Source organism: Hyla sarda, chromosome 2 (genome assembly GCF_029499605.1).
Source record: "Hyla sarda isolate aHylSar1 chromosome 2, aHylSar1.hap1, whole genome shotgun sequence".
Classification (NCBI taxonomy): Eukaryota; Metazoa; Chordata; class Amphibia; order Anura; family Hylidae; genus Hyla; species Hyla sarda.
The window spans coordinates 428,911,735-428,983,823 of NC_079190.1; the positions used below are offsets into that span (position 1 = coordinate 428,911,735).

Here is a 72,089-nt window from a genome sequence, read left to right on the forward strand (position 1 = left end):
TTTGGAACAGTGGGCTGTACAAAATTTTTTATTTGCACGGCCCACTGTTCCAAAGATCTGTCAGACACCAGTGGGGTGTAAATTCTCACTGCACCCCTCATTACATTCCGTGAGGGGTGTCATTTCCGAAATGGGGTCACATGTGGGGTTTTGTTTTTTTTGCGTTTGTCAAAACCGACGTAACAATAAGCCACCCCTGTGCAAATCACCTTAAATGTACAAGGCGCACTCTCCCTTCTGGGCCTTGTTGTGCGCCCCCAGAGCACTTTGCGCCCACATATGGGGTATCTCCGTAGTCGGGAGAAATTGCATTACAAATTTTGGGGGTCTTTTTTCCCCTTTTACCTCTTGTCAAAATGAAAAGTATAGGGCAACACCAGCATGTTAGTGTAAAACATTTATTTTTTTACACTAACATGCTGGTGTAGACCTCAACTTCACCTTTTCATAAGGAGTGAAAGGAGAAAAAGCCCCCCAAAATTTGTTAGGCAATTTCTCCCGAGTACGGCGATACCCCATATGTGACCCTAAACTGTTGCCTTGAAATACGACAGGGCTCCGAAGTGAGAGCGCCATGTGCATTTGAGGCCTGAATTAGGGATTTGCATAGGGGTATTCTACGCCAGTGATTCCCAAACAGGGTGCCTCCAGCTGTTTCAAAACTCCCAGCATGCCTGGATAGTCAACGGCTGTCCGGCAATACTGGGAGTTGTTGTTTTGCAACAGCTGGAGGCTCCATTTTGAAAACAGTGGCGTACCAGACGTTTTTCATTTTTATTGGGGAGGGGAGCGGGGCTGTGTAGGGGTATGTGTATATGTAGTGTTTTCTACTTTTTATTTTATTTTGTGTTAGTGTAGTGTAGTGTTTTTAGGGTACAGTCACACGGGCGGGGGATTACAGCGAGTTTCCCGCTGCGAGTTTGACCTGCCGTGCAAAATTTGCTGCATTGCAAACTTGCAGCCTGATACTCACTGTAAGCCCCCTGCCCATGTGAATGTATCCTGTACATTCACGGGGGGGGGGGGGGGGGGGGGAACCTCCAGCTGTTGCAAAACTACAACTCCCAGCATGCACAGTCTATCAGTGCAAGCTGGTAGTTATAGTTTTGCCACAGCTGGAGGCACACGGGTTGGGAAACACTGAGTTAGGAAACAGACAATGTTTCCCAACCAGTGTGCCTCCTGTTGTTGCAAAACTACAACTCCCAGCATTCTCAGGCATGCTTGAAGTAGTAGTTCGGCAACATCTTTAGAGCCAGATGTTGCTGAACTACAACTCCCAGCATGCTTGGAGTTGTAGTTTTGCAACATCTGGAGGACTACAGTTTGCAGACCACTAATACAGTGGTTCCCAATCTGTGCCCTTCCAGATGTTGCAAAACTACAACTCCCAGCATGCCAGGACAGTAAGGGCATGCTGAGGATGTGTAGTTTTGCAACATCTGGAAGGCACAGTGGTCTCCAAACTGTGGACCTCCAGATGTTGCAAAACTACAACTCACAGCATGCCCAGACACCAAGCTTTACGGCGACGTGCATTGCTGTAAAGGGCCCGACCGCGGCTGAAGAGGAACTCACCTGTCGCCGCCGCCGCCGTCTTCATTGCCGGGATCCGGGTCTTCAGGGACGAGGTAAGTACCGGGGCCGGGTCCCAGCACTCCCCCGTACCCCGCTGCGTCCTCCAGTCTTCCTCCCGTCCTCTCCGGACTTCCAGAGGAAGTAACCGCCCCCCCCTCCCTGTGATTGGTCGGTTAACTAACCGAAGAATCGCAGGGGATAGGAGGAGGTGGCAGCCGGGATCATGCAAAATTACCAGGCGGTCGGGTCCCAGAGACCCGATCAGCCCGGTATCGCCGCAGATTGCAAGGGCGATTTCCCTTGTGATTTGCGGTGATCGCCGACATGGGGGGCCTACATGGCCCCCCTCGGCGTTTGCCCTGGATGCCTGCTTCCGATCTCCGCCCGGCGAGCGGCAGGGACCGGAAAACGCCATGACGTCCTGGGACGTCATTGGTCCTTAAGGCCCAGGGTGCCATGACGTCCCAGGACGTCATTGGTCCTTAAGAGGTTAAAGGGGTACTCCAGTGGAAAAATATATTTTTTTTCTTTTTTAAATCAACTGGTGCCAGAAAGTTAAACATATTTGTAAATTAGGAAAAAAGGGGGGTACCAATAAAAAAGGGGGTACTATATATTATTTATATTGGTATTTTTTTTGGTGTAAATACCTTCCATTTAGCCTCGACTAATTTATATTGTGAGCTGCACATACCCCAATTTCTTTTGATATTTGCAAATCACTTCTATTAAAAAATCTTAATCCTTCCAGTACTTCACGACCACAGTGCTCTCTGCTGACATCTCTGTCCATTTTAGCAACCGTGCATGGCAGATGTATGCTAAGTGCAGCATGGTGGCTTAGTGGTTAGCACTGCTGCCGTGCAGTGCTGGGGCCTTGTGTTCAAATCCCACTAAGGGCAACAATAAATAATGACTTATTATTATTATTATAATAACATCAGCAGAGAGCAGTGTGTTCGTGATGTCATCAGAGAGCATTCCAAAAAGAAAAGAATTTCCTCTGTAGTATTCAGCAGCTAATAAATACAGGAAGGATTAAGATTTTTTAATAGAAGTAATTTACAAATATGTTTAACTTTCTGGCACCAGTTGATTTAAAAAAAGAAAAAAAATAGTTTTCCCACCGGAGTACCCCTTTAAGACTTTAACAGGAACAAAATAGTGAACCACTGAGATGTACGTATGTGGTATACACTTATGAGGGGAGTACAATGCACTCCAGTACGCTTAAAAAAGTATTTGTGTACAACACCAGCAGTACACACCAGTGCTGCAGCACACAGTCACTGTGTACTACACCCAAAATTGTACTTTCTCTCTCAATCTTACTCCCTTCCCTATCAGTGCTTCTAGGCAGGATTTGTGCTTGAGCTGAATCGCTGCTGTTCTGTGCAACACACTGCTCTCTGTCCCTCTCTGTAACAGAACGCTGTAGTGACTGGGAGGTGAATCGCTGCAGTAAGAATGCTTTTCTGTGCAAAACACACTTCTCTCTGTCCCTCTCTCTGTGCAACAGAACACTGATGTGACTAGGAGGTGAATCGCTGCTGGAAAAAAGCTTTTCTGTGCAACACACAGCGCTGTCTGTCCCTATCTATCTCTCTGCAGTGAAAGGCTAAAGTGACTGGCCGCAAGATGGCTGCCATTTATATAGGGCTGTGACATCACAGGGGTGACTGGCTGCATGCTGCATGTGATTCAGGGTCATCCCGCTTGCCCTTGTTCCCGTCTTCCCAGCATTCCTTGCTTCATGTCCTCACATGTGGATCTGCCATTTTAGATGCCCTGGAGCCTAGACCGCACTAAATGGAGTTTAATGAAGCGATTTGCGCAATGGAATCGTGGTGATATTCCCATTTGTTGCAAATCAAATTTTTCCTGAAATTCCTAACGAATTTGGATTCGTCAGATTCGATTCGCTCATCCCTATTGATAAGCAGCAGGGTCCATATTCGAATTTGCGATATTTTGTGAATATATGGACGAATATTTGCCCTATGTTCGCGAAATTTGCATATTCGCTATGTTTGTTCCCTTTTTTCTATGCGAAAATTCGTAATGAAATTCGCATAGTGCACATGAGCAATTATATCTTTCACCTAAAAGAAGGGAGCGATTAGTGTCCCCTGGAAGTTCCGATATTCGCGAATATTTGCATGTTCGCATATACGAAATATTCGTGCTCCACACCGACTCACATAGTAAATATTATTGGAGCCTTCTTTGGACCACAAGCTGGAAGCAGGGAGGGATGATCACTTTTTTTTTTTTTACACAGTACACATCATTGTCGTGATGTGTACGGTGAAGAAAAAGAAAATAATATTCCTCATTACGAATATATATATCGCTATATATTTTAAATATTCGCGAAATCGTGATATGCCGATATTGGCGGAAAAAATTGCATTTCAAATATTCTCTCTCAACACTAGTGGTTAAAAGCAACCAAAAAATATAAAAGCATGGCGATCACATATTTCTTATTAAAGGTGAAAAACAAATGTTTTCAAATAAACTGGTGCCAGAAAGTTAAACAGGTTTGTAAATTACTTACATTTAAAACCTTTATCCTTCCAGTACTTATCAGCTGCTTTATACTGTTCAGTCTGACCGTAGTGCTCTCTGCTGTCACCTCTGTCTTTGTCAGGAACTGTCCAGAGTAGGAGCAAATTCCCATAGCAACACTCTCCTGTTCCGGACAGTTTCCGACATGGACAGAGGTGGCAGCAGAGAGCACTGTTGACAGACTGCAAAGATCTAAACAACTATGGGGGAGATTTATCAAAACCTGTGCGAAGGAAAAGTTGCTAAGTTGCCCATAGCAACCAATCAGATCGCTTCTTTCATTTTGCAGAGGCCTTGTTAAAAATGAAAGAAGCGAGCTGATTGGTTGCTATGGGCAACTGGGCAACTTTTCCTCTGGACAGGTTTTGATAAATCTCCCCCTATGTCTCTAGTATACAGTAGATACTTGAAGGCTTAAGATTTTTATATAGAAGTAATTTATAAATCTGTTTGTAATACAGATGATATACTTGTCTTCACATTATGGTTGGCACCAACATCTCCTGCATTTTTCTATACAGGATAACAATGCTTCATTTTTGTTAATACCACCCACTGTTCTATCCCATTATGCTCCATGTCAGTAAATCATAAATTCTTATTGAGAGTTAATCCTAATAAGCTCTGACTTATAAACCAGCAAACTGTAATGTTCTTCTTCCAACACAATTTGGCATTTACGTTATGAATCATACAATAATTTCAATTAAATTCAAATGTAAATGCACCCAAGACAACAAATAAGCCATAAAAATGTATTGCCTACTTCTGGTAGTAAATGGCAATGTGAAATATTACAGGTAGACAACGTACCTGTTGCCTAACTGAAGTGTTCATGTGTAGTTTTATTTAATCACAAATGGAAAACACATTGGATTTCCACTTTGCTTGCAGTCATAATAAATCATATTATAAAAGGCAGGACAGTTGAATCCCCATTTATAAAATTGGATGCCTTGAAGATTCTTCTGTTTATGTTCTTATTTTTATTTCGGGAGGGGGGAGGGGTTATGTCAGATTTGTTCTGTAATTTACATTTCTGTATCTAATATCTAATATAAGGAGATCAGCAAATCAGAGAAAGAGAATAGCAGAGCAGTCGGTAAACAGATAAGGATAGTATATGAAGTTCTGATGGCTTGAAAGCCTTCATATTCTGTGACAATTTCATTAAAATAAGATTAGGTAGATACTACTATGAATGCTTGACATACAGTGCATTTGAAAAGTCTTCAGACCCTTTCACTTTTTTTGTCATTTTGTTATGTTGCAGACATATGCTTAAATAAAACAAAAAAAAAATTCCCCTATAATTCAGCACTCAAAGAGAAAATAGAATGTTAGAAATCTGTAATTAATTGAAAAGGGAAAAACTTAAAGTATTCAGACCCTTTCAGACTTATTTGAAGCACCTTTGGCAGTGATTACATCCTCTAGTCCTCAATTTGGGGAGTTTCTGATATTCCTTTCTGCAGATCCTCATAAGATCCATCAAGTTTCATCGGGATTGTCTGCGGAAGCCATTTTCAGGTCTCTCCAGAGAGGTTGGAGTGGCTGGGCCACTCAAGGACACTTGCAGAGTTGTCCTTAAAGGGGTTCTATAGTGAAACATAACTTATCCTGTATTCAAAGGATAGGGGATAAGTTATAGATCATGAGGGGATGCAAAGAGAAAGGGGGGCTCAACCTATCAATTTATATCACAGGGGTGCTACTAACAGCAAAAACATGCAATATATCACAAAAAAAGAGAAGGGAATCATTGCATAAAGTGCAGACCCAAAAGAAGTTACTAAGCAAATTACATCTTTATTATGGGAAAACACACATAGATACATAAGATGACACAAGAACATTTAAAAACAATTAAAAAGCTCAAAAAGCGAGCAAAGCACAACATGAGGAGGGGCCATAAACCCCCTTGCCCCAAACCCTGTCCTGCAAAATATTTGATGTAATAATTTTGCTACTCCAAAGTGCACAGTGCATACAGTATGGTAAATAATAAAATAATAGTAGTAGTACCCAAAGTGAAGGGAAGTAATAAGCAACCAAACATAACAAATAAGAAGTAGCAAACGACAAACGGAGGAGCATTTAAAGGAATGATGCAGGAGAGGATAGATGGAACCCAAGCTGGTTCCAGCTATCCTGCCCTGCATCATCCCTTTACCTGCTCCTCTGTTTGTGGTTTGCTACTTCTTATTTGTTTTGTTTGGTTGCTTATTATTTCCCTGCACTTTGGGTACTATTATATTATTATTTACCATACTGTATGCACTGTGCACTTTGGAGTAGCAGCATTATTACATCAAATATTTTGCAGGACAGGGTTTGGGGCAAGGGGGTTTATGGCCCCTCCCCATGTTGTGCTTTGCTCACTTTTTGAGCTTTTTAATTGTTTTTAAATGTTCTTGTGTCATCTTATGTATCTATGTGTATTTTCCCATAATAAAGATGTAATTTGCTTAGTAATTTTTTTGGGTGTGCACTTCATGCAGTGATTCTTTTCTCTTTTTTCGTGATATAGATCATGGGGGGTCTGACCGCTGGGATCCCCCAGGATCTCCTGAATGAGATGGTCTGCTAGAGATACATGGAGGGGGCATGTCGGCCTTGGCTTCCTGCGGGGGTCGGTACGGCTGCTTCTGGCAGACATCCGGGGCCCCGTTCAGGAGATCGCAGGGAGTCCAGGCAATCTCATTCTTTAGATAGGGCATAAGTTATGTTTCACTGTACTACTCCTTTAAGCCACCAAAGCCACTACCATGCTTCACTGTAGGGATAGAATTGGGAAGGTGAGGAGCAGTTCCTGGTTTCCTCCAGACATGATGCTAAAAATTTGGGCCAAAAATGTATTCTTAGTTTTAATCAGACCAGAGAATTTTGTTTCTCACAATCTGAGAGTCCTTTTTACCCTTTTTTGGATCACCTTGATGGGTTTTAATGTGGGTTTTACTTATGAGATGCTTCTTTCTGGCAACTCTGCCATAAAGCCCACATTAGCGAAACGTTGCAGTAATGGATAACCTTTTTAAAATTTCTCCCATCCGCATACCGGATCCTTGAAGCTTAGCCCGAATAACCATTAGGTTCTTGGTCAACTGTCTTACCAAGGCCCTTCTACCCCGATTACTTTGTTTAGTAGAATAACCAGCTTTAGGTTGTTTCAAACTTCTTCCAGTTAAGAATTTTGGAGGCCACTGTGCTTTTGAAATTTTCAGTGCAGCAGAACTTTTTTTCCACAGTTTCCCAGATCTGTGCCCTCACACAGTCTCTAAGCTCTACAGGCAATTCTTTTTACCTCATGGCTTGGTTTTTGCTCTGATATGTGTCGTCGATTTTGAGAACTTATAACGCTATTTCTTTTAAAAGCATGTTCAAGCAACTGAATTTACCACAATAGACTTTATTCTAGGCGAAAGACATCTCAAAGATGATCAAGAGAAATAGAAAACTCCCAGTGATAAATTTCAAGCATCAAAAAATGTATTTTTCCATCCACATGTAGGGCTTGTTAGGGCTTGTTTTTGGTGACCAATTGTACTTTGTAATGACACCTTTCATTTTATTATTAAATGTATGGCGCAATGAAAAATAGGAAAATTTTAACCTGTTCAGGACATAGGGCGTATGCATGCACCCGTGGGAATTCCGGTCCCCACCACTAGCTGGTTGGGGACCGGACTGGGATGCCTGCTGAAATCATTCAGCAGGCATCCCGGCACATCGCCGAGGGGGGTCCTGAGACCCCCCCCCCCCCCATGTCGGGCGATCGTAGAAAATTGCATGTCAATTCAGCCCCGATCATCCTGAGGGATAAGAGCTAGGTTGGAGTGCTGCGATCTCCTTCTATCCCCTGCCATTAGTCAGAAATGAGTTCTGTCCAATGGCAGTGCACAACAGGGGGTTGCCATGGAAACCCCCGCTCTGCCCACCCCTGGATGTCGGGCAGAACGGGGGGAGAAGATGGTGGCCGGTACCTAGAAAGAAGATGCCGTGGGGACCGCCGATCATCGGTGGAGACAGCGGAGATCAGCAGCGCAGGTAGCGAAGCGACGGTGGGGGGTGGTGTGGGGGGGAAGGAAGGTGGCAGTAAACGGATCTTTACTGCTGCCCTTCTAGTGGTTGCCAAACTGCAACTCCCAGCATGCCCAGACAGCCAAAGGCTGTCTGGGCATGCTGGGAGTTGTAGTTTTGCAACATCTGGAGGGTCACAGTTTGGAGACCACTATTACAGTGGTGCCCAAACGGTAGCCCTCCAGATGTTGCCAAACTACAACTCTCAGCATGCCTAGACTGCCCAGGCATGCTGGGAGTTGTAGTTCTGTAACATCTGTCCCCTTTAAATCTGAAAATTTTGAAAATTGCTGCTCTACTTTGAAACTTTTTTTCAAAAAGTACAAATATGTCCATTTTATGATGCCAACATAAAGTAGACATATTGTATTTGTGAATCAATATAAAATTTATTTGGAATATCAATTTTCCTAACAAGCAGAGAGCTTCAAAGTTAGAAAAATGTTAAATTTTCTAAATTTTCATGAAATTTTGGGATTTTTCACCAAGAAAGGATGCAAGTAACGCCAAAAATTTACCGCTATGTTAAAGTAGAATATGTCACGAAAAAACTATCTCAGAATCAGAATAATCGGTAAAAGCATCTCAGAGTTATTAATGCAGAAAGTGACAGTGGTCAGAATTGTGAAAAGGGGCTACGTCCTTAAGGTGAAAATGAGCTGCGTCCTTAAGGGGTTAAAATCTGACATGTTAATTTTGTTGTGTGGGTTATTACAATTAAAACAATACCCATGTTTACATGCCTTTCTATTATTGTACAGCTTTTCTAAAAAAAAAAAAAAAAAGTAAAACTTTAACAAAATAAAAATTCTTAAAACTACTATATTCTGACCTATTTAACTAACAACCCTGTTCATAGAACTGTATGAGGGCAATTTTTTTGAGCCATGATCTACTGTTTTTATCACTACCACTTTTTGATGACTGTTTATTTTAATCTTTTCTACAATGTGATGTACCAAAAAATCTGCAATTCTGTACTTCTGTATTTCTTTTATGTTTACGCCGTTCACCATATGGGATAATTAACATTATATTTTAATAGTTTGGTCATTTCCACACATGGCAATACCAAAAATGTTGTATTTATTTATGTTTTTTTTTTAATTTTTATGTTTGTAAAATGGTAATAGGGGGATGATTTAAATTTTTATACTTTTATTAGAAGAGTACAACACAAAGAGAGAAACACAGCCGCACATCCACCATTTGTAATTTGATCTACTTGCTTCTCAGCATAATTTCAAAAACTAACAGGTTGTTAGTATACATTTTGATCAAAAAGTACATGCCCACTCGCCAAGTCAAGGCCACCTCGTTAGAGTGGGTCCCTAACCTGACACTGGTGTAGCCTCCGGCGGCGACCACTGCCTCTGAGACCCCATGCCCAACGGGGGGAGCGACCCAGTGGCCAGGCAGCCCCAGTACTGCCCGACCAAGCCCCTGGCTCTGGGCCACTCCACCCCACAGACAAAGCATCACAGAAACAATGGCCGCCACAGAGAACCACACCAGTATGAAACCTACCATGTGCTCACACCTCATTTTTCAAATACGGTTACCGTATACAGTTTTCCGCTAAAAAACATATGGCAAAAACCGTCTGTGTTGCGCCAAGCGCACCGGGTCCCCGCTCCTCCCCGGAGCGTTCGCGGCGTTCACCTTCTTGCAGGGCCCCGGTCAGACCCGCTGACCGGGAGCGTTGCATTTATGTCACCGGCGGGGACGCGACCTGAGTAGCGGGACACGCCCGCTCGCGGCTCGCGTCCCAGTCACCTCACCTGTCCTGTTCCCCGTCGGCTCAGTCCCGGCACGCACGGCCCCGCTCACTAGGGCGCGCGCGCCGGCTCTCTGCGATTTAAAGGGCCAGTGCGCAACTGATTGGCGCCTGGCTCAATCAGTGCTCACACCTGTGCCCTCATTATAAAACCTCACTTCCCCTTCCCAGCATTGCCGGATCTTGTTGCCCTTTTGCCAGTGAAAGCGTTTCCTGTGTATGTCCCAAGCCAGTGTTCCAGGCCCTCTGCCGTTGCCCCTGACTACGATCCTTGCTGCCTGCCCTGACCTTCTGCTACGTCCGATCTTGCTCTTGCCTAATCCCTTGTACCGCGCCTATCTCAGCCGTCAGTTGGGGTTGAGTCACTATCGAGTGGAATGACCTGGGGGTTACCTGCCACTGCAAGTCCATCCCGCTTTGCGACGGGCTCTGGTGAAAACCAGTAACCCCTTAGACTCCGTTCCTCTGGTACGGCCCACGTCATCACCCCACTGACACAGAGGATCCACCACCAGTATCCTCACAGTATCCGGATCCTGGCAGTATGCAACCGTATACAACCGCATGACTCCAAATTAAAATGTATACGGTTTTTCCCCATATACGGTTCCATAATGTATGTACGGTTCTATCCGTTTGCATCCGTTTTTGCCAACTGTTTTGCTATTTTGTTGGAATTCGTTTTCCAGCAATTTAATAAAGTTACTATTGTTCTATGGAAATTCCAAAGGATGTGGGAGTGGGATGTCTGAGATGAATTCTAGAAAGATCTGCGCATGTGTCAACTCCAAAAACGGATTAGAAAAAACGTGTGCTACCGTATTCTGAAATTCTGTGTACGGATCTCATTGACAACAATGTTAAAAGAACCGCATACGGTTTGCATACGGCTTTCCAACCGGAGGCAAAAACCTGGCCGAAACCGTATCCGAGGCAAAACGGATGCAACCGTACACATCATTTGGAATACAGTTACAATGCATTCTCTATGCATACGGTTTCGGATACTGTCGTATACGTTTTCTTTTTGGGGAAAACCGTATACGTTATCCGCATTTGAAAAACGTGGTGTGAACCCAGCCTAAGAGACCTCCGGTCACCATCTTCACTAATCATACCCCTGCAATTGCACTGCAGGTGGCCCAGTGAGAGTCCCTAAAGGATTAATGGTGGAGACATCAATGTGATCACTCACTGTAAACGCTCCAGATTGTAAATGTACACCCTGTACAAAACCATTGTAGAGGCACTGATTTCAGTGATGTAAAAGCATTGCAGAATATGTTGGTTCTATAAATAAAGTATTATTATTATTCTAAATAAAATTATTATTATCATTTATTTTAGGTTTAACCTTGCTAAGTGTCACTTGGTGTCACGTTCGGCAGGAGAGGGCAAACTATCAGTCTCACCCACACCACTGTCCCTGACTTCTTGACAATCCCCCTTAAATGATTAACTCTCAACTGGGCAATGGTCTCTGTACTAAATAAGTGCAGGGCGTAACAGTCAAAAATAGAAAACAAAGTCAAAAGGTTAGGGAACACAGTCAAACAAACAATAGGGTTAAAGCAACAGCAGATCAAACAGGTCAATGTGGATGAAGAAGAGACAAATAAGCAAACTCCGGTCAGGCAAGCAAGAGCCAATAACAAGAGCGGTAAAGAGGGGATCAGCAGGCAAAAGACAGAAGCAGGGATCTAATAAACAAGCTTACCATGTTGAGTAACGCTGATGAGAGGGTTTGGGCCGCAATCATAGGCACAGTAGAATCACAGCAGCAAGTTTAAATAACCCACCCAGCAGGGCATGTGTCACAGCTCCAGACCTAATTGGCCCAGTACTCCTGCAGGGAATAGAAGTCTGAAGCTGTCACCCTCCAGCATCCAGAGAAAGATGCAAAAAGACTGTTACTTACCAGCATCCATTTCTCTGGCATGCAGGAAGGATAATGTGGACCAGATCATTACACTCAGAAAACTTTTACAACTACAATAGAATTCATAAACAACCTGAGAAAAAAAATTAATCAGTGGGCTGACCTCAGTGTGACCTCCTGCCACCTGCAGTTCTGTGTCTAGTTGGTGCACTACAAAATCCAGCCAGCAGTAAACAAGCCCATAAAAGCTATGTGGGTCTCCTTCCCGGTAGTCAAGAGACCTGTCTTGCTCAAGGCCTCAGACTTAACTCTACTAATGCTGCAATCAGTACAGTCCATACCTTTTTTGTTCAAAAAAAGGTAAGAATAACAGTATTGCATTAGCATAACAAAACATTATAAACATGTTTCAATAAAATTCAACATGTTTTTCACACATGTATTTGGTGACAAGTCGCTTGAATTCTTAGATGTGTCCATTAATATAATCAAGGGTTCGATTCAGACTAAGGGGCTTAGAAAAAGGACAGCTCGTAATACCATGTTAGAATATCTGCACACAAAGAAAAAACTGGAGTCACTTGTTATTTAATAAGAAATAATACATAATTTTTATTAACATTGACATCAATGAGAATCAGGGGGGAATGAGAATCAAACAAGGGTGTCACTCAGGTATCCTACAGAAAATGCCTTAGAGCATGATATATAAGGCTAGCATACAGCATATACATAGCAGCAAACAATTGTAAACAGAAGTATAGTGCAAATAGTGCAAAGAACAGAGTAACAATCATATACTTAGCTGTACATAATGAATAGACAGGTACAGGATATCGGGGAATCGAGTTAGTCGATCTTGGAATCAGGAGTGGTAACATTGGAAAAACCCTTGCCCAGAAAGAAAGTCGATGGATCTGGACTCTGGACACCCTACATCCAAAAGGCCTTAATGATATACTACTCTTCCAGTAGGTAAATCTGATTTTAAAGTGTTTTTAACATTTTTTATTTGTATGATGTCTCATGTCTTTATTTTTTCTTTGTCCCCACAGAAGTATATATGCCATCTGATCTATCATGCAGTGCCTTATTACTTCCACAGTCGTCCAAGTGTCATCAGGTCTCCGTTATCCACAGCTGCAGAAGTGCTATTCATCCATTGTCCTCTTCTTTTTATATATAATTATGTTTGTCCAGCATTTCGTGATGTATAGGTAATTACCTTACTGTGTCCATAATAACACACATCCTTGTTTTACAACTTAGGATGTACTTTTTATATTTATACCTCATATTGTGGTATATCTATATGCGTAATATTATGTACCAGTTTTTCTTTTCTAAATAAATAATTCTAATATATACATTAATAACCAAGAATTTTTGTTCCCCTATATGTTCATACTGCACACTCACCATGTTCTTATGTATCAGTTTGTTTGTTTTTTTACATATAAAAGAAATATATGTGTATATATATACACTTTGTATATATTGTGATTCTTTTTATTATAATTTTTCACATTTTTCATTCTTATCACTTTTAAACTGTACATCTGTGATTGAATGCACCCGTATTCGGGGGGCATACATGCACACATTTATACTCTTTCACATTATCTATGCATGTTATTTTCTTTTTTACATCCACTTTTCCTCACTTATTTTTACACACAGCACTAGCAGTGGGTTTTGTCACCCACCATTCATTTTATAATCACCAGCATAGCACTATATGTCCCCTATACATAATCTATATATGGGAATATATCCCTTGTACAGTATATATTAGTCATGTTCTGTTTATTGACCTTATCTTAATTAGGTAACTACATTATTATGTATATTCAGTTTTTATTTTTTTCATTCAGCATATGTACTTAACATTATATGCTATTATATTATATTTTCTACTTAAAGTATATGTACTCAATAATATTCTATTCTGAACTGCTTACCACAGCCTTCCTGCATGTATCACTATCACTCACATTCACTTCACATCCCACAATCCTTTAAACTCTTTTGCACCCTTCAACACCATCACCACACATAAGTAAAGCTGGCCGTTGCACTTTGTTTACTTGTATCTTTATTGTGCATGCGCTGTAGGAGCCGGCTTCGGGGTAATACAACTTCGCTTCGGCGAAGTATTAAGCTCAGCGCAGTGCGTGTGTGCCGACACCCGGCCCACATGACTGCGAGTATGCAGCGTCATGTGATCCGGTCAGCTGACCTAGTCTCTGGCGCGATACCCGGAAGTCAGTGGTGTTGGGATGTGCGGCGGCGGCGTGCGCACCATAACAGCGCTGCGCTCAGATAAAACAAATCTTATCTATGATTAAGCACAATGACATGGCACTGAATGATTGGCCTGTGGGGACAGGGGTACTACCGTGCTGACAACTTATCCCCCATCTGAAGGATAGGGGATAAGTTGCCTGATCAAGCGGGGTCCCGCCGCTGGGGACCCCCCACAATCTTGCACGCAGCACCCCACTCTCATGAGGCCCCGGAGCGAAGTCTGATGACTCACGATCATGGGGCCGGAGTATCGTGATGGGATGTCACGCTTTGCCCCCTCAATGTAAGTCAATGGCAGGGGGCGAGACAGCTGTCTCGCCCCTGCCATAGACTTGCATTGAGGGGGCGAATCGTGACGCCACATGGGGGGGCGGAGCTGTGAAGTCACGATCACGATCACGATGTTCGCTCCAGGGCCTGATGAGAGTGGGGTGCTGCGTGCGAGATCGCGGGGGTCCCCAGCGGTGGGACCCCGCACGATCAGGCAACTTATCCCCTATACTTTAGATAGGGAATAAGTTGTCAGCACGGTAGTACCCCTTTAAATAGTATATCCTGCTGGGAGCTCCGGTATCCTGTGTCCTGTCTATTTATTATGTATGGCTAAGTATATGATTGTTACTCTGTTCTTTTGCACTATTTGCACTATACTTCTGTTTACAATTGTTTGCTGCTATGTGTGTGCTTGTGTGCATATTATATATAGGAGATCACTAAGCACAAGTTACATTGGGGGCCATTATAGTACTTGATATATTATTCTAATAGTACTTACGCTTGATAAATCCTTATTTGTTCCCCCCTTTTGGTATCTGAAAACCAAGCATGTTAGAATATAACAGTTCCCATCCATATCACGTCAAAAAAAGTGTGTTCCTCAGGTTAAAAAGAATCAATATTTACAATGATACATCCCTCATACAGGCAGAGGAATTAAAATCCAGGTTACGGGAACAAAATTATCCAGAGCATATTTTTGAATCTTCGTTTCAAAAAGTCAGCACGATCCCAGGTCATACTCTGTTTCAGTCTAAAGAGGAAATGATAAGCCGTTCAGCAAGTAATATCCAGAATCAATCTAGAAAGAAACTATTTAATTTCTCTTTTTCCAATTCCAATATGAATTCTATTATATCATCTGCCATTAGGAAAAATTGGCATATGATTGAAGCAGACCCTTATCTGCATGAGATTGCCATCAGATAACTACATTTGCTCCCACAAAATAAAAAGTCGTACTGTAAAATTAGGTGGATATACCCAAGTAGTCAACCAAATGATTACCTGTTGATCATCATTTGTAGTGTATGCCCGCATATGCCCTTGTGGGTTTTAAGATGTAGGCAAAACTATTAGAAAGCTATTTATCAGGGTACGTGAACACGCTTGGTCGCTCACATACAAGAGAAACACAATAGCGATTGCAGTACACTCAGTGAGTGTTGGCTATATGAAGTGTGCTTGCCACACAAAACGGACATCGTCCCATGGAGGCGCCCCCGCATCTATTGCCGAGCATGCTTCAATAAAGAATCACTGGCTTATGTCGTGAGTGCGATCTTCTGTACTTTATTTTCAAATAGACTTATTTTCAAATAGCTCCTTATTTCCCCATATATATTAACATTTGAAAGAGCTGAACATTTGGAGAAGGGTAAGCCAAACCAGACAGTTCTGACAGGGGCTCAACATAAACCAAAAGGGTTGGGCAGTGAAAATCACACATGCCCAACCCTTTTCTACCCCATATATCATCTGTTGGAGGAGAGTTGGGAGGAACTTTATTCATGACCTGTGGAGAGGAGATACTGCATAGTGTTTCACTATGTATGTTTTTGGGAGAGCCATGAGCTGGTACTCATCATCTGAATATGTGTTATATTCTTTGTTCAATATTTTTAGAGATAACCTCAACCATCAAGCTTCTGTGCACTACATGGGAATGGTTACCATCAAGTATTCTATGCCAATGTCATATGGCTGTTACGCCGAGCGCTCCGTGTCCCCGCTCCTCCCCGGAGCGCTCACAGCATTCTCCTGTTCGCAGCGCCCTGGTCAGACCCGCTGACCGGGTGCACTGCGATAATGTCCCTAGCCGGGATGCGATTCACGATGCGGGACGCGCCCGCTCGCTGTGCGCATCCCGACCCACTTACCAGACTCGCTCCCCGTCTGTGCTGCCCTGGCGTGCGCGGCCCCGCTCCCTAGGGCGCGCGCGCTGGGTCTTTGCGATTTAAAGGGCCAGTGCGCCACTGATTGGCGCATGGGTTTTAATTAGTGTCTTCACCTGTGCACTTCCCTATATTACCTCACTTCCCCTGCACTTCCTTGCCGGATCTTGTTGCCATTGTGCCAGTGAAAGCGTTCCTTGTGTGTTCCTAGCCTGTGTTCCAGACCTCTTGCCGTTGCCCCTGACTACGATCCTTGCTGCCTGCCCTGACCTTCTGCTACGTCCGACCCTGCTCTTGTCTAATCCCTTGTACTGCGCCTATCTCAGCAGTCAGAGAGGTTGAGCCGTTGCCAGTGGATACGACCTGGTTGCTACTGCCGCTGCAAGTCCATCCCGCTTTGCGGCGGGCTCTGGTGAAAACCAGTAGCAACTTAGAACCGGTCCACCGACACGGTCCACGCCAATCCCTCTCTGACACAGAGGATCCACCTCCAGCCTGCCGAATCCTGACAGTAGATCTGGCCATGGATCCCGCTGAGGTCCCGCTGCCAGTTGTCGCTGAGCTTACCACGGTGGTCGCCCAGCAGTCGCAACAGATAGCGGAACAAGGCCACCAGCTGTCTCAACTGACTGTGATGCTACAGCAGCTTCTACCACAGCTTCAGCAACCATCTCCTTCGCCAGCTCCTGCACCTCCTCCGCAGCGAGTGGCCGCATCCAGCCTCCGTTTATCATTGCCGGACAAGTTTGATGGGGACTCTAAACTTTGCCGTGGTTTTCTCTCGCAATGTTCCCTGCATTTGGAGATGATGTCGGACCAATTTCCAACTGAAAGGTCTAAGGTGGCTTTCGTGGTCAGCCTTCTGTCTGGGAAAGCCCTGTCATGGGCCACACCGCTCTGGGACCGCAATGATCCTGTCACTGCCTCTGTACACTCTTTCTTTGCGGAGATTCGAAGTGTCTTCGAGGAACCAGCCCGAGCCTCTTCTGCCGAGACTGCCCTGCTGAACCTGGTCCAGGGTAATTCTTCTGTTGGCGAGTACCCCATCCAATTCCGTACTCTCGCCTCCGAATTGTCCTGGAATAACGAGGCCCTCTGCGCGACCTTCAAAAAAGGCCTATCCAGTAACATCAAAGATGTGCTGGCCGCACGAGAAATCCCTGCTAACCTGCATGAACTTATTCATCTGGCCACCCGCATTGACATGCGTTTTTCCGAAAGGCGTCAGGAGCTCCGCCAGGATATGGACTTTTTTCGCACGAGGCGGTTTCTCTACCCGGCTCCTCTCTTCTCTGGTCCGCTGCAATCTGTTCCTGTGCCTTCCGCCGTGGAGGCTATGCAAGTAGACCGGTCTCGCCTGACACCTCAAGAGAGGACACGCCGCCGCATTGATAACCTATGCCTGTACTGTGCCAGTACCGAACACTTCTTGAAGGATTGTCCTATCCGACCTCCACGTCAGGAAAGACGCACTCCGACTCCGCACAAAGGTGAGACAGCTCTAGGTGTGAACTCTGCTTCTCCACGTCTTACTGTGCCTGTGCGGATTTCTTCTTATACCTTCTCCTTCTCAGCTGTGGCCTTCTTGGATTCCGGATCTGCAGGAAATTTTATTTTGGCCTCTTTCGTTAACAGGTTCAACATCCCAGTGACCAGTCTCGCCAGACCCCTCTACATCGCCTCTGTTAATGATGAAAGATTGGACTGTACTGTGCGTTACCGCACGGAACCCCTCTTAATGTGCATTGGACCCCATCATGAAAAGATTGAATTTCTGGTCCTCTCTAATTGCACTTCTGAAATTCTTCTTGGACTACCTTGGCTTCAACGCCATTCCCCTACCCTCGATTGGACCACCGGGGAAATCAAGAACTGGGGTACTACTTGCCACAAAAAGTGTTTTATGTCTGCTCCCAGTCCTGTCAGTCAAAACCCTATGGCTCCTCCGATACCAGGTCTCCCCAAGGCCTATCTGGACTATGCTGATGTTTTTTTGCAAAAAACAAGCAGAGACTTTGCCTCCTCACAGGCCTTATGACTGTCCTATTGATCTCCTCCCTGGTACTACTCCACCCCGGGGCAGAATCTATCCTCTGTCTGCTCCGGAAACACAAGCCGTGATGAAGTACATCCAAGAAAATTTAAAAACGATTTATCCGCAAGTCTTCCTCCCCTGCCGGAGCTGGATTCTTCTTCGTCTCCAAAAAAGACGGCTCCTTACGACCATGCATTGATTACCGCGGTCTTAATAAAATCACTATAAAAAAACACTATCCCCTACCTCTTATCTCGGAACTCTTTGACCGCCTACGAGGCGCCAACATCTTTACCAAATTGGATTTAAGAGGTGCATATAATCTCATCCGCATCAGGGAAGGGGACGAGTGGAAGACCGCGTTTAACACCAGAGATGGACACTTTGAATATCTGATTATGCCTTTTGGGCTTTGCAACGCCCCTGGCGTCTTCCAGGACTTTGTAAATGAAATTTTTCGTGATCTATTATATACCTGTGTTGTGGTCTACCTGGACGATATTTTGATTTTTTCTTCTAACCTAGAAGAACACCGCCGGCATGTCCGCATGGTTCTTCAGAGACTTCGGGACAATCAGTTATATGCCAAGATGGAAAAATGTCTCTTTGAATGTCAATCTCTTCCCTTCCTAGGATATTTAGTCTCTGGCCAGGGACTCTAAATGTACCCGGACAAACTATCAGCCATGTTGGATTGGCCACGCCCCTCCGGACTCCGAGCTATCCAATGTTTCTTGGGGTTTGCCAATTACTACAGAAAATTTATTCCACATTTTTCCACTATTGTGGCCCCAATTGTGGCCCTAACCAAGAAAAACGCCAACCCTAAGTCCTGGCCTCCTCAAGCGGAAGAGGCGTTCAACCGTTTCAAAACTGCCTTTTCTTCTGCTCCCGTACTCTCCAGACCTGATCCATCTAAACCCTTCTCTCTGGAGGTAGACGCCTCCTCGGTGGGAGCTGGAGCTGTACTCCTACAGAAAAATTCTTCCGGACATGCTGTTACTTGTGGTTTCTTTTCTAGGACCTTCACTCCGGCGGAGAAAAACTACTCCATTGGTGATCGAGAACTACTGGCCATAAAACTGGCTCTCGAGGAATGGAGGCACCTGCTGGAGGGGTCCAAATACCCAGTTATTATATACACCGATCACAAGAATCTCTCTTATCTTCAGTCTGCCCAACGGCTGAACCCTCGCCAGGCCAGGTGGTCGTTGTTCTTTGCCCGTTTTAACTTTGAGATTCATTTTCGCCCCGCTGACAAGAACATTAGGGCTGACGCTCTCTCTCGTTCCTCGGATGCCTCTGAAATGGAAGCCTCCCTGCAACACATTATTCCTCCTGACTGTCTGATCTCCGCTTCTCCAGCTTCCATTAGACAAACTCCTCCAGGAAAGACCTTCGTCCCTCCACGCCAGCGCCTCAGGATTCTCAGGTGGGGACACTCCTCACACCTCGCCGGCCATGCTGGCGTCAAAAAATCCGTCCAGCTCATCTCTCGTTTTTATTGGTGGCCTACCCTGGAAGCAGATGTTGCTGATTTTGTTCTGGCTTGTACAGTCTGTGCCCGGGACAAGACTCCTCGCCAGAAGCCTGCCGGTCTCCTCCATCCTCTCCCTGTTCCTGAGCTACCATGGTCTCAGATTGCTATGGACTTTATTACAGACTTACCTTTATCCCATGGCAACACAGTTATTTTGGTGGTCGTTTCTCCAAGATGGCACACTTTATTCCTCTTCCAGGTCTTCCTTCTGCGCCTCAGTTGGCGAAACAATTTTTTGTGCACATTTTTCGCCTTCACGGGCTTCCTACGCATATCGTCTCGGATAGAGGCGTTCAATTTGTGTCGAAATTCTGGAGGGCCCTCTGTAATCAGCTTAAAATCAAATTAAACTTCTCGTCTTCTTATCATCCCCAATCCAATGGGCAAGTGGAAAGAGTTAATCAGGTTCTTGGTGACTATTTGCGACATTTTGTTTCCTCCCGCCAGGATGACTGGGCCGATCTCCTACCATGGGCCAAATTCTCGTACAATTTCAAAGTCTCTGAGTCTTCAGCTAAATCCCCATTCTTTGTGGTGCACGGCCGTCACCCTCTTCCCCCCCTCCCCACTCCCATGCCTTCTGGTTTGCCCGCTGTTGATGAGGTGACTCGGGACTTCTCCACCATCTGGAAAGAGACTCAAAAATCTCTCATACAGGCCTCATCCCGGATGAAGAAACATGCCGACAAAAAAAGAAGAACTCCTCGTGTCTTTTCTCCGGGAGACAAAGTGTGGCTCTCCGCCAAGTATGTCCGCTTTCGTGTCCCCAGTTATAAACTGGGACCACGTTATCTTGGTCCTTTTAAAATCAAATGCCAAATCAACCCTGTCTCCTACAAACTCCTTCTTCCTCCTTCTCTCCGTATTCCTAATGCTTTTCATGTCTCTCTCCTTAAACCACTCATTCTTAACCGCTTCTCTCCTAAGGTTGTTGCTCCTACTCCTGTCTCCGGGTCCTCTGACATCTTCTTGGTTAAAGAAATTCTGGCATCCAAGACGGTCAGAGGTAAAAAAAAAAATTCTTGTAGATTGGGAGAATTGCGGCCCGGAGGAGAGGTCATGGGAACCCGAGGACAACATCCTTGACCAGGACCTTATCCACAAATTCTCAGGTTCTAAAAAGAGGGGGAGACCCAAGGGAGGGGGTACTGTTACGCCGAGCGCTCCGGGTCCCTGCTCCTCCCCGGAGCGCTCACAGCATTCTCCTGTTCGCAGCACCCCGGTCAGACCCGCTGACCGGGTGCGCTGCGATAATGTCCCTAGCCGGGATGCGATTCGCGATGCGGGACGCGCCCGCTCGAGGTGCGCATCCCGACCCGCTTACCAAACTCGCTCCCCATCTGTGCTGCCCCGGCGTGTGCGGCCCCGCTCCCATAAGGCGCGCGCGCGCCGGGTCTTTGCGATTTAAAGGATCGGTGCGCCACTGATTGGCGCATGGGTTTTAATTAGTATCTTCACCTGTGCACTTCCCTATATTACCTCACTTCCCCTGCACTTCCTTGCCGGATCTTGTTGCCATTGTGCCAGTGAAAGCGTTCCTTGTGTGTTCCTAGCCTGTGTTCAAGACCTCTTGCCGTTGCAAGGACAAGATTTCCTATAGGCAGAGACCGCAAACCACCCAGGGGAGAGTGTGAGCTCACGGAGTACTGAACAAGGGCTCACGGCGGAGGTGGATGGCATATAGGTAAAGAGAAGCAGAGGAGCGAGGGAGGAATCAGGCCCACTCTACAACATTAAACTATATCGGCCAGAGGAGCAGAATTCGCCCCATGAAAGCCAGGTGGCACCCATTCTTGAAACGTCTGTTGGGAGGACAGCCAACAACTCCTCCATACGACGCGTCTGTGCCACCTCCGCCATCCTTTCATCTATGGCAGGAGGGTCAGGGGATTTCCACTTTCGAGGGATGACTGATTTGGCAGCCTGCAGGAGATGTCTCGCTAAGGAACGTTTGAACTTCGCTTGCGCCATGGGAAACATGAAGAGAAGCACGGCTTCCGGGGTACAAGGTACCTTTATGCCCGTAACCTCCCCAATGACTCGGAGTACAGTGTCCCAAAACCTTTGCAGCCGTGGACACGCCCACCAAATGTGAGTCATCGTACCCTCAGCAGTACCACATCTCCAACATGCACTGGGCACTGACGGGTACCAGCGATGTAACATCGACGACACTCGATACCATCTAGATAAGACTTTGTAGCAGGTTTCTTGGGATTTAGAGGCAATGACCGCCTTGTGAGTTAGATAAAAGCATTTCGCACATTCTTCCTCAGAAAACGATTTGCCTAATTCAGATTCCCAAGCACGACAATAGGCCGGAAGGGAACGAGATCTGGGTGATATCAGTAGATCATACATTAAAGAGATGGCATGCCGAGGGTAAGAGGAGGCAAGACAGAGTCGCTCAAAGGGCGACAGTGGGCGGTGTACCCTAGCCTGACGTGGGAGCGAAGAAAAGAAATGTCGAAATTGAAGATAAGCGAACGGGGCACGCCTAGATGGGGGCCTATCAGCGAGCAATTCCTCCAGGGTTTTAAGTCTCCCATCTTTCACTATGTGCAAGAACCTAAGAGGATGTGTCAATGTGGCCCCAAAGAAGTCACCTCCCGAGGGGTCACCGGGTGGGAAGGATGGGTTACTCGATATCGGGAGGAGAGGGCCCAATCTGTCTATTAAACTCTCCTCGCCACCCATCGCATACAGGGAAGCTAGAGTGTGGCGAGTGGTAAATGAGGAGGGGAACGTGTCTTGTCGGGAGGGGGACCATGTCCATGGCAATGTAGCCAAGGTTCTCGGAGAGAGATCCTGGGCCAGGCGAACCCACAATTTAGTTTCCAGGTTGTGCGACCAGTCCAGGACGCGAGCATGCACACACGCCAAGTAGTACAGGCGGCAGTCAGGCAGTCCAGTCCCTCCTGACAACTTAGGTCTGGAGAGAAGGTTACGATTCAGACGTGGGCGTGTCGAGGACCAGACGAACAAGCCAAAACATTTACGTACCGAACGCCAAAAAGAAGAAGGGATATGGATGGGTAGGGTCTGTAGGAGATACAACAGACGAGGCATAAGTATCATTATTAAGATGTTCATTCGACCAAACCAAGAAAACTCCCTCCTATTCCATGTTGACAAGTCTGAATGGAAACGGGCCAGCAGTGGGGAAAAGTTAAGGGAGAACAATTGAGAAAGGTCGGAAGAAACCCTAGTTCCCAGGTACAAAATCCCACTAGACAGCCAAGTGAAAGGAAATGCAGAACGAAGGGAGGCCTCCACATGCCCTGGTAATGAAACATTCAGAGCCTTCAATTTAGAGAAATTTATTTTAAAGTTTGACCATAAGCCAAACTCAGTGAGCTTGTGCATAAGGTTAAGCAGGGACACTATGGGGTCCGTCAAGTAGACCAGGAGGTCATCGGCAAACGCCGAGCACTTGTACTCGTGACCACCTACCATGACACCATGGATGTTGGGGTCTGACCGGACGGAGGCCAAGAGATGCTCCATCACCAGAACATAGAGGAGCGGGGATAGGGGGCACCCCTGTCAAGTGCTGTTTTTAATCTGAAAGGGAGAGGACATGACGCCATTAATTTTAATTCGGGCCGCGGGGGAGCGGTAGAGGGCCATAATTTTTGCTGTGAAAACGGGGCCCAAGCCAATGTGCTGTAGGGTCTGTGCCAGGGAGGACCAGGAGATTCAATCAAATGCCTTTTCGGCGTCTAGAGAAAGAATCATTAAAGGTAGTTTGGAAGACTTGGCATAGTGAATAATATCCAGAGTCTTGATGGTATTGTCCCTGGCTTCCCTCCCCGGCACAAACCCCACCTGGTCCAAGTGGATTAATCTGGGAAGAATAGAATTCAAGCGAATGGCCAACAATTTAGAGTAAATCTTGAGGTCTACATTCAAGAGGGAGATGGACCGGTAGCTGCCACAAACCTGAGGGTCCTTCCCGGGCTTCGGGAGTACCACAATGTGGGCAAGAGTGGAAGAGTCAGGTATGGGCAATGAAGGGGAGACTGAGTTAAAGGCCCGGAGCATGAGAGGAGACAAGCTAGCAAAAAGGGTCTTATAAAATTTAGACGTGTAGCCGTCCGGGCCAGGGCTCTTCCCGCCCGGGAGGTCCCGAACAACACGGTCCAGTTCCTCCGGAGAGAAAGGAGCCTCAAGCCCCTCTACAACTTCCAAGGGCAGGGAGGGAAATGGAGGGGCAGGAGTGGGCGGAGAGGTGGTTGGAGAGGGAAGATTATAGAGATCAGTAAAAAAGGACCTAAAGGTGGAGGCAATGTCATCAGTGACGTGAGTTACACGGCCAGAAGAGGTGCGAATGCAAGGGATATGTGATTGGGCTATCTTGGAGCGCAATGCCCTAGCCAACATGCGGCCACTTTTGTTCCCATATTCATAAAACTTACTGCGACCCATCTGAAGCCAACGTCCCCATGACTCTTCCAAAAGCCGTTTCACCTCAAGCCTAGCGAGCTGCAGCTCCCGGAGCACTGTCTGGGAAAGTGAGCGCTTGTGCAGAACTTCAAGGGAAGAAACTGCGGCCAAGGCGGTACGTAGTGCCTGAGCCTTGCTCCGCTTGAGGCGAGACCCATGTTTAATGAGGACCCCTCGGAGGACACACTTAAGAGCCTCCCACTGAATAAATGGTTTGGTAGTGTCGTGATCTGTCACAAAACCGGCAACTGTTGCCGAAATATCGGCCAAGCAAGGCGGATCTTGCAATAAGGATTCATTCAATCTCCACGACCAGGCCGACCGAGTCAGGAATGGAAGATGGAGAGAGCAATAGACAGGAGCATGGTCGGACCATAAAATGTTGCCAATTGAGGAAGAGACCACCCAGGGAAGGGCAGCATGTTGGACTAGCACATAATCCAATCGACAGTAAGTTCCGTGCGGGGAAGAGAAGAAACTATAATCTTTGTCCGCGGGATGCTGCAACCGCAATATGTCACTTAACTGCAGTAGAGCCAAGGCCCATTTCACGCGTTTGATAGCCGTATAGGACAAGCTAGATCGACCCGTGGAATTATCCAGAGTTGGGTCAAGAGTCAAGTTCAAGTCCCCGCACAGAACCACCGTCCCCCGAATCAAGGGCAACGCAACATCTATCAAGTTAATCAAAAATTCCACTTGGCCCTGGTTTGGAGCGTATGCATTGATGATAGTAAAGGGTCCACCATTAAGCGATAAAGACAAGATAATATACCTTGCATGCCCGTCAAGTGTAACATCCAGGACCTGATGGGCCAGGGACCTATGTATAGCTATGGCAACCCCTTTAGCACGCGCCTCTGGGTTGTTGACACAGAACCAGAGTGGGTAATGTCTATTATTGGTAAGCGCCGGTGCATGGCCTGTCTTAAAGTGAGTTTCCTGAAAGCAAGCAATTTGTATCTTACGATTATGGAGATGGTGAAGAATCTGGGTCCTCTTCGCCGGCGTGTTGAGCCCCTTCACGTTGAACGATGCTACATTAAGAGTCGCCATGAGAGGAAGGGTATCATACTCCGTGAGCCACAGACACCGTAAACAATTTGGGCGGCGGTCTCCGAGGAAGGAAAGAAGAACAAGTAGAGGAGAAAACACCAACAAGTCAAGACAGACAAAGACAACCACTCACCAGAGAAGAGAAAGGGATAGCAACAGAGAAACTGCTGCAGCACCAACTAAAGAAGAAGTGGTAAGTAACCAAGGAAGATCACAATCCGAGAGGAACCTCCGGAGAGATCCCCAACCTACATGGGGAAAAGTGGGTAGCGAAGAAGCAAGAGGGAGAGCCCGAGCCCAGCACCCCCAGATGAAAGCTCAGCAGAGAAGGGAAGTACAAAGGCGACACCAGCATACATGAAGAGAGCAGGTTATAGAGGAAACTAGGAAGCACGGAGAAAATGAAGGGACAAACCAGGACCTAAGAGTGAGGGAGTGAGATGCTAAACAAGATTGAAAAGGCGACAGTCCATTCCCATATCGATCTGCAAATATAAGAGAGAGAAAAGACAGTCAAGGCAATCAAAACAAATACACAGCAATAATCAAGCTAATCAGCCATCAGGGGCCCGGTCGACTCCAGGTGATGCGGGAACTGAGTCCCCTCGGGTGACCCATCTCTAACGGCGGCGGCCCCGGGAAGGGGCACCCGAACGGGCCTGTTTGGGGAACTGTTGAGGGGACCGTGGCAACTGTCTCTTGGGTGCCGAGGTTGTCAGAGTGGGCCAGTCCGGGAGAGAAAGAGGGGGAATGTCCAAATCTTTCAGGAATCCGGGTAGGTCGTCTGGCGAATGTAGAGTGTGCATCCTGCCCTCCTTGCGAACCAAAAGGGCGAAGGGAAACCCCCAACGGTAGGGGAGGTCTTTACTTCTGAGGATGTCAAGAAGGGGCCTCAGGGCTGCACGTTGGGCCAAAGTATGGCGAGAGAGGTCAGGAAACAATTGGATCTCAACGTCTTTGTACAAGATGTGTCGCCGTGATCTGGCAAAGCGAAGAATGGCGTAGAAGTGCACTCTACAGATGACATCCCTGGGGCGGTTATCGTCAGGGTTTGGTGGACGTAGGGCTCTGTGGGCCCTATCCAATTCAATATGAGGTGGCCTATCCAGTAAATCATTGAATATCGCCAAAAGAGCCAGGTACAGTTCATCAGATCCCACCTTTTCAGGCAAACCACGAATTCTAATATTGTTGCGCCTATTACGATTTTCGACGTCATCCAGATGTTGTTGAAGCACAAACAACTGCTCACTATGTCTCTGAACCGTATCTTGGAGAGTTTTAACAGCAGTGGCGGTAGAGTCCTGAACAGTCTCAATCTCCAATACTTTAGATGATAGGAAAGACACCTCAGAGTGAAGCTGTACAAACTCCTGCTTACATTCAGCCACCAATTGTTTAGCCATAGTGGAAAAGTCCTCCTTAGTAGGCAGCGAGGAGAGCAGGGAGCGAAGATCCGCAAGAGTTATTGGTCTACCAGTGTTCTCTGCAGGAGACTGTGCCCCCCGGGGAGATCCCTGATTGGAACCCTCAGATGAGAGGTGAGAGTGACAGTCCAGGACTGGGGTCCGGAAGGCAGGTGGAGTCCCCTGGAGACTCGGAGGGGGATCCCCCCGAAGGGAATGTGGGGGCCCGTTGCCCAGAGTAACAGCCAGCGTGTGAGGAGCAGGAGAGGAGGGCCTCACGCCAGGGCTGGGCGTAGTAGTAGTGTGCAACACTGTGGGTCCCCAGGAGGAGCCAGAGGACCACTGCGGAGAAGGAGGGGCACCTGCATGCTGTGGCCCCTGAGGTGTGGGGGGCAAGGTGTAGAAGGCCATCATAGGAGGGGGGCCAGAAACAGGCAGAGGCGGCCAGTCCATAGGGGTGAGCACAGGGCCCGCTGGGATGGTACCCCGGACCGGGTAATGAACACATGGTCCCCCCCTCCTCCACTGGGGGGATGGCGGGCCCCCACAATGAGACTTGCTCCCCAGGAGGTACAGGTAGTGGCCCCCTCCCCTGAGTTTGTGGGGGAGAGGAGTCCACCACCACTCGCCCCGAGGCTCCTCCGCCATCAGAGAAAGAGATTAGCCGGCCCCTCACCCCCTTTCAACATGGCCCAGAGCCGGCAGAGGCCGCGACACGCTCACCTCACGTTCAGGAGATGGGGAAGCAACCGGAGCAGCACCGCGGTCCCCCGCCGGCCTAGCATCTGGGTCCGCGGCAGGGGCCTTCACAGGAAACGAGGTGGGGGCCTTCTCAGCAGGCGCAGCGTGGGCAGCTGCATCTTCCCACCGCCGCATCGGAGGAGGCGGAATCCCCGGTGGTGACAGGGCAGCAGGGGCAGACGTCATCCGTGGCTCTCGGGAGGACGAGGGAGCGGCTCCACAGGACGGGACCAGCCCGGCAGCAGTAGGAGGCGACCCGCCCGCAGGTCGTGGCTCCGAAGCGTGGAGTGAAGGTGAGGAGGTAGGAGCCGCCGCCATCTTGGAGGGAGGCAGGGAGGAACTTCTCCGCGGCTGCGAGCGGGTGAAATACCCCGCAATGTTCGGCTGGGGGGACAAGGGACGGGTCCCGGACCCCTGTAGACTCTTTTTGTGCTTGTTCCTCATAGAAAAGGCTGGTGGATCAGGGCAATACAGGGCTCTGGGCTCGGAGCTCCAAGTGCGTGCGTCCTCACAGCTCCATGGCTAGCCACGCCCCTCCGTGACTGTCTTTTCTAAAGGGAAACATATAAACAAGCTCTTACACATACTGTAAGTCATCAACCTTTACTCTTTCTCTGGAAAATTGACAATGGTTTGAGCATGTTAAAGGATACTCCGCCCACAGACATCTTATCCCACACCACGCCCCCCCCCAATAGACATGAATGGAGTGGGTGTGACATAACATCACAAAGGGCCGTGATGTGACGTCATGTCTTCGGCCATGGAAACTCAGCATTCAAAACTTACTGCTTAAAATGCCGTGTGTGGCATGCGTGCTGCATGGATCTGACATCTTTTGTTCTATCCTTTGGATAGCGGATCAGATGTCTGTGGGCGGAGTATCCCTTTAATTTAGTAAAAAATCTAAGCAGATGTGATTGGTTGGGACTGAATGATAAATAGAGAGTAATGAAAGATATTATTTTTAAAATAATATTATACTTGGTAGCGAGGGACAGTATAGTACAGTAGGTAAAAGCCTTTATAAAGAAAATGATTAAACATGTATCAAGTGAAAGTATAGGAGATGTACTGGAACTGTCTGTCCTTGAACTTCTCTGCACAGCCATCCCCTGTCTTTGTTTACTCTCTAGCAATGTATTGTCCTAGTTGAAGAGATAACAGTCGTGTGTCTCTTTTTGTATAGAACAAGAGGTAAATGTACTTACTCTCTGCATCTTATTTAACTAGGTTGCTGCAAAAAGAAAATTAAAGGATGTTGTCTCTAAATGATGAAAAGCCAACAAAATTCAAACTCCAGCATGTAGAGCATTAACTTGGCTTTTACAATCGAGTGTTCTGTATATAAGACCCTGCAATTGCTATGAACATTTCTCTCTTACTACTGTGCAAAAAAAATAAAATAACGAAAAGTAATTTATTTAAAACAATTTGTTAGGTTCCCTCTTTGATGAGTAAAGAGGGGATGCCCTTGTTTACGTTTTGAAGGTTGTCACTGATTCAGTGCTATCTGAGTAAGGATGGTTATATGTATAGACCTTTTCCTAAATAGTCAGGTGGACAGGAACTTAAAGGGGAACAAATACTGGGAGAAAGCATAAACACATGCTAGGCGAACACCAGAATCATATTCAAAGTTCTTTATTATGCAAACAATACAACATACAGCACCGAATACTTAAAAATATCATTTAGTGGCTGCCCAGATATCAAAAAGTGTTTATTTAAAGTGCATAGCTATAACAATACATCCACATTTCAATATTAAATAACACACAAGTAGACATAATATTGCACAGTTGTGAAGTAGCAGCTACACCAAATATCAGACAGGGTATACAAATGCCTAGCAAGGAGAGATATATAAAAGATACACCACAATAACACAGATGGAGCAGGTGCCCCCCCAAAAACAGGTCCCCACGTGTTCCGTCACTCCTTAGTGACTTCCTCAGGGGTGCATGGCTGAATATGCTAATGGCACCAATATATATATATACACAAAGCAAACCAATTACCTCAGTGCCAGCAGGTGCGATCCTCCCAATAGCTGCACCACAGCCATTAGTGGCCCGCGGAACGAAAGTTTGTGGCCTGCACCAGGGATGTGTGATTTATATTGCCCGACACCCGGGACATGCAGTTCCGGCCGCCGGGCAGGTGGTTTCTTCAGGAATTTAGCCCTGCTTCGGGCAAGCAGTGCTAAATGCCGGAAGGCTTTACTTACCCCGCCCTCCTCCCCCCGTCTTCGGTTGGGTGGCCAGCCCGAGTCTGATGAGGGACGTTGCGCATATGACGTCCCTCCGGAGACCCGCACAGGAGGACGTCAGTGATGTCACTCGTCAGGCCGCCGCCGGGGAGAAGTGCAGCGCAGGACAGGTAAGTGTGTCTATGTGTGTGTGCATGTGTGGGTGTCTGTCTGTGTGGGTGTCTGTCTGTGTGTGTGTGCATGTGTGGGTATCTGTCTGTGTGTGTGCATGTGTGGGTGTCTGTCTGTGTGTGTGTGCATGTGTGGGTGTCTGTCTGTGTGTGTGTGCATGTGTGAATGTCTGTCTGTGTGTCTGTGGTGAGAGTCAGGGGGGGATGGGGAAACGACAATGCTACCTAATGTGGGGAACCTGCTATTACCTAATGTGGGGAACTTGCTTCTACCTAATGTGAGGAAACTGCTACTACCTAATGTGGGGAACCTGCTACTACCTAATGTGGGAAACCTGCTTCTACCAAATATGGGGAACCTGCTTCTACCTAATGTGGGGAACCTGCTTTTACCTAATGTGGGGAAACTGCTACTACCTAATGTGGGGAACATGCTACTACCTAATGTGGGGAAACTGCTACTACCTCCCTAATGTGGGGAAACTGCTACCTATCTAAGGTGGGGAACCTGCTGCCTACCTAATGTAGGGAACCCCCAGAAGTAGCACCCCCATCATCCGTCAGCTCATGCTATTACCACACGGGGGTAGGGGAAATGGGGGGATGCTGGTGGATGATGGGGGTGTTTCTGGTGGATGATAAGGGGTGCATGATGGGGGGCATTATATGTGAGGGGCACATGATGGAGTCATTCTATATGAGGGGCGCATGATGGGGTCATTATATGTGAGGGGCGCATGATAGGTGCATTATAAGTGAGGGGCGCATGATGGGGGCATTATATGTAAGGGACACATGCGGCCGAGCCTCACCCAGCTGCTACCTCCAGTGGCCCTGTGTTTCTGTGTTCCTGATATCTTTGTACCAGATCCTTGTTCCGTTACCTGACCCTGCACCTGTGCTGCCTGCCCTGACCTACTGCTACCTTGACCAAGTCTTGCCAGTTTCCTTTTGTGCTACGACACATCCCAGCAACCTGTGTGGGCGAGTCGTGCCAGGGGTAGCGACCTGGGTGCCACCTGCCGCACAAAAACCATCCCACTTTGTGGCGGGCACCTTAGACTCTGCTCCCTGGCGGTAGCTTTGGCTGGCCTTTTGCTGTAACTGGGTCCAAACTAGTTTTACAGGAAAAAAAAAAACGACACCACCTATGTAAGCACAGGTTACACTTATGAAAGGTGGACAATACGCTCCGCTCAAAACTGTATTAGGCTACAAAAACAAGGGTGTAGCTTTGGCTGTCCTTTCACAGTAACTAAGTCCAAATTAGTTTTACAGGAAACAAAATCGTACACAACCTATTTACTCACAGGTTACACTTATGAGAGGACAATAAGCCCTGCAACCTGTATTAGGCACTGTAATCACTGTATACAAACTGTATAAGGCTACATAAACAAGTGGGTAGCTTTGGCTGGTCTTTCACAGTAACTAGGCCAAAGTTTGTTTTTCAGGGGAAAAAAAAACGTACACCACGTAGGTGTACGTACAGTTTACACTTATGAGAGGTGGACAATACGCTCCGCTTAAAATTGTATTAGGCTGCAAAAACAAGGGTGTATCTTTGGCTGGCCTTTCACAGTAACTAGGCCCAAACCAGTTTTACAAAAAAAAGTACACCACCTATGTACGCACAGGTTACACTTATGAGAGGACAATAAGCTTTGCAACCTGTATTAGGCGCTGTAATCAGGTGACTATGGGTTTTCGTACTCACCCTAACTGGCCCCTGTTAGCTTTACAGTTGTTGTACACCCAACTACAGTAGTACAGAATCGCTGTGTAGTAGAGCCCAGTACAGTATTATTAGGCACTAATAGCAGGTGACAATGGCTTTCAGTGCTCGGTCTAACTGGCTCCTATAAGCTTTAGAGATGCTGTACACCACTGCAGCAGAACAGAATCACTGTGTAGTAAAGCCCAGTACAGTATTATTAGGCACTAATAGCAGGGGACAATTTCTTTTAGTGCTCAGCCTAACTGGCCCTCATAAGTTTTAGAGTTGCTGTACACCACTGAAGCAGTAGAGTTTCTGTGTATTACACCCCAAAGTGTACTTTCTCTCTCCCTTCTCTGTCAGTGCTTTTCTGCAGTGATTTTGGCTTGTGCTTATTCGCTGCTGTAAAGCTGTTTTTCTGTGCAACGCACACTCTGCTCTCTCTCTCCCTGCAATGAAACGCTCTCTCTGAAATAAAACACTGGAAAGCCTGGCCACAAGATGGCTGCCGATTATATTGGGCTTTGACATCACAGGGGTGGCTGGCTGCTGATAGGCTGCATGTGATTCAGGCTTATCCCGCCTACCCGCCTTCCTAGGATTCCTTGCCCCATGTCCTCAAATGTGGATCCGCCATTTTAGATGCCCTGGAGCCTGGACCGCACTAAATGGAGTTTAATGAAGCGAATGGTGCAATCGAATCACAGCGATATTCGCATTTGTTGTGAAACAAATTTTTCCTGAAATTCGTAACGAATGTGGATTTGTCAGATTCGATTCGCTCATCCCTAGTAACAATATCACACCAACCAGGTAAGTATAATGACCATATCGGTGAATATAAAGCATAAAAGTACAGTAAAGACCATCCCATTATATATGTCCGTAAATCAGATCAGCATATTCGCCCACTTTCCTGCATACATGTAAACCACACACAAACAAAACTTTATGTATACTACATCCATACACATCTGCACATATCACATTCTCACTCGCATATTCTGCTGGCACTGAGTTTATGGCAAATCTATATTTATTAGTATTTCAACACATGAAATAATACAAAAAAGGAAAAACAGCAATTGTGCAGACCATAGTCCATATACAACATGAAATGAGGTAAACTGGCAACAGACTCGCAGCTCCATCTGAATAGATCAACACAGTCAACGTGCAATACAATATGGGAAGAAAAAAGGAAGCGAGAGAGAGAGAGAAAAAAATCCCTCCACGGTATATAGAAAAGAAAAAGGGAAAGAAGAAGACAAGGACAGACAATAGACAATAGAAGACAGGGACAAGACACAGACGAACAAATAAGAGGGAGGGGGAGAGGACACAGGTTAAGGCAATCTTGGGGGGGGGAGGCATCAGGCTGGAGATTCTCTGAAGGAATCCCAGGGGTGCTATATACTGAAAAATACTCCATGTCTATCCTTATCGTATGATACCAGTTCCTCCATTCTGTGAAACGTATTAAGTGTCAACAAACTCCAATTTCGAAAGAGGAGTGGTAGACTTCCAATGGCGTCGGATCACGGTCCATGCAGAAAATGCCCCAAGAGACCCCCTTTGGCACACTGAATGGAGGTAGGGTAGAGAGACAAGAGGCGATGGCAGGTGAGGGGACAACACTATCTGTGCAGATTTTGTTAAATAGGTCAAAAACAGATGCCCAGAATGGACGAATGAGAGCACAGTCCTACCAAATATGAAGGTAAGAACCTACAGCTCTATAACAGCGCCAGCACATGTCCGGGACCGCAGGAAACAGTTTGTGTATCCGGTCCGGGCATCTGTACAACCTGGAAACATCGGGATGAGAGAGAAGTCTTGTGAGTGAGTACAAACATCTTAGAAATCTCAGTATCTGAAAAGGAAACCCCTAGATCTGCCTCCCATTTAAGGACATATGGTGGTTCAGCTACGGTCTCCATTCTCGATCGCAGCGCTCCGTAGATCTAAATTGTATGAGAAGTGGGCAAGAGAGAACACACATCTGCTCAAAAAAAGTAAGCTGTCTATGAAGCTGGTCCCTTGGGTGGAGGGAAGAGTAGAACTGGTGCAACCTTCTGTACAGTAACCAAGCACTGGAAGGGGTGGGGGAGTTAAGAGGGGCAGTAATGAGGCCCGTGCCCAAGAACGCTTGCCGCATGCGTGGGTGCGAGCCAGCCGGGAGCCCCAGGAGAGTGCTTATACTGGAATATATACTCAGCAAATTGGGGGTTACCAAAGAGCAGGGTTAAGGGACCCGGCCTACTAGATAGCTGCCAGGGGTCCATAGCAAAGTCCCAAATAGGAAGCAGGACCCTGGTGAGATAGGGGAGATCTAGCCCCGATGGACGGTGGTCAGTGGGGATCCAGGGCAGAGCGAGGGGATAAATGAGTCTCCAGGGCTGGCCACTGTTTCGTATGGGAATGATGGCAGAGATCCAGAACCCTGGTGCAGACAGTGGCCATATAGTAGTACCCCCTCTCCTTGCGCCTAATAAGGACAGCGTGAGCCAATCTCGGGCCCCCGGGGGATCATAAAAATCTAGAGCAGATTGAGTGAAGACGGGTCAGGAAGGCGGCAGGATTGTGCATGGGCAAAGTCTGCATCTGGTACAATATCCTAGGAAGCAAGTCCATCTTAAGAGTGGCCATTTTTCCATACCAGGACAGGATAAGGAGGCGCCACTGCTTCAAGTCCTTATCAATAACAGACAACAGTGGGAGAAAGTTAAGGGCGAATAAGTCACTCAAGTCCGCCACAAGGTGTACTCCAAGATAGCGGAGAGAACGGTGTTGAAGCTTAAAGGGGAATTGAGAGGTGAGCCATGAGAGCGTTTCTGGAGTCAAAGAAACATTGAACAGTTCTGACTTACGCCGATAATCCAGAGAGAATAGCCGGGAGGGAAATATGGAGAGAGGTAATGTAGAGAAGAAGGTCATCGGCATATAGGGACAAATTACAAGAAGCCCCATAATGGAACATAGGAAAGCAGGATCCATGCCAACGGCTTCTAATGCTAGTTTCAGAAAGTCCCAGCTAACACGATTGAATGCTTTGTCAGCATCAACTGAGAGCAAGCACATATGGGCACTGTGAGATCTGGCAGCAGCGATGAGAGAAACGGATTTAAGGGTGTTATCCCTAGCCTTCCTACCCATAACAAAACTGACCTGGTCGGTATGCACCAGATAGGGGAGCAGTGGACCAAGACGGGATGACAACAGCTTGGCATATAACTTAAGATCAATATTAAGTAAGGAAATGGGACGATAATTACCGCAATGGCTAGCCTTCTTTTTCAGGTTTATCTATGACTATGATGTGCGCCATCAGGGACTGAGTAGGAAACGAAGCACCATCAGAAATTGCATTATAGGAGGCCAACAGGCGCTCCACTAGCATCTCCCGATAGGTCTTATAAATTTGGGCCGTAAATCCATCAGGACCAGGGCTCTTGCCATTCTTAAGGCCCGATATGGCAGCCAGAAGCTCCTCAGTCCGCAACGGTGCCTCTAATGCTAACCAAGTATCGGGGGATAGTGAAGGCAATTTTTGTTTGGAGAGATAAGCCCGCATCTTTTCATGAAGAAGAGTAGGAGGAAGGTCAGTGAACTGACCTTTGATATTGTAAAGGGATTCGTAATGCGTGCAAAATTCCTCAACAATATAATTAGTAGTGTAAACCTTATCTCAGGAGGGGGAATTGAGAGAAAGTACATAGGGGGAGGTAAGTTTGGGATGAAGTGCCCTAGAAAGCCAGGAACCACAACAGTCTGCATATCCATAGTAGCCCCTATGAGTTCTCTCCAACAGACAGAATTATTTCTTATCAAAGCATGACAATAGTTTTTACCACATAGTGGAAATGCGTGCCTGGGTGTCAACAGTAAAGGATCTTTTATTTAAGGATTCAAGGGAGGCCAATTAATTGAAGAGGTCAACCAGAGTGCACAAGGCCGCTTTCTTAAGCTGTGCCCCATGAGCAATAATTACCCTTCTGACCGCAGGGGTGGCATCAGAGCTGTGATTGTCTATGAAGTCAGCAATCATCTGGTGAACCTCAGCCCTTCATAGGGCGTCAGTGAGGAGATGGTCATTAAGCCTCCAGGAATAAGGGCAGGGAGTGTGAGGAGCGAGGTGAAACTTGGCCAGTACATCGGCATGGTCAGACCATACCATGGTGTCAATGGAGACCCACAGGGAAAGGGAAAGGAAGGGATGGCTCACAAATATCATGTCCAGCCTACTAAAAGAGCAGTGTGTGGGGGAATAATAGGTGTAGTCCTTAACATCAGGATGTAGGATTCTTCACAAATCCATAAGTCTACGGGAGTGAAATTCCCTTCATAATCCACGGAGCACTGCAAAAGAGAGGGAAGACATACCAAATGAAGAGTCAGTTGACAGATCCCACACCCAGTTAAAGTCTCCATCCATGATTATCTGCGAAGAATTGGCAAAGGCGTCTGGGGCGGGTTAGTAGATCCAGTGCAAAAGCGACCTGACCCTGGTTAGGGAAATAGACAGATACCAGAGTAAACAATTGTGAAGCATGAGAGAATTGCAAGAACAGATATCGACCCATAGGGGTCCGCTAAAGATTTAGTGATCATAGGCTGAAAGGTCCTGTGGGAAGCAATGGACACCCCTTTGGATTTGGCAGTGGGATTCATAGAGTGATATCATACAGGATAATTGCGATCTCTAAGGGACGGGTGAGAAGAGGAGTGGAAATGGGTTTCCTGAAAAGGGCCACAGATACCTCCCTCTTGTGAAGGTGATAGAGGACCTGTTGCGGTTTCTCAGGAATATTGAACCCCCTTACATTAAAGGAACAGACTGCTAGGGTATCCATAATGACTGAAAATAGGGAAAAGGGGGAGGGGAGACACATAAGGAGAGGAGGGCGACAGACACAATGGGGAACCACATAGAGAAAGAGAAGCAAATGAAAGAAAAATAAAGAACATGACCAGAGGTCCTAAATCTTCAGCAAACCAGTAGCTGAACATCGTCCCTACTTAGGGAAGTGAAAGTCTACTAGGAACAGAACCCAAAACGCAGAAGCATGGGGAACTTCTCGCACTGCGAACATGAGATAGGGCAATAAAAGATACCAATTATTTCCATCTCTAGCCATCACCTGCTTCAACATATTTTTTAATGTTAGGTTCTACCGGGACATCCGTTTGCGGGTGATACACGGAGGTCCATAGCTGTTTTACCTGCAGTAACTTATTGAGCTCTTTCATTACTTTTGACATAAACGGGTGCCCTGGTCAGTCAACACCTCTTTAGGTAAGCCCACTCGGGAAAACATTTCCATTAGCTCCTTAGCTATAAGTTTGGCCGAGGTATGTCGCAGAGGCAGTGCCTTGGGATATCTAGTCTTATAGTCCAGGACTACCAGGATGTGTTGGTGCGCCCTAGCGTATTTTGGCAACGGGCCTACCAGATCCATAGTGATCCGTTCAAATGGGACCTCGATAATCAGGAGGGGAACCAGGGGACTACGGTAATGTGGCATGGGGCTAGTTATTTGGCATGTTGGGCAAGATTTACAAAACCTCTCGACCTCTTTATACACACTGGGCCAGTAAAAACGCTGCAAAATTTGGTCCTGCGTCTTTTGTTTGCCCAGGTGCCCCCCTAGAACATGTTGATGGGCTAACTCTAACACCAGTGTCTGATATGCTTTAGGCACCACCAATTGTTCCACATTCTCACCCCGCACCTGATTTACCCGGTACAACATACTCTGATGGACCACAAAGTGGGGGTACACAGTCTCGATCCCCGGTTGTTGTGGTGCACCTTCTATAATTAATAAATTCTCCCAGGCTCAAGATAATGTCGGGTCTTGATGCTGTGCTGTACCGAAATTTTCTCCAGAGACATTGAGGTCTGCCAACTCAGGACCTGACGGCAGCTCCTCCACATCTCCTACCATTACATGCAGAGGAGACGTCTCCGTCTCTTCCACCGTAGGAGTGGTCACCCCAACTGTGGTTGCTTCCAACTCTGGTTCCCAGGACTCCGGAATCAACCCAGGAGTAGGGCCAGTCTATTGGGGACACTCCTGCCTCGCAGGTCTTGGGAGCTCTTATCTGGGGCCAAAAAGACACAAACCCTGGAAAGTCTCTCCCAATAATCAGTTTGTGTGGTAACTTTGTAGCCACGGCCACTTCATGAGTCCATCGGCCGTTTGGGGTTGACACAGTCACCAGGGCGGTGGGATAGTCTTTTAGATTAACGTGGATACACAATACCCCAGCCTGTCGTCCCGTGTAGTCCGTGTGCGGCACCAGGTTGGACCTCACTAGGGTCACCATACTCCCCGAGTCAGACAACGCCTCCCCAACACAACCTCCCACCTTCACCTGGCGGAGGTGACCCGAGTCTCCTGCCCTAGGGATACCGGTGGCACACAGTCTCTGAGCATACAGGGATGGCCAGAGTGCATAGTTTGTGTCCATTGGTTCCTGCCGCTGGGGACAATTAGTCCTAAAATGTCCCAGTCCCAACATAGCAACAGGGCGGGGCTTTTAGGGCTTTCCAGGCACCTGGGCAAAGGTGGGGACCTCCTGGGTTTAACCGCCCCCTCCCGCAGTTTTACGGTGGCCTTGAACCTCGCTACGAGGTCAACCATACCCAGTGCGTTGCTAGGGGATGCCTGGCCAATCCAGCTCTGGAGGGTGTAAGGCAAAGCCCTCCAGAACATATCGGCCAGGAGACGGTCCAGCATGGCAGTGGGACTCAGGACCTCCAGCTGTAGCCACTGCAGCCGCTGCAACAAGTCATAATATTGCGGCCGGCCAGGCTCAGCCGGCTTATATTCCCACTGCCTTACTCTCTGGGCTCGGACCCACACATTTACACCCAGTCTTTCCAAGATCTCACCCTTGACGATGTCCTAATCCGGAGCCTGGTCATCAGGTAAGTCATAATATGACTGCTGGGATCCAGATGTCCTCAGCCCACTGGTCCCGGGTTAACCTCTCCTTCACGGCCACTTTTTCGAAGACTGCCAGGTAGGTCTCGACATCATCCGTGGGGGTCATCTTTGGCATCGCCATCCGAAGCCTTCCGGGCATCAAGGGTGGTCCGGGTTGTTGCTGCGGCTTGAATCACCATCACCTGCAGTAGTAATAGCTGGTTGGTCTCCTGCTGGTGCTTGTTGGCCTCCTGCTGGTGCCTGTTGGTCTCCCGCTATTGCAAGTTGACCTCCATGAGCGCTTTCACCACGGCCTCCGTTTTGGCAACACTGCAAACACTGGACAGTCACTTATTGGCGGTTCGCTGCCCCTAGCAACAACTCCAGTGGGTTCTCCCTGGCTTGGTTCTTGGCAACCGCGTACTGCAATTCAACTGCGGCCCTCATTGCATTACCCGCATCCTCCACCAAATATGATGACTCACTCTTGCAAATAGGTGTGGTTGCAGTATAGAGCCAAGGAAGGAGTTTTTTCCAAATCAAAGTTCAGCGTTTTATTCACACTTGTCACACAGCAAACAGTCTTTAAATGCAGAACAAAGGAAAACATAACCAAAAGTACACCTGAATTCATTGGGTTTTTGTTCACACCTCAGACCATCTCATGCAGCATCAAGCAAGTCTTTTCCAGGCCTCCAGGCAGGCTGCTCACCAGCTTCCAACCTTGGAGCAAACGTAGGGAAGAACTCCACTCTCAGCTCTTTCTGGCAGTGTGAGCTGCAACTAGCAAATCCCTCTCAGCTGGTGAAACAGGTTGCCTTTAAGGCCAACAAAAGGCAGCCTGGATTGTGGGGAATGGCTCCACTTGGTCATTCCCAGTAAGAGCCGTCCCGGATTGGCCTTCCAGCCATACTACAGCCATAGTGTCAATCTGCATAGCAGCACAGACACTGAATGAATACCGGCTCTTACTTCACCAAAGTCAGGAGCCTTGGTGACAAATATCGCCCATCCAACACAATACCTTTCACCTTCACACAATATATATATATATATATATATATATATATATATATTATATATACACACACACACACTTATTATATCACCAACAAAAGAAAGCTGGCCATACAAGAACAGCCACCACTGGTTCACTCCAAGTAAATACACCAAAAAAAAAAAAGCTATGTAAAAGATTACTACTTTATTAAACATATTGGCAAAAAATGGACATACAAAAAATATAAAAGCAAGGCACCAAATTAACAACCACAGAAAAGTGGAGGGGGTATGGTAGGTACAGCAGCATGAAATACAGGGAGATACCAATATTACAAGCAATTCCAGTAGTTATCCTGGTAAAAGAAAAAGTAATGAGTCCACAGGCAAACAGAGGCATACAATCAACCAAAGAATAACATAAATATAGCCTCAGACAGAGAGGACATGCAAAATGTACAGGTACAAAATCAGAACATCTTGCCTTGAAATGTAAGGAATATATTATCAGTAAAAAGCTGAATATGGTAAGTATATAATACTATAATTCGATATCAATCAAAATACGTGAAATAAGGTGGGTATATAGAAAATATATATATAACAACAGAAGAATGCAGCAGCACACTGCCAGCACAAGGATATAGGTGAAACATGAATATGCAGTTAAAACATGGAGAGCTATACAGCTATGGTGTAATAGATGCAAATGTGAAACTATGAAATAGTGGGGCACTTAGCTCGCAAATTTGTATCCGCTGGCGGTCAAATAGCTTGGACCCTCCCACCGCAATAAGGTGGACTCATTGGGATGGAACCTACACTGTGAATATGCCTCTGTGTGAACAGTTCAGTAAGCATGGCAGGATCTGGAACATCCAAGACACCTTATATACACACCTGATAGAGGTGGGTGGGGTGCAAGGCCAACATGGAGGTAGCCACTCCTTTGCAATACAGACAAAGAATAAGTCAGCCAGCACTTTAGTTGATACCAAACTATTATATGGACCTGGCCTGCAGGTGCACGCTACTAGGCTAGATATACAGCAACAGAAGAATGCAGCAGCACACTGCCAGTACAAGGATATAGGTGAAACATGAATATGCCAATAAAACATACTAAAACGCTACTAGGCTGTATATCTAACTGGTTTCAGCGTGCAACACGCACCTGTCCTTGAAAGATAGAGACACGCTAATCTGTTCAGTGGAGCGTGGCTGCGGCCCCGGAAATCTGAGGGCATAACACACCTGGTATTGCTCGATCTCGCAATTGATCATGCAAAGTTAGGGGGTTATTAAAGCCTCTTGAGTACTGCTGAGGCCTACTCCTGACTGCTCCTGGTGTAATGTATGGGGTAATTAAACACTCTTGGGTAGTGTTATTTTTTTAATTTATTGATAATTTTATCGGTGATAAAATAGAATTTTCCAGAATGCTAATCGTTACACAACGGAACCCTTGTTGCGTGTGATTTTTTAATGAAAAAAATAAAATAAAATACGGACAGGGATTAACTTTGCTTCATCATTTTGGGTGAAAAAAGTCCTTTGGTGATCTGATCTTTTGGAGACAGATGCGCTTACACGCATATTGAATTAGTTTTAGTAAAAAAAAATCAAACATTGTGTGGTTTAATATTTTTGAGAAGAATGTCTTTGGGTGGTCCACCGTCCTGCATTATAGAGTCTTGTGAACTGTTGGATATGCGCTTGTTCTTACACAAAGGTATTTCTTTAAAAATTTCTAAAATGTTGTTGTTTTTTGGAGGGGATTGTGAAGCCCGGGTGAGTACTGGTGCATCAGCCAACTCCAGGCTATGTCCTACAGGCAATATATGGGTTCCTGATGCCGCAGAGGTGGGGCCTGGGTCTGGAAATTTCTTATTTTTGGATAGCAGGTGCTACCTATGAGAAATCTTTGTCAAAAATGTCATATATTGTGTTGTTTTTTTTTGGGGGGGATTGTGAAGCCCTGGTGTGTAGAGTACTAGTGCATCAGCCAACTCCACGCTGTGCCATTCTGCCACTAAATGGTCTCCTCTTGCTGCCAACATGTCCACTCTGTGTCATTCAGCCACTATATGGTGTCCTCATGCTGCCAACACCTCCACATGGTGCCATTCAGCCACTATATGGTGTCCTCATGCTGCCAACACCTCCACGCTGTGCCATTCAGCCACTATATGGTGTCCTCATGCTGCCAACACCTCCACGCTGTGCCATTCAGCCACTATATGGTGTCCTCATGCTGCCAACACCTCCACGCTGTGCCATTCAGCCACTATATGGTGTCCTCATGCTGCCAACACTTCCACGCTGTGCCATTCAGCCACTATATGGTGTCCTCATGCTGCCAACGACTCCACGCTCTGTCATTGTGATGCTATGCGGCAGTGATTCTAAGAGCGATGCCGGTAATCTGCATGCTATTCTGAATAACAGTATTATTTCACTACCCCAGCACACTCCATATGCGTTTTAGGACACAGCAAAGTGTTCTATACCCCTATATAGGCTGTATGTAGGCTAGAAATAGCCTTTTTTAATATCGATTTGCCGCGAACAAATTCGGATCAAAACAAACTTTTCGGGAAAACTCGGTGAATCGGCCGAATCGAATTTTTGAAAAGTTTGCTCATCTCTACCCAAAATTTCAAATTCTTTGGATCGTTGTTGTGGACTTCCCTTACATGGCGGGCGAGGGGAGTATCGGCTCCCAGTCTTATCCCACTCAGATGTTTAGATATGCGCCGCCGGAAATTCCTGCACCGTTTTGCCTACGTAAAGTTTAGGGCAGGTGCATCCACAGATGTACACTATACCTGCGCTCTTACAGTTAATAAAGTTGCACAGTTGATACGTCCTACCATCTGTGGGGTTTATGAATTCTTTCCGGCGGGTCACAAAAGGGCAAAAGGAGCATTGTCCACAAGGGCAAGTTCCCACATTTGGATTTCTTAGCCACATTTCTTTTTTAGTTCTGCTAAAATGACTGTGGACTAAGAGGTCCCTCAGATTTGCACCTCTCCGATAAGTCACATTGGGATAGGTATTTAGGACCATCCTTAGGTCCTCATCAGCCAATAAAATTGGCCAATACCTCCTCGTTACACTCATGACCTGTTCTGCTCTATTATCATAAGTTCCTATGCAGCGGATGACTTTCTTATCAGTTTCTTTTTTTGTTTTTAATTTAGTTCCTAGGAGGTCAGTCCTAGTTGTTTTTTTCGCCCTATTTTGTGCCCATTTTAGACATTTCTTAGGGTCCCCCTCTCCTTAAAAATCTCTGAGTCAGTTTTATAGATTCCTCTGCAAACGTAGATTTCTCCGAGCAATTCCATCTCACCCTCATGAATTGCCCTACTGGTATACCCCGTTTCAGAGGTACAGGGTGCTAGCTTCCCCACTCCAGTAAATTATTCACAGCAGTATTCTTTCTATATAATGATGTCTGAATGCAGCCGTTATCGTCGATCCTAATTGTAAGATCCAGAAAATTAATAGTCTTGTCTCTGAATTTGGATGTGAAAAGCATACCTATATCGTTGTAATTAAGAAAAGAAACAAAATCATGAAAAAGATCCCGACCACCATCCCACAAAATCCAAATGTCGTCTATGAAACGACCCCAAAATAAATTGAGTTTAATATATTTTTTGTATATATGTTTCCACACTATATATTTAGCTCTATTCAACTATTATTATTTGGATACTTACCTATATGATTATTATTAACATTTACTATTTAGTAGTGGTGTGAATCAGTGCCCTCTATTCTATGCTAGCATTGACAGTTTGAGTTGTGTTACTGCATTGAGAGCTGCACTGACTCTGTCTAAGGCTGGGTTCACACCACGATTTCTTAAATACGGTTCCTGTATACGGTTTGGAGGAGGGGGGCGGGGCTTAATTCCGGCGCCCGCACTCAGCCGTATTCGGGAACCGTATTTAATACAAGTCTATGAGCCGACCGGAGTGAACCGCAGCCTCCGGTCGGCTTCATTTTCGGCCGTATGCGGTTTCCCGACCGCAGGCAAAAACGTGGTCGACCACGGGCGCCGCAATTAAGCCCCGCCCCCTCCTCCAAACCGTATACGGGAACCGTATTTAAGAAATCGTGGTGTGAACCCAGCCTAATTGGTGTTATAGCACTGATGATGTGATAGCATGCACCTATACTATGCACATGGCAGTAGGATCTGACAGGATGCGCTTATATTATACACATGGTGGTACTTGTCAGTACAGGACTGAAGAGGAAACCTGCAGTCATGTGGGTAAACACTGTGAACATGTGACTAAGTTAGTCACGTGATCGGGGCACTGGAGGTATACTCACTAAATGAGAGACAGCCTGTGATAGGTGAGTAATATAAATCAGCATGTGACATCAGAGGGAAAAGAGGATGGGGATTGGTGTAGGTGTGAGCAGAAGGATATCTATTGGCACAAGGCTGAATGAATGTGATGCTGATAGGTGGCTATATGAGAGGATCAATTATTGGATGATGGGAGTAGGGGAGGATCATGGACATCATATAAATAGAACCTCAGTGGAGTAGACACTCAATGCTGTCAGTCATTCTCCTTGACAAAACCACAAGAGTGGCGAAACATGTTGGGGTGTGACAGTTTATGGTTTTAATCAGCATCTCCATGTAATATCATATTATAGCCTCACTCATAGTAACTCCAGATCTGTTCTGGACCCGCACCCACGGTGCACAGTGGTGTGACGTGGTCTATATATAAACATTCTGTTGATGGATTAGTATAAAGGAATATCTATTGGATAAGACCAAACTCCCATGAGAGAGGGTTATACCCTGGGAGAGCTCCAATAGATATTGTTTTTATTCCCTGTTCAGGATTCATATATGACGGTCATTTATTATCCATACTCCCATGAGACAGGGTTATACCCTGGGAGGGATTCAAATTAATACCATCACTGAATGAGTGTTAGAGGCTTATTGGGGATGGTTCATCCCAGATAGACACATATAAACTTTTTCTATAGGTCGGAGTTAAGAAATCACTATATAGTGTATCTGACTAACATATCACAATTGATTGGATATGTACATGGAGGTGTGATTTTAATTGTGTGTCTCACAAGTTTCATTATTTCATTTTTTTCTATAATAAAAGTTAAGTTTTATTCTAGCACATGGAATACCAGGTTTTTGTTAACCCTTTGGATTAAATTGTTGTTGGTAGCCCTATACCTGCCATGTGCTTTTTGGCCATCTTCTGAGTAGCATTTTCCTAACATCATAGGTCCCCCTCTGCAGCCCCTAACATCACAGGTCCCTCTCTGCAGCCCCTAACATCACAGGCCCCCTCTGCAGCCCCTAACATCACAGGTCCCTCTCTGCAGCCCCTAACATCACAGGTCTCCCCCTCTCCAGCCCCTAACAACACAGGTCTCCCCCTCTGCCGCCCCTTCCATCACAGGTCTCCCCCTCTGCCGCCCCTTCCATCACAGGTCTCCCCCTCTGCAGCTCCTAACATCACATGTCTCCCCCTCTGCAGCCCCTAACATCACAGGTCTCTCCCTCTGCAGCCCTTAACATCACAGGTCTCCCCCTGTCCAGCCCCCCACATCACAGGTCCCCCTCTGCAGCCCCTAACATCACAGGTGTCCCCCTCTGCAGCCCCTAACATCACAGGTCCCTCTCTGCAGACAGTAACATCACAGGTCCCCCCCCTCTGCAGCCCCTAACATCACAGGTCTCCCCCTCTGCAGCCCCCCCATCACAGGTCTCCCCCTCTGCAGCCCCCACATAACAGGTCTCCCTCTTACCCTTACCAGACCCCCACACACACCACATAACTGGACTACCACCCTTTCCCTTACATAGTAATAACATTAGGTTTCCTTTTCCTCTCACCCAGTATAGTAGATCTTCCCCCAAGCAGCTGCAGTCACTGTGCCGACAGGAGGAGGGGCCAGGAGCAGTGAGGAAGGCAGAGGGTAGAGGTGAGTGTCCTGTCTGTACAGCTCCCAGTACAGACTCTGTACCCCAGACCTCCGCTCACTGTATCAGCTGTCAGGAGCTTCAGACCTGTGTGTGATGCTGCAGCTGCGGAGCACACAGGTCCAGACACTGTTGACAGACTGACACAGTGACTTGTCGGGACTCAGGTAGCCTGCGCTCCAGCCACTGCCGGCCCACAGGGCAGCGGCCTACCGGGGATTTTCCTGGTATCCCGCTAAGCCAGTCCGGCCCTGCTTGGAGTTGTAGTTTTGCAGCATCTGGAGGTCTTCACTTTGGAGATCACTACTTAACGGTCTCCAAACTATTCTTCCCCAGTTGTTGCATAAATACAACTCCTAGCATGCCTTTCGGCTGTCAGTGCATGCTGGGAGTTGTAGTTTTGCAACAGCTGGATTCACACTGGTTGGGAAACACTGAGCTACAGTCTGTTTCCTAACACAGTGATTCCACCCATGTGCCTCATGCAGTTTCAAAACTACAACTCCCAGAATGCACTGACAGACCGTACATGCTGGGAGTTGTAGTTTTGCAACAGTTGGAGGCACATGGGTTGGAATCACTGAGCTAGAGTCTGTTTCCTAACTCAGTGGTTCCCCACCAGTGTGCCTACAGGTGTTGCAAAACTACAACTCCCAGCATGTATGTGCATTCTGGGAAATGCCATTTTGCAACAGTTGAAGATTAGCGGGATGTGCAGGGTACATTCACACGAGCGGTGGTTTACAATGAGTTTCCTTCTACAAATTTGAGCTGCGGAAAATTTCCTGCCGCAGCTCAAACTCACTGTGAACCCCGGCCTGTGTGAATGTCCCTTAAAACACTACACTACACTGACACAAAATAAAAAGTAAAACACTACATATACATTGACCCTTACACGTCCCCCCAAATAAAAATGTAAAACTTCTCATACACCAGTGTTTCCTAAACAGAGCCTCCAGCTGTTGCAGAACAACAACTCTCAGTATTGCCGGATAGCCATTCACTGTTCTGGCAGGCTGGGAGTTTTGTAACAGCAGTAGGAGCTCTGTTTGGGAAACACTGCCATAGATTTTGGTGGAGACATGCGCCATTCTTGTATCTGGGTCCACCCCTGTTGCAAATTCCTAATTCAGTCCTCAAATGCGCCTAGCGGTCTCTCACTTCAGAGCCCTGTCGTATTTCAAGGCAACAGTTTAGGGCCACATATGGGGTATTACCATACTCGGGAGAAATTGCATTACAAATTTTGGGGGTCTTTTTCTCCTTTTACCCCTTATGAAAAGGAAAAGTTTGGGGCTACACCAGGATGTTAGTGAGAAACAATTAAAATGTTTACTCTAACATGCTGGTGTTGCCCCATACTTTTTCACAAGAGGTAAAAGGAGAAAAATACCCCCAAAATTACAGAAATACCCCATATGTGGGTGTAAAGTGATCTGTGGGTGCACAGCATGGCTCAGAAATAAGAGTGCACCATGCACATTGGAGGTCTAAATTGGTGATTTGCACAGGGGTGGCTGATTTTACAGTGGTTCTCACATAAACGCAAAACAATAGATACCCACATGTGAACCCATTTTGGAAACCACACCCCTCAAGGAACGTAACAAGGGGTATAGTGAGCCTTAACACCCCACAGGTCTTTGACAAATTTTTTTTAAAGCTGGATGTGAAAATAAAAAAAAAATAAAAATGTTCCTGAAATGCTGGTGTTACCCCAAATTTTTCATTTTCACAAGGGGTAATAGGAAGGAAATACCCCATATGTGGATGTTAAGTGCTCTGCGGGCAAACTACAATGCTTAGAAGAGAAGGAGCACCATTGGGCTTTTGAAGAGAGATTTAGGCTGGAATTGAAGGCCATGTGTGTTTATAAAGCCCCCATGGTGCCAGAACAGTTAACCCCCCACCCACATGTGACCCCATTTTGGAAACTACACCCCTCACATAATGTAACAAGGGGTGCAGTGAGCATTTACACCCTACTGGTGTCTTACAGATTTTTTGAACAGTCGTCCGAAAAAATGAAAAATGTTATTTGTTCCAAAGATCTGTCAAATGCCAGTGGGTGTAAATGCTCATTGCACCCCTTATTACATGTCTTAAGGGGTGGCGTTTCCAAAATGGGGTCACATGTTGGGGGGTCCACTGCTATGGCCCCACGGGGGCTTTGTAAATGCAAATGGCCCCTGACTTCTATTCCAATCAAATTCTCTCACCAAAAGCCCAATGACGCTCCTTCTCTTCTGGGCATTGTAGTTCACTTTCATAGCACTTTATATCCACATATGAGGTATTTCCATACTCAGAAGAGATGGGGTTACAAATTTTGGGGGGCTTTTTCTCCTATTACCCCATTTTCTCCTATTACTGTTCTGGCATCATGGGGGCTTCCTAAATGCGACATGCCCCCAAAAACCATTTCAGCAAAATTCGCCCAATGTTGCTCCTTTCCTTCTGAGCCCTCTAGTTCACCCACAGAACACTTTACATCCACATATGAGGTATGTCCTTACTTGAGAGAAAATGATTTACAAGTTTTGCAGGGCCTTTTTACCTTTTACCCCTTGTAAAAATGAAAAAAAAAAAAAAATGGGGCTACAATACCATGTTAGTGTAAAAAATTTAGATTTTGATTTTTCTCTTCCATTTTGCTGCTATTCCTGTGAAGCACCTAAAGGGTTAACAAACTTTCTGAATGTTATTTTGAATACTTTGAGGGGTGCAGTTTTCATAATGGGGTCCATTGTAAGGGATTTCCAACATAAAGACCCTCATATTCACTTCAAAACGTAACTGGTCCCTGAAAAATTCTGATTTTGAAATTTTCGGGGAAAATTGCTGCTATACTTTGAAGCCCTCTGATATCTTCAAAAAGTAAAAACATGTCAACTTTATGATGCAAACATAAAGTTAACATATTGTTTATGTGAATCAATATGTAATTGATTTGACATGTCCTTTTCTTACAAGCAGAGTGCTTCAAAGTTAGAAAAATGCTAAATTTTAAAAATTTTTCCTTACATTTCTAATTTTTCACCAAGAAATGATGCAAGTATTGATGAAAATGTACCGCTAACATAAAGTAGAATATGTCACGAAAAAAACAATCTTGGAATCAAATTTATAAGTAAAAGCATCCCAGAGTTATTAATGCATAAAGTGGAGGTCAGATTTGCAAAAAATGCTCCCGTCCTTAGGGTTATAATGTGCTCCGTCCCCAAGGGGTTAAGTTACTGGAGTGTACCTTTAAGAAGTGTTCCGCCACCGACGTGAGATTTTTTTGCTTGGTCATATCTCGTTTTGCCAATGAGATGTTAAGAGGTGCTTCTGTATTTGTTTTCTCAGTAGTTGGGTGGTCTGCCCAATATAGAGCTTGTTGCAGGAGCACTTGATTGCATAGATTACATGTTTTGTTCTGCAATTTATGTATTTCCTCTTCCCAAAGCTCCGTCCATTCTTTGGATTAATGAATCGGCCCCTGTTCCATGTATTGACATACATTGCAGTTTCCACAAGGGAAGTATCCTCTATGTTACTGGCCTGTACCCACACATTGGTGTGGCCTTTGTAAATGGCTGTTAGACAATAAGTCCCTCAAATTGGGAGCTCTTTGTGACACCTACATTGGCTTGTCCAGAATGCTGTTACTGATCTTAGTGTCCGACTGCAAGATGTTCCAGTGGTGTTGTAATAAACTCCTTAGGTCATTCCATTGGTTGTTATATACTGAAAATAAGCGTATCATATCATCCTTCGTGCTTAAAAGGGTACTCCGGGAACATTTTGTTCTGAATGCTTGGAGCACATGGCGGGGGTCATGATGAAATGGCAATCCATTTAAAATGCCACCTCTATTGATCACAGCATCTGAGGGGTTAATGGCGGACATCAGTGCGATCGCTGATGTCCGCCATTATCGGCGGGTCCCTGGCTGCTGATAGCAGCGGAACCTGCCGTGCATGATGTGAGCACAGTTCAGGTGCACTCGTCATGTATAGGATGGAAATGTACATCCTGGTGTGTTAAGTACCAGGGCACCTGGACGTACATTTATGTCCTATGTCATTAAGGGGTTAAACCCCCTTTCTTCCCTATCTTGATTCTCAGTTTGAATTTACAGCCTTTGTCTTGACCATGTTACATGCCTAAATGCATTGGATTGCTGCCATGTGATTGGCTGATTAGCTATTTGTGTTAACAAGCAATTGAACAGGTGTACCCAATAAAGTGGGCAGTGTGTATGCATCTCTGGGCAGGGTATTGTTAAATCACATTTTGTTTTCTTGCATTACTCCTGAGGTATATCCCTATTATGAAATGGTCCAAGAGTCAAGGCAGTAGGTGCCCAAGGCATATTAATATCCATGGGAAATGAAAATGAGCTAATCTGGCCTGATCCCACATATCATACGTGATAAAAACAACACATTTATATATACCTCTCAGCTGGCTACACATACCTCTCTACTCATTCCCCAAGCAGCTCATTTGCATATGAATAAAATGGTGGATAGCGGCGGAATGAAGCGACGGATCGGGACGAGGTAAGCATCATTTTAATCAGTGTCACCCACACAGCAAGCAAATTCCTAATTCAGTCCTCAAATGCGCCTAGCGGTCTCTCACTTCAGAGCTCTGTCGTATTTCAAGGCAACAGTTTAGGGCCACATATGGGGTATTACCATACTCGGGAGAAATTGCATTACAAATTTTGGGGGTCTTTTTCTTCTTTTACCCCTTATGAAAAGGAAAAGTTTGGGGCTACACCAGGATGTTAGTGAGAAAAAATTAAAATGTTTACACTAACATGCTGGTGTTGCCCCATACTTTTTCACAAGAGGTAAAAGGAGAAAAATACCCCCAAAATTACAGAAATACCCCATATGTGGGTGTAAAGTGATCTGTGGGTGCACAGCATGGCTCAGAAATAAGAGTGCACCATGTACATTGGAGGTCTAAATTGGTGATTTGCACAGGGGTGGCTGATTTTACAGTGGTTCTCACATAAACGCAAAACAATAGATACCCACATGTGAACCCATTTTGGAAACCACACCCCTCAAGGAACGTAACAAGGGGTATAGTGAGCCTTAACACCCCACAGGTCTTTGACAAATTTTTTTTTTAATTGGATGTGAAAATTTATTTTTTTCTGAAATGCTGGTGTTACCCCAAATTTTTCATTTTCACAAGGGGTAATAGGAAGGAAATACCCCATAAGTGGATGTTAAGTGCACTGCGGGCAAACTACAATGCTCAGAAGAGAAGGAGCAATATTGGGCTTTTGAAGAGAGATTTAGGCTGGAATTGAAGGCCATGTGTGTTTATAAGGCCCCCATGGTGCCAGAACAGTTAACCCCCCCACCCACATGTGACCCCATTTTGGAAACTACACCCCTCACATAATGTAACAAGGGGTGCAGTGAGCATTTACACCCTACTGGTGTCTGACAGATTTTTTGAACAGTCGTCCGAAAAAATGAAAAATTTAATCTGTTCCAAAGATCTGTCAAATGCCAGTGGGTGTAAATGCTCATTGCACCCCTTATTACATTCCGTAAGGGGTGTAGTTTCCAAAATGGGGTCACATGTTGGGGGATCCACTGTTATGGCCCCACGGGGGCTTTGTAAATGCAAATGGCCCCTGACTTTTATTCCAATCAAATTAGGCTGGAATTGATAGCGGCGGAATGAAGCGACGGATCGGGACGAGGTAAGCATCATTTTAATCAGTGTCACCCACACAACAAGCTTATGTAACAGATTAGTGTGAGTAATACTGATAACAGATTTCCCTATAAAGGTTTTTCCAATAAACTACAGTGTCTTACTTTTACATACCTACAGGTGCTATAAATACATGTTTGTTTTTGGAGCACATACATTATTTATGGTGTCTATACTCACTGCACCTACCTTGATACCCTTTGGTATACTTATTTGCTGGAAATTAGTTATTGTAGGCTCTGGGGATTGGGAGAGCAAGTCAATGTTTAATTTGATTGTTAATTACTTTTGCAGTGTGAATACCGCTGAAGGCGTCCAATTAAAAGTATAGACATCTGTCTACATAACCTGAAGATACAAATGTAAGAGAGCTGTTTGCTGAATGAATTAAAGCTGACTTTGTCATTTGGCCGAATGTGTGATCTGTGGTGTTCGAAAGGGCTGCATGGTGACAATAAAGGAAACTGATATATTAGAGGGAACAGAAGTAAATTTAAAGGAGAAATTCAGAACAGGATTCTCCTAAAAAGGACCTTCTTGTGTTCCTGGTCATGTCCATAGGCTTTTTCAGGCATATGGATGTCACTGGCATAGAAATGTTTATCTGCAAGGGAAAGTTAGGGAAGAATTTATCATAGTGGTGAATAAATTCTCTGCTCGATACGAGGGCCAAACAGGTAAATTCTAGCACATTAACAGGAGCCATTACTCGGCTCAATAATTGTCAGTGCAGGGCTTCAGGAATGATTGCTGGATAGTTGGTGCAGCCCTACCCACAACTTTGTTCCTGCACATCTCCTGTTTATGCAGGGAGAGGTGCTTCCAAATAAAAATGAATTGTGTCGCCATATGATGCCATTGATCAGCTGATGAATGAGCATTCCATAGTTAGTCAGCTGCTCACTAGGTCTTTTACATGGGGCAATAATCAGACCGTTTGGCCAAGACTTTTCCTGTTTAAAAGGTATTTAAGATAGGCTTGGCCTTATCTAAGATCTGGAATGACTCTTGCCGACCCCTGGCCTTTTAGGGCAAGATGCTCTGCTTTGAGAGCAAGAAGGGAGGTAAAAAGGGAAGGGGCAGTCTTCATACAACCACCTGCTAATTCACTTGCAGCCACTGACCTTGCTTTGGAGAATAGAGAACCAAGGTACAAGACTTGGCATAAAAGTGATAAGCCTGAAAAACTCACAGGCCTACAAGAGCCACTGGGGAACCACCCAGATGACTCCAGGTTCAGACAGCATAAAAGTGATGCCAGGTTCCCTTTAAAATGAATACTTATGTGCCAAGGACCTGTACCAATGGTGATCAGCAGATTGCAAGGTGTTTTATGGTTTTCAAATTTTTTAAGAAAACTTAAGAGGACTGCGATCCTAGTAAAAGTATATTAAAATCTAAATATAATTAGAAAACACAGAACTACTGTCCCAAATTCATTCTAGTCTTTGCTATATGTCATGAGAAAATAAATAGCATACAGTATGTTTATATGTAGAGAAATGAGTCGTTTTTATTTTGTTTATTCTTTTTTGTTAGCTTAGGCAAATTACCTGTCAGAACTTTGTTTCAGAATATGTTGCACACAAGCCCATGTAAACTGAATAAGACAAAGAGAAATGAAGCAATTATACTTTTATATAGTTATGGTTTTGTTGGAGTACTGCCAATGCGGTTATACTGGGTGCCCCATAGTTTGAAACCATGCTAGGTGGTAAATGGATGTGTGAAGCTCAGCATATAGCAGGCTTCCTCTATGTATAAAATAATTACACTGTAATGGAAGCCGCTGTTCTAGGAAGCTGTGATACACTTTAAGGCTTAAGGCTGCTTTTTCTAATTAACCGCACGGCGACACAGTGCTTAGAATTACAGAATTACTGCTGAGGCACTACTAGTTAGATTCTGACCAGGACACCTGTTACACGTAGGTTGTATATGCATAGGATTTCTAAGCATGCTTACGTATTTTTCCATATTTTTAATATCTCCCTGGTGGTCAGAATTAGAACCTCCACTCATAATACTATCTGTTATTTATGCATTGTTAACAATGTTAACTCTAAGCAATGTGTATTCACTAGATAATGTGACTTCAGGTTTTTCATGTAGCTTCATAATGACAAATTTAAAGGGTCCAAGATTAGAGGAATACTCTATGCTTTGTAATGGAAACAGCAACCCTCTTGTCCACGGGTTATGTCTAGCATTACAGATCAATCCTAATTCAAATGAAATGTATCACCTAGATTTTTTTTCCTGAAACATATTTTTTTTCTAATGCATTTCTATTTGTTTTTTTAATTTTCTGTACATTATTATGGGGGCAGTCATTTTGCCTAAGCTTATTTGTCCAACAGCATTTTGTGATATGCTTTAAAGCAGTACCCATGGGCATAGGACCTGTCTATTTTAAATTAATTGGAGTTGCTACTAGGCAATCTCTGTTTTCAAAGGTTATTCTACTGGGAGGGGGCTAATGATGGTAGCAGGTGATAGCAGCCGGGACTTATGGCTAATGCTGGACATCACCCATCCAGGTGATGTCCAGCATTAACTTATAAGATGTTGTGATCAAAGTTAATCGTGGCATTTAACATAAAAAAAAATTCCCAGCTGTTCAGTGGAGTTGATTGGGACACCCGCGGTGAGATCACGGGGTTCCAATCAGCTGAAAGGATGGTGGTTGAGTCCTTACCTGCCTCTTCGCCATCGAATTAGTGCTCCTATGTCCCAGGAAGCCATTGCAGCCTGGAGCAATGGGGCATTGATAACACTGATCAATGCTATGCTATGGCACAAATGGAAAAAAAAATATTGTTTTTTTTCCAGCCCCATGGGTGCCGTCAGGGGGGTAAAGCCAGTACCCACTGCAGCAGCCACAACACAGAAGCAGAAGACCGCTGTTAAAACAGTGGACTCCTGCTTCTGCATACCTCTGATGAGTGATTGATTCACCCTGTCAATCACTCACAAGAGGCCGGAACTTCCTCTGCGCACTGGCGCACGAATTACATCATCAGACGCCAGAGCGGAGAGGAAGAGGAAAAGGAAAGAAGAGACCTGAAATAAGCTGATGGGAAGAAGAAACAAAAGCTGCAGGAAGTAAGAATGTTGGGGGCGGAGAGGGGCGAGGCAGGAGGGGGGGTTGGGGGGATGTTTACTACTGTCTAACTAATGTTGGGGGGACACTTGCTGCCTAACCTATCGTGGGGGAACATCTGCCGCCCAACCTAATTGTGGGGGAAAAATCTGCCGCCTAACCTAATTGCGGGAGGAACATCTGCTACATAACCTAATTGTAGGAACATCTGGCGCCCAACCTAATTGTGGGGGATCATCTGCCACATAACCTAATTGTGGGGAACATCTGCCACCTAACCTAATTGTGGGGAAACATTTGCCGCCTAAGCTAATTGTGGGGAAACATCTGCCACCTAACCTAATTGTGGGGAAAACATCTGCCGCTTTACCTAATAGTGGGGGAACATCTGCCATAAAACCTAATTGTGGGGGAACATCTGTCACATAAACTAAAATTGTGGGGGATCATCTGCCGCCTAACCTAATTGTGGGGAACATCTGCCGCCTAACCTAATTGTGGGGAAACATCTGCCGTAAAACCTAATTGTGTGGGATCATCTGTCGCTACACCTAATTGTGGGGAAACATCTGCCACCTAACCTATTTGTGGGGTAACATCTGCGGCTTAACCTAATTGTGGGGAAACATCTGCTGCCTAATCCAATTGTGGAGGAACATCTGCCGCCTAACCTAATTGTGGGGGAACATCTGCTGCCTATCCTAATTGTGGGGGAACATCTCCCAATTGTTGGGGAACATCTGCCGTCTAACTTAATTGTCGGGGAACATCTGCCACCTAGCCTAATTGTGGGGGAACATCTGCCGCCTAACCTAACTGTGGGGGAACATCTGCTGCCCAAATGGAACAAAATATAGTTTTTTTCCAGCCCCATGGATGCCGTCAGGGGGGTAGAGCCAGTACCCCCTGCAGCAGCCGCAACACAGAAGCAGAAGACCGCTGTTTAAACAGCGGACTCCTGCTTCTGCATATCTCTGGTGAGTAATTGACTCACCCTGTCAATAACTCACAAGAGGCCGGAACTTCCTCTGCGCACTGGCGCACAAATGACATCATCAGACGCCAGAGCGGAGAGGAAGAGGAAAGAAGAGACCTGAAATAAGCTGACGGGGAAGAAGAAAGAAAAGCTGCATGTTGGGCGGAGCGGGGCAAGGCGGGAGGGGGGGTTGGGGGATGTCTAACTAATGTGGGGGGACACTTGCTGCCTAAGCAATTGTGGGGGAACATCTGCCGCCTAACCTGTTGTGGGGGAACATCTGCTGCCTAACCTAATTGTGGGGGAAACAACTGCCACCTAACCTAATTGTGGGGGAACATCTGCCACATAACCTAATTGTGGGGGAACATCTGGCGCCCAACCTAATTGTGGGGGATCATCTGCCGCCTAACCTAATTGTGGGGAACATCTGCCGCCTAACCTTATTGTGGGGAAACATCTGCCGCCTAACCTAATTGTGGGGGAACTTCTGGTGCCCAACCTTATTGTGGGGGATCATCTGCCGCCTAACCTAATTGTGGGGAAACATCTGCCGCCTAACCTAATTGTGGGGGAACATTTGCTGCCTAACCTAATTGTGGGGAAACATCTGCTGCCTAACCTAATTGTGGAGGAACATCTGCCGCTTAACCTAATTGTGGGGGAACATCTGCCGCCTATCCTAATTGTGGGGGGACATCTGTCACCTAACCTAATTGTTGGGGAACATCTACCGCCTAACCTAATTGTGTGGGATCATCTGCTGCCTAACCTAACTCTGGGGGTACATCTGCCACCCAACCTAATTGTAGGGGAACATCTGCTACCTATCCTTATTGTGGGGGTACATCTGCCACCTTAGCTAATTGTGGGGGAACATCTGCTGCCTAACTAATGTGGGGGACATCTGCCGCCTAGCTAATGTGGGGGGACTTCTGTTGCCTAGCTAATTGGGGGGACTTCTGCCACCTAGCTAATGTGGGAGACATCTGCTGCCTAGCTAATGTGGGGGACTTCTGCTGCCTATCTAATGTGGGGGACATCTGCTGCATAGCTAATGTTGGGGACGTCTGCTAGCTAGCTAATGGGGGGGACTTCTGTGGCCTAGCTAATGTGGGGGACGTTTGCTGCCTAGCTAATGTGGGGGACTATCTTCTACAATCCTGCCTAGCTAATATGGGGACTAATTACGAAGCAAATAGAGGGGCTACCTACTATCTACATAGTTTATATGGGGGCTTTCATACAGGGGACAGCTATCTGGGGGATTTACCTACAGGGGGCATAAATACCTACCTGGGGGACATGACCTACTAGGGTCCACTACCTACTGGTGGCATTAACGACTTAGTGTTCTACCTACCTGGGTGGATACTACCTTCCTGATGGCATTAATTACCTGTAAGTCCTGTAAGCAACACCTTATCCACCCCTGTGTAATAGTCTCCTATGGGGACAAAAAATTTTGAAAAATGACCATTGCAGGCTATTAACTGTGACCCCTGGCGGACGGGTGGCACTCAGAGACGTCATAATCCTGCTCTGATGCTGGTCACCCCTTCCCAGGACGGGAAGATAATTGTTTATTTATATAACGCCAACAAATTTCACAGCACTTCACAATTTTGAGGGTATAAATAAGGGACAAATATCAGACACTACAATATTACAATACTAATTATTCAAACAAGAGGAGTGAGAAGCTTATTCAAGTTTACAGTCTATGAGGGAAAGGTTTGAGACCAAAGGCAGAAATACCATAGTTTTAGCTAGAAGGATCCACACTCATACTATCACATTTGGCTAAGTGAAGGGGAAAACTGAAGCCCTGAGCTTACACAAGCCTCTGTCGCTACCTTTTTGGGGTGCCTACCTCTTTAAAGGGTGGCCTCGACCACCCCCAATCAAAGTGTAGGCAGAAGTGAAGTTAAAATAATAAACAAACACAGTAAAGAATTCAGGAAAAAGGTCAGTGCACAAAAGGGGTTAACTAACATCAGCACAGCAAAAAGACAGACAGGGAATGGACATACAAAATCAGTAAAATCAGTGTCAAACAAGCCAAGTCTATACAGGTGAGAGTTTCTCAGTACAGATATAGTAATCAAAGAGAACAAGCCATAGATCAGGAGAACAAGAGAACAGGATAATAAACACTGGTAGAGGGAGTGCTAAAATGCTAAATAAAAACGTAACTGTGCTTAAATAACTCTAATCACAAGTAATGAACAGAAACAGACTGAATGAATATTCAGCAGGCACATTCCACAGCAGCAGAGTCCCATTGATTTCAATGGGATTCTGCTGCTCTGTTCAAACGGCAGAATTTACACAGCAGAAACATCTGCAGCGGCAATCCTGATTTTGGCAGCCGCAAAAACATTGCACCTTCAATGTTTTTGCGTACTCTGCTCAGAAATGCATTGCAGTCTATTAAGGCACAGCATTTCTTAGCGGTCCTAGCTCCAGCATATTCTGCTGTCTGTGGAATGTTTGCATACAATTTTTTTCCTGCACACATTCCACAGTGTGAGCACAGTCTTAAATATGCATGCTCAGGAGGGTGTGGTCGCTAAGGCCGAGTCAATAGGCCCTGCAACAGCAACTCCTGAATGGCCAGCAGGGGACTCTTCCAACATAAATAAAAGCTATTGGATTAAGCATTGTTTAACCTCAGGCTGAGTCTGACCTGTACCCGTAGGAGCTGTACAGTATTTTGGTTTGACATTTTTTTTTAGGTCATTTATTTCGGAAGAATGGTCAAAATCTGACCTCTACATTTATTTGTTGACTTGTACACATTTTATTCTTCCTTTGACTTGTTCTTGAACTGTTTTACGTCTATTGTGTTTTTCTTGTTTGTCCTAGATACTTCTACCACCTGTGCTGACTGCTCCTCATGCTCAGCATCCATTATGGTTCCATAAATAGGCAGTGACCTGTGTTTATCACTCTTTGAAGCCTCCTTGAAAACTTTTTGCCCATTAAACTCAGAACTCAAATTATTAAGTAAAAGTAGAAAATATAAAGCATACGAACTAACCTAACATTTCTGTAATTCTCTACAGTTGACAACAGAAAACAGAAGTTAACAGAAGTCATTGACTCAATCTCAGACCAGAGCAGAAGACGCTGGGAGACGGACGGAGGCAGGTGAGGGGACCTCCGTCCGCCATTACAGATGATCGGATCGCCGCGGTTGAGCTGCGGGTGATCCGATCATGCATTTTTCTTACCGCACTCCTGCAGATGCCGTGATCTGTATCAGCAGCCGGGAACTGCCGCATATGACCCGAGCTTCGCTTTGAAGCTCGCGCTCAAGTACAGGACATAAATGTACGTCCTGGTGCGTTAAGTACCTCCGCACCAGGACGTACATTTACGCCCTGCGTCGTTAAGGGGTTAAAGAGAAACCAGCCAATCATCCTTACATGTCATATAGAGGATTAGACTACATGTTAAATCCTGTGTGGACAGCTATGTGCTGTTTTATATTCTGTTCGATTCTACCGATCATTACTCCAAAAGTACCAGAAAAAAATGTGGATACAAGTTTCAACTGGATTTTCCAGGCTTTCTTTCTTCAGATTTTGTAATATGATATTTTGCCCTTTTTTTTTGCAAAGGAATCTCAATGGCACATTTTTAACCCTACATAGACGTGGGGTTATTTTGGCATTTTATTAATCTGGCATGTATCTCTTTATGTGGTAATAACTTTTAAATGCTTTTACTGATCAAAGCTATTCTGAATGTTTTTTCATGACATTTCTTAGCTTTATAACAGTGGAACATTTTTGTTAATACATGCAGTGTTTTTTTGTTAAAAACTGCAAAATATTGTGAAATATTGGGAACATTGTTTATGGCATCCACTGTGTGGTAAAAATGATGTTATCTTTATTCTGTGGGTTTGTACGATTATGGCAATACCCAAGTTACTGTATATAGCTTTTTTTTTTTGTTTTTTTACAACATTCTTTTTTTCTCTTTTTTGTGTTTTCATGTTCTTACAATTTTTATTTCATGTCTGACCTCTTGCGTCAGGGCTTATTTTTTTGTGTGAAGAGCTGTAAATTTTATTGGTATCTTTTTTGAAATACATGATATCTTTTGATCATTTTTATTCCACTTTTTTGGAGGCAAAGTGACCCCCCAAATTTGCGATTCTTGCACTTTTTTCTATGGTGTTCACCGTGAGGGATAAAAAACATTATTGTGTTAAATGTCTTCATGAACATGGCAATACCTATTTCGTATAGGTTTTCATTAATTTTTTTAATGATAATATAGGGCTTTATTGGAAATAGGGGCATTTCTTAGTTATTTTTAACACATTTTTTCTTTGTTCAAAACCTTTTTTTTATACTTTTTACTTGTGATCCTTGTTATACTATACTGCAGTACATCTTTCAGTTTAAGCATAGAAGAAGTTGGTCCCAGGATGTATTTAATCTGTCATATGTTAGTATACACTGACAGTTCGCCTGTGAGACCCAGCCTATGGCAGGACCACACAGGCTTCTTTACTTGGTAGACAAGAGGCCATCATCTGGCCTCCGCTTGCCATGGCAACCATTGAGACTTCATGATCGCTTTGTGGGGTCACCGATGGGGGACAGGGGGAACCTCACCCTGTCAATACTATAGATGCCGTGATCAGTACTGACCACGGCATCTATGGGGTTAACACTGCCGAGACTGGTGCAATTTTGCTTCTGACAGCTACAGTGGGGTACAGGCTGTGATTGACAGCCAGCTCCCACTCCCGATCTCCTGCGGTGCATCCAGGATAGATGGGCATAGATAGGATGTATCCTGTCGCGGGAACAGACCCGTAGCAAGCACATACCCATACATCCTGGGGAGGGGTTAAAAAGTGGCCTTTTGCTGACCGTTTCCTATCTGTGAAATGGTGTAAATCTTGGAGCCATTGTAAAAAGGATTATGAGCACAGGAAACAGAAATGTCATACAATATGTCACAATAATGGGTGATCCAAACTTTTATTAGGGGAGGGGGTTACTCATATTTATAACCTTTGTTTTGAAACTTTTTACTTTTTTTTACTCCCCATAGGGGGCTATACCATGCAATCTTTCAATTGCATACACTGTTCAATGCTTTGCCATAGCATAACATTGCTCAGTGTTATCGGTGATCTGCTGCTCCAGCCTGCCATTACTGGCTGGGAGCTTCAGAGCAATGATTGGACGGTGAGGAGGCAGGTACTGGCCCTCCCACCATCCTCTCAGCTGATCAGGACATCGCAGTTTTGCCATGATGGTCCCGGTCAGCTCCACTGAGCTAACCGAAACGTTATCCCAGCATTTTAGATGCCACAATCAACTTTGATTGCGGCGTCTGAGCGGTTAATGCCGGCATTAACCCTGGGTCCTGGCTGCTGATAGCAGTCGGGACCCACCGGGTTTGAAGCGTGCTCAGCTCGTGAGTAGTGTTGAGCGGCATAGGCCATATTCGAATTCGCGAATATTCGCGAATATATGGACGAATATTCGCGAATATTCCCATATTCGTAATATTATCGTTTTATTTTCGCATATGCAAAAATTCGCGTATGCAAAAATCTACATATGTAAAAATTAGCATAAACCAAAATTAACACAAGCGAAAATTCGCATATGCGAAAATAGCATATGCTAATTTTCGCATATGCGAAAATTCGCACACCAGTCTCACACAGTAGTATTAGAGCCATCTTTACACCACACAAGCTGGAAGCAGAGAGGGATGATGGGTACTGTGAAAAAAAAAAATTACAAAAAAAATTTTACGAATATTCGTAATTACGAATATATAGTGCTATATTCGCGAATATTCGCGAATTCGCGAATATGCGATATTCGCGAATAAAATTCGCATTGTGAATATTCACGAGCAACACTACTCGTGAGCACGCTTCAAACACCGGTAACAGGACCAGGGCGTACAGGAACGCCCCCTGCATCTTTAAGTACCGGGACACAAGGGCATACACATATGCCCTATGTCGTCAACGGGTTAAGGACCCTATTACATGGGGCAATTATTGGGCGAACAGGCTGAAATTCCCTTGTGTAGTAGGGCCACCAATCAGCCGATGAACAAGCAAATGTTAATAGGCGATCAATATCATGTGTAATAGGCGATGATCAGCTGTTGACCAATGATAGCAAAGTGCCACATAGGCGATTGTAAAGGCTTTGTAACCGAACACCAGTCTAATAGATCGACGTTCGTTTACAGCACAGGGTCAGACTGTGTAATAAGATCCTGCGATATAAAGGAAACCAGCAAAACTAAAACTTTAATTGTACAAGAACCACGGCACTCGATCTGTCTGATGCACATAAAAAGTCTTTATTGCAGCACAAACATTACATGGGAGGAATGTAGAACACACTCCAACGAACGCTGGTTTCACGTCATGTGACGCATCATAGAAATAAAGAAGGGACTGAGTGAGAATCAATATATAAAAGTATTACTAATTTATTTGCAACATATGTACATCTAACATCTAGCAAAGGATGTTTCTACTCCCCATTACCTAGTAGGACTGCTGTCTGTATTTGTTTTTCAAATATGGGCAATTGTCTAATAATTTACTAACTTTAATTTCTGCATGGTAAAATCCACATGGTAATTTTTTTAAATATTTATTTAGATTTGGTTTGTCTTTTCCGGAACCTGTTTTATTTGATTAATGCTAAAAGACCTAAACTAAGAAGTTGACAGTAGAAAATGCTGTATAAGGATGTGTTTAGACTTGTGGATTTTGTTGCAAACTCACAGCAGTTTCAAAGGGCAAGCTCTTTGTAGGCTGGCCGCAGACCCCACTGAAGTGCAGTGGATTTTCTGAAGCTGAGATTTTGCTGGTGAAAATCTGCTGCGGACAGCCTATGGAGATCCCACCCCTTTAAAGATTTACTGTTGCGAGATTGAAACAGAATCCCCTCGTGGGATCGAGCCCTAAGGCTTCCTTCATCATTTGTTTGGTGATTTTTTTTGTCTTTTCATAGTTTTTTCTTACAAGCATTTTAGGGGGAAATGTTTTCAAGTCCTATTGAGAAGACTACAGAAAAAAAAGCCACGCCTAAAGAATTCTGCATGTTGAATGCAAATTTCAAGGAAACACAAAACTTACCAATTGGTAATGACATGGAAAATAAAAACAAACACCATAAAATATTCTCGATTGAATAACTTGATTTAAACAATAGGTTATTTTTTAAAGGCTCATTCCCTTTAATGATCTAGAAAACCCACAGTTAATTAAAAGGCTATAGTGATCTTGTAGAACATTGCGGTGGAAAATGTCAGCAAGGCTTTAAGTACGGAGATTTTCTCTTCTCGTTTTTAAGCAATTTCTAAATTAACAGAGAAGACGAGTTATTACACATGTGGGAGCCTGTTCAGCATTTTGTATCTTGCCCGTATCTTCTTGTAGAAACATTCAGGAAGAATGAAGTAAAAGGTATATAAACTAAGAAGAAACAGCTTGAAAAGGATGTGAGCAAAGTTCAGAAAGTTCAAATGCGGCCCGCCTCCAAACCAAACTGCACACAGGGCTGTGGCGGGAAACCCTGAGTGTATGCTCATCAGAGAATATGCAGCATATTTCCCGCTGCGCAGCAGATTTTGAAATACAATTGTAAAACAAAAATTGCGAAACAGAAACATAGCCGCACATCCACAATTGGTATTTTGATCTACTTGCTTCTCAGCATCAATTCAAAAACTAACAGGTTGTTACTATATATTTTGATCAAAAAGTACAAGCCCACTCGCCACGCCAAGGCCACCTATTCAGAGAGGGTCCCTAACCTAACACTGGCGTAGCGCTGGGCGGCGACCACTGCCACCGCAACACCATGCCCACAGGGGGAATGACCCAGTGGCCAGGCAGCCCTACTGCTGCCCAACCAAGCCCCTGGCTCCGGGCCACTCCACCCCACAGACAAAGCACCACAGTAACAATGACCGCTGCAGGGAACCACACCAGTGTGAACACCTACCATGTGCTCCCTGCCAGAGGGCTGGGAGAACGATAGGAGGAATCCCATATGCAGTCTCCTGCTAATTAAAAATGCCTGGGCGAATGGGTGGAGCAGAGTGCTGGCTATGAAAGAGGGTAGAGACTACAACTGTAAAACAAAAATGGTGGATGTGCAGCTATGTTTCTCTATTTTTGTTGTACATTTGTAGTCTCTCTCTTTTTCCGTGGCCAGCACTCCACTCCACCCATTCGGCCCAGGCGTTTTTAATTAGCAGGAGACTGCACAGTCCTTTAGTAGGGAGCACATGGTAGGTGTTCACACTGGTGTGGTGCTCTGAGGCGGTCATTGTTTCTGTCATGCTTTGTCTGTGGCATGGTGTGGCCCAGAGCCAGAGGTTTGGTCGGGCAGCAGTGGGGCTGCCTGGCCACTGGGTCATTCCCCCGGTCATTGACCATGACTAAGACTTGTTAGCAAGTTGAAACGTGTAGGTGCGTTTCATTCGTGTGTGTGTGTACTTTTTTTTGTCACGTTACACTTGGATTTTAATAGGTTTGGAATACATTTTTGGATTTTATCCTCATTGGGAGATGGACCCAGTGACCCAGTGACCCAGAGCCAGTGGCTTGGTCGGGCAGCAGTGGGGCTGCCTGGCCACTAGGTCATTCCCCCGGTGGGCTTGGTGTCTCGGAGACGGCAGTCGCTGCCTGGCGCTACGCCAGTGTTAGGTTAGGGACCCACTCTGACTAGGTGGCCTTGACGTGGCGAGTGGGCTTGTACTTTTTAATCAAAATGTATACTAACAACCTGTTAGTTTTTTTAAATCATGCTGAGAAGCAAGTAGATCAAAATGCAAATGGTGGATGTGCGGCTAGGATATCTCCAATTTTGTTGAAGATTTTGAAATACACTGCGTAAGCGCTACGTGGAAAAGTACCCTGACAGCTATCCAATGGGCCTGCAGCTCATACGACTGACAGATTCCCTTGGAGTGTAGGGTCAAACGTAGCGCATCCACAGTGTATTTGATGCTGCGGATGCTCTGACTGTCCCTAGAGTGAGCCTCCTGCATTGCCCGTGTGTCCTACTTTGTCTGCTCGTAGCAGCAATCTACTGCTATAGGCAGACACAGAGGAAGCTGGGAGTCACGCATGCGCAGTGTACTTACAGATATCGCGGCCACTCTCAGCCTAGCTCAGGGAGCAAATGCGATGTCGGTGAGTACACTGTGCATGTGTGAGTCCCAGCTTCCTCTGCATTTGCTCGTAGTGACGAATTGCTGCTACAAGCAGACAAAGCAGGACACATGGGCAATGCAGGAGGCTCACTCTAGGGACAGCAAGTAGCACATCCGCAGCATCAAATACATTAATAATTTACTTTAGAGCAACACCTACCACATATAAAAGTGGTTTTGGACTGCATGTGGCCTGCCTCTACCTGTGTCCGTACCCTTGAGATTCTATGGATTATTGCATGATATATGAATATGTCTAAGAAAAAGACAGCAAGAACTGCAACAAACAAAAATGTATGATTCCTGCCTGAAGAATGAATGACTTTGTACATACTTTACATAATTTTGTACAGCTTCATACATTTCTTTTCTTATTTTGTACTGGTTCTCAGTTAAATCCTGTGTTATACTCCACAGCGTCATTGACATTTCTATCATTGGTAACAGTGGACAAACTTGTTGTCTTGTTGTCAGACACCTCCAGCAGCATTTCTCAGCTGCCATACTATAGTGGGAGAGTTTTTGCTATGTCAGATTCCTGCACAATGCATGAAAAGACTACACATCACAGAATGCAAATAGGAGAATGAATCATGGGATAATGGGAGAATTGATAATGCAGCTCTGGACTATAGAGGAATATTCACATGCCCATATTTGTTTCATTCCTCTGAAAAAGGTTTGCAGAAATCTGGGTGTTTGCAACCTCAATAACCACATTCAGATGAAGGAAATTGAATTTCTGTTGCAGAAATGTGTGTAATAATTCAAATGTGTGCAATCTGTAACAGGGACCTGTGTCTACTGTGCACCATTTATAATACTGGTGTTTTCTTAAGGACAGAGGTGCCTTTGGGACCTCTTAGGCTTCAGGGCCCCGGTGTGACTGCTACCTCTGCACCCGCTATAGTTATGCCCCTGTGTGAAAGATAACCAGTGCAATATCCACTGCTCAAAAAAATAAAGGGAACACTTAAAGGACAACTGCAGCGGTATGACATTTATCCCCTATCCACAGGATAGGGGATAAGTGTTTGATTGCGGGGGTCCGACCGCTGGGACCCCCCGCGATCTCCCTAACGGGGTTCTGCCATTAGCGCTCATGGTGAGCGCTAAGGCGTGTAGCGTCGACCTAGAGGTCGACGGTGATGCCCTGTCTCCTCCCCGTCCCCATACAGTTCTATGGGGGAGGCGGGGAGGCATGAACGCTGCCTCCCCGCCTCTCCCATAGAGATGTATGGAGGAGGCGTACCGGCTGCAACGTCATTCTGCGGCCGGCACGCCCCCTGCACGGGACAGCCGCAGCCCCGTACAGGAGATCACAAGGGGTCCCAGCGGTCGGACCCCCCACGATCAAACACTTATCCCCTATCCTGTGGATAGGGGATAAGTGTTAATCACGCTGCAGATGTCCTTTAAACAACACAATGTAACTCCAAGTCAATCACACTTCTGTGAAATCACACTGTCCACTCAGGAAGAACACTGATTGACAATCCATTTCACATGGTGTTGTGCAAATGGAACAGACAACAGGTGGAAATTATAGGCAATTAGCAAGACACCCCCAATAAAGAAGTGGTTCTGCAGGTGGTGACCACAGACCACTTCTCAGTTCCTATGCTTCCTGGCTGATGTTTTGGTCACTTTTGAATGCTGGCTGTGCTTTTGTGAGATGGGAAAACTCTCATTGTCTGAACACTGTTTGTTTAAAATAAGTTAAATGTCTGGACTGACATTCTGCCGTTCAGCCACAAGACACAGCTAACAGACTGCATGTTTTCCATATTCATGAGAGGGGAGAGTGAAAAAGCCAGTAAAAGGTTGGGAGCAGCCCTATTAGAGAGAGCTGAGACTGAGAAACTGTGAGATGATCCTACTGTATCCAGTTGTGGGATCATACTTCAGTGACCAGAACTAAGTGAAGCTGGTTGTGTCCGAGACCCTCATCCTGTCCAAAGGAATGAGAATTGCTTCCAAGAACATGGATGAGAGCTGAGGAGCAAAACAACATAGACTGTGGTACCGCACGTTTGTTGGAGAGGCATTTGTTCTGTTCAGAGTCACCAGCGGATGCAGAGCAGACCCGGGTCAGTAAGATCGTGCACGCTCCTCATTACTTTGTTGGTGCCTAGAGACTAGACCAGGCCTGCAGATTAGGGTCTCTGTTCGTGTTAGGCCACAAGTGTTGCTACTGCTCATTGCAAGGACTCCATAATTTAAAGCGACATATCACTATTGGAGATCTGATAAACTCCCCACAAATTCAAGCCAGGCTGGTGTTTAATTCAGGAGGAATACTCAGGCACGGTAATAACAGGTAAGGTGTGGCAGACTAGTTGGGCCCACCGGTAGGCAAATTAACACTCCTTTCTCCTTCATTGGGCGCTGCGCTGTGCAGCACAAGGGTCTCAGCCTTAGGCTGGGAGTATGTAAGTTCATTGTATGTTTCCAGAATTTATGTTTGGGTTCCTTACCACATTTAACCCCTTCCCGACCTATGACATACCTGTACGTCATGGGTGGCAAGGTGTTCCCGACCCATGACATACAGGTACGTCATGAACATTTTTGCCGCTACTCGCGGCATCCCGCAGCGCCCGGAAAGATGGTGGCTATCACTGATAGCCAGCCATCTTACCATGTGACCACGGGGGGTTTCATCCCCCACCCCCCTCCCCCCCAGCGATCGCTGCTATCAGCTAGTCAAATCTGACTAGCTGATAGCAGCGTTTCGCTATGAAAATACTTAGCAGCGCGGTGTGTGAGTCCCGATCACGGGGATCGAGACACACACCGCTCTGCTAAGTGTCTCTGACCCGTCCCCCAGCGTCACTTACCCGTCCGAGCGGTGTCCCGAGCGGTCCCGGCGCGAGCGACGTCCTCCATGCGGTCCCGGCGGCGCTGCATCCTGTCGGTGAGTTTCCGACAGTAGGGCGGCATCTTCATTGGCAGCAGTGAGATCGCCGTAAAGCGATCTCACTGCTGCCTCTGGGAGTTTCAAAACTGCAACTCCCAGCATGCCCAGACAGCCTTTGGCTTTCTGGGCATGCTGGGAGTTGTAGTTTTGCAATATCTGGAGATCCTCAGTTTGGAAACCACTGTATAATGGTCTCCAATCTGTGCTCTTCCAGATGTTGCAAAACTACAAATCTCAGCATGCTCAGTCTGTCCAGGCATGCTGGGAGTTGTAGTTCTCTAACATCTGGAAGAGCACAGATTGGAGACCATTATGCAGTGGTCTCCAAACTGTGGACCTCCAGATGTTGCAAAACTACAACTCCCAGCATGCTCAGACTGCCCAAGCATGCTAGAAGTTGTAGTTTGGCAACATCTGATCCTTCAGATATTGCCGAACTACAACTTCCAGCATGCCTGGGCAGTCTGGGCATGCTGGGAGTTGTAGTTTTGCAACAGCTGGAGGCACACTGGTTTGGAAACACTAAGTTTGGTTGCAAAACACTTGGAAGTTTATTACTTAACTTAGTGTTTCCAAACCAGTGTTCCTCCAGCTGTTGCAAAACTACAACTCCCAGCATGCACGGACAGCCAAAGGGCATGCTTGGAGTTTGCAACAGCTGGATGTTTGCCCCCTCCCCCCAAATGTGAATGTACAGGGTACACTCACATGGGCGGAGGTTTACAGTGAGTGCTGCAAGTTTGAGATGGCGCAAATTTTGCGCTGCAGCTCAAACTTCCAGCGGCAAACTTGCTGTGAACCTCTGCCCATGTGACTGTACCCTAAAAACACTACACTACACTAGCACTAACCTAAAATAAAAAGTAAAAAACACTACATATACACATACCCCTACACAGCCCCCCTCCCCCAAAAAAATGAAAAACGTCTGGTACGCTACTGTTTCCAAAACGGAGCCTCCAGCTGTTGCAAAATAATAACTCCCAGTATTGCCGGACAGCCATTGACTGTCCAGGCATGCTGGGAGTTTTGCAACAGCTGGAGGCACCCTGTTTGGGAATCATTGGCATAGAATAACCCTATGTCCACCCCTATGCAAATCCCTAATTCAGGCCTCAAATGCGCATGGCGCTCTCTCACTTTGGAGCCCTGTCGTATTTCAGGGCAACAGTTTTGGGACACATATGGGGTATCGCCGTACTCGGGAGAAATTGCCTTACAAATTTTGGGGGGCTTTTTCTTCTTTAACCCCTTATGAAAAGGTGAAGTTGGGGTCTACACCAGCATGTTAGTGTAAAAAAATAATTTTTTTACACTGACATGCTGGTGTTGCCCTATACTTTTCATTTTCACAAGAGGTAAAAGGGAAAAAAGACCCACTAAATTTGTAAAGCAATTTCTCCTGAGTACGGAGATACCCCATATGTGGGCGCAAAGTGCTCTGGGGGCGCACAACAAGGCTCAGAAGGGAGAGTGCACCATGTACATTTGAGGCCATTTGCACAGGGGTGGCTGATTGTTACAGCAGTTCTGACAAACGCAAAACAATAAATATCCATATGTGACCCCATTTTGAAAACTACACCCCTCACGGAATGTAATAAGGGGTGCAGTGAGCATTTACACCCCACAGGTGTATGAAAGATTTTTGGAACAGTGGTCTGTGAAAATGAAAAATAAAATTTTTGATTTGCACAGTCCACTGTTTCAAATATCTGTCAAACGCCAGTGGGGTGTAAATGCTCACTGCACCCCTTATTAAATTCCATGAGGGGTATAGTTTCCAAAATGGGGTCACATGTGGGGGGGGGTCCACTGTTCTGGGACCATAGGGGCTTCCTAAATGGGACATGCCCCCCAAAAACCCTTTCAGAAAAACTCACTCTCCAAAATCCCATTGTCGCTCCTTCCCTTCTGAGCCCTCTACTGCGCCCGCCGAACACTTTACATACGCATATGAGGTATTTCCTTACTCGAGAGAAATTGGGTTACAAATTTTAGGGTGATTTCTCTCCTTTTACCCCTTGTAAAAATTCAAAAATTGGGTCTACAAGAAAATGCGAGTGTAAAAAATGAAGATTTAGTATTTTCTCCTTCACTTTGCTGCTATTCCTGTGAAACACCTAAAGGGTTAAAACACTTACTGAATGTCATTTTGAATACTTTGGGGGGTGCAGTTTTTATAATGGGGTCATTTACGGGGTATTTCTAATATGAAGACCCTTCACATCCACTTCAAAACTGAACTGGGCCCTGAAAAATTACGATTTTGAAAATCTTGAGAAAAATTGGAAAATTGGTGCGGAACTTTGAAGCCCTCTGGTGTCTTTCAAAAGTAAAAACTTGTCAATTTTTTTATGCAAACACAAAGTAGACATATTGTATATGTGAATCAATATGTAATTTATTTGTAATATCCATTTTCCTTTCAAGCAGAGACTTTCAAAGTTAGAAAAATGCTAAATTTTCAAAATTTTCATGAAATTTTTAGATGTCTTACCAAGAAAGGATGCAAATATCAGTGAAATTTTACCAATAACATAAAGTAGAATATGTCACCAAAAAACAATCTCGGAATCAGAATGATAAGTAAAAACATTCCAGAGTTATTAATGTTTAAAGTGACAGTGGTCAGATTTTAAAAAAATGCCCATGTCATGAAGGCAAAAATGGGCTGGGTCATGAAGGGGTTAAGTAAAATTTGGTTCTGACAAAAGCTGGTGGTGAAGTTGCTTTCCTTGTTTGTGACTTTGCTGTATCCTGGGGAGCTCACCGCGGTACACGGTTTAAACTTTAACTCTAGTTGTAGCATGAGACGGAGTCTACAACTCACACAAGTGGCTCAGGTAGTGCAGCTCATCCAGGATGGCACATCAATGGCAGCTGTGGCAAGAAGGTTTGCTGTGTCTGTCAGCGTAGTGTCCAGAGCATGGATGCGCTACCAGGAGACAGGCCAGTACATCAGGAGACGTGGAGGAGGCCGTAGAAGGGCAACAACCCAGAAGCAGGTCCACTACCTCTGCCTTTGTGCAAGGAGGAGCAGGAGGAGCACTGCCAGAGCCCAGAAAAATGACCTCCAGCAGGCCACAAATGTGCATGTGTCCACTCAAACGTTCAGAAGCAGACTCCATAAGGTTGGTATGAGGGCTCAACGTCCACAGGTGGGGGTTGTGATTACAGAGCAAGACCGTGCAGGATGTTTGGCATTTGCCAGAGAACACCAAGATTTGCAAATTCGCCACTGACGCCCTGTGCTCTTCACAGATGAAAGCAGATTCACACTGAGCACATGTGACAGACGTGACAGAGTCTGGAGACGCCATGGAGAATGTTCTGCTGCCTGCAACATCCTCCAGCATGACCGGTTTGGTGGTGGGTCAGTAATGGTTTGGGGTGGCATTTCTTTGGGGGGCCGCACAGCACTCCATGTGCTTGCCAGAGGTAGCCTGACTGCCATTAGGCACCGAGATGAGATTCTCAGACCCCTTGGGAGACCATATGCTGGTGCGGTTGGCCCTGGGTTACAATACTAGACCTCATGTGGCGTGTGTGTCAGCAGTTCCTGCAAAAGGAAGGCATTGATGCTATGAACTGGCCTGCCCATTCCCCAGACCGAATCCGATTGAGCACATCTCGGACATCATGTCTCGCTCCATCCACCAACTCCACATTGCATCACAGACTGTCCAGGAGTTGGCGGATGCTATAGTCCAGGTTTGGGAGGAGATCTCATCAGGAGCATTCCCAGGCAGTGTAGGGAGGTCATACGGGCACATGGATGCCACACACACTACTGAGCCTCATTTTGACTTGTTTTAAGGACATTACATCAAAGTTGGATCAGCCTGTAGTGTGGTTTTCCACTTTGATTTTGAGTGTGACTCCATATCCAGACCTCCATGGCTTGATAAAGTCTGCTCAGGTCTGAGATCGAGCAGACCAGAGCAGAAGAGCACTGATAATAATGATCGGTGCTATGTCCTATGCATAGCACTGAACAGTATTAGCAATCAAATGATTGCTATAGATAGTCCCCTATGGGGACATAAGTGTAAAAAAAAAAGTTGAAAAATGTAAAAATAAAAAGTAAAAAAAAAAGTGAAAAATCCCCTCCCCCAACTTAATTGTCAGCTTTTCCCATTTTACCCCCAAAAAGCGTAAACATTTTTTTATAAAAATATTTGGTATCGCCGCGTGTGTAAATGTCCGAACTATCAAAATATAATGTTAATGATCCCGTATGGTGAATGGCGTAAACGTAAAAAATGTCCAAAAATGCAGCTTTTTTGTCACAATTTATTCAAACAAAAATTAATAAAAAATTATCTAAAAGTTTTATTTATGAAAATGGGGTATCAATAAAAAGTACAGATGACAGTGCAAAAAAGGAGCCCTCATACTGCTTTATATACGGAAAAATGAAAAAGTTATAGGTGGTCAAAATAGGCCGATTTTAGATTACTGATTTTGTACAAAAAGTTTTAGATTTTTTTTGCGGTACAAAAATATAAAAGTAT

The 72,089-nt window shown here is 45.5% G+C and overlaps 1 long non-coding RNA gene across 2 annotated transcripts; it reads left to right on the forward strand.

Annotated features, from left to right (window-relative positions):
* The first annotated feature begins 43,883 nt into the window (after positions 1-43,883).
* On the forward strand, positions 43,884-58,557 carry LOC130358028 (uncharacterized). Of its 2 annotated transcripts, XR_008889378.1 has the most exons (4): positions 43,884-43,988; positions 45,524-45,608; positions 51,634-51,701; positions 58,487-58,557. It is a non-coding gene; the product is annotated as an uncharacterized LOC130358028 (long non-coding RNA). The 2 variants fall into 2 exon arrangements; XR_008889377.1 differs by lacking the exon at positions 58,487-58,557 and having other exon boundaries at positions 51,634-51,772.
* Positions 58,558-72,089: the final 13,532 nt, after the last annotated feature.